Source organism: Macrobrachium rosenbergii, chromosome 39, assembly GCF_040412425.1.
Source record: "Macrobrachium rosenbergii isolate ZJJX-2024 chromosome 39, ASM4041242v1, whole genome shotgun sequence".
Classification (NCBI taxonomy): Eukaryota; Metazoa; Arthropoda; class Malacostraca; order Decapoda; family Palaemonidae; genus Macrobrachium; species Macrobrachium rosenbergii.
The window spans coordinates 7,555,358-7,624,113 of NC_089779.1; the positions used below are offsets into that span (position 1 = coordinate 7,555,358).

At 34.7% G+C, this 68,756-nt stretch overlaps 4 protein-coding genes across 5 annotated transcripts in view; 2 read left to right on the forward strand and 2 right to left on the reverse strand.

Annotated features, from left to right (window-relative positions):
• The window catches only part of LOC136825695 (cuticle protein AM1199-like), a 10,126-nt gene extending 6,004 nt beyond the window's left edge, over positions 1 to 4,122 (forward strand). Inside the window, exons 3-5 of the mRNA XM_067082437.1 lie at positions 1,427 to 1,510; positions 1,724 to 1,844; positions 3,839 to 4,122. Coding sequence (XP_066938538.1) covers positions 1,427 to 1,510; positions 1,724 to 1,844; positions 3,839 to 3,922 — 289 coding nt within the window. The 3' untranslated portion in view covers positions 3,923 to 4,122. The remainder of the gene's footprint in view (positions 1 to 1,426; positions 1,511 to 1,723; positions 1,845 to 3,838) is intronic.
• A 15,844-nt stretch (positions 4,123 to 19,966) lies between these two features.
• On the reverse strand, positions 19,967 to 23,363 carry LOC136825601 (cuticle protein AM1199-like). Its single transcript, XM_067082186.1, has 5 exons — positions 23,343 to 23,363; positions 22,368 to 22,501; positions 21,846 to 21,932; positions 21,057 to 21,177; positions 19,967 to 20,232 (listed from the first exon to the last, which is right to left on the reverse strand). The coding sequence occupies exons 1-5, from the start codon at positions 23,361 to 23,363 to the stop codon at positions 20,176 to 20,178; spliced, it is 420 nt and encodes a 139-aa protein (XP_066938287.1). The 3' UTR covers positions 19,967 to 20,175.
• Positions 23,364 to 26,662: 3,299 nt separating this feature from the next.
• LOC136825696 (cuticle protein AM1199-like) lies at positions 26,663 to 31,202 on the reverse strand. 2 transcript variants are annotated; one of them, XM_067082438.1, is made up of 5 exons: positions 30,780 to 31,202; positions 28,927 to 29,078; positions 27,913 to 27,999; positions 27,193 to 27,313; positions 26,663 to 26,874 (listed from the first exon to the last, which is right to left on the reverse strand). In XM_067082438.1, exons 1-5 carry the CDS (start codon positions 30,807 to 30,809, stop codon positions 26,818 to 26,820), a joined length of 447 nt encoding a protein of 148 aa, XP_066938539.1. In that variant the 5' UTR covers positions 30,810 to 31,202; the 3' UTR covers positions 26,663 to 26,817. The 2 variants fall into 2 exon arrangements, with proteins under 2 accessions (XP_066938539.1, XP_066938540.1); XM_067082439.1 differs by having other exon boundaries at positions 26,672 to 26,874; positions 30,792 to 31,157.
• Positions 31,203 to 45,242: 14,040 nt separating this feature from the next.
• LOC136825697 (cuticle protein AM1199-like) lies at positions 45,243 to 48,104 on the forward strand. Its single transcript, XM_067082440.1, has 5 exons — positions 45,243 to 45,390; positions 46,974 to 47,122; positions 47,407 to 47,493; positions 47,615 to 47,735; positions 47,901 to 48,104. Exons 1-5 carry the CDS (start codon positions 45,373 to 45,375, stop codon positions 47,955 to 47,957), a joined length of 432 nt encoding a protein of 143 aa, XP_066938541.1. The 5' UTR covers positions 45,243 to 45,372; the 3' UTR covers positions 47,958 to 48,104.
• Positions 48,105 to 68,756: the final 20,652 nt, after the last annotated feature.

Consider the following 68,756-nt stretch of genomic DNA (forward strand, 5'->3'; position numbering starts at 1 on the left):
TTTTTTTTTTAAATAAAAACTAGGTAAACTACTTTCCCTTACCTTCCTGTAATATCTTTGCTGTCCATTTTTTTTTATTTTTTTTTAATCAAAATCGTTTTCGCAGTAATCTACATACCAGTTAGTTTGTCTGTATTCTCGGCTCCTGCGTGGAACTGTCAGTCAGGTAATTTGACAGGCAGGCATGAACTCTCTCTCTCTCTCTCTCTCTCTCTCTCTCTCTCTCTCTCTCTCTCTCTCTCTCTCTCTCTCTGTGATAATGGAAACTCGATCTGGAGTTATGGTCCTTTCTCAGAAGTAGGTTTTACTAAAATTGTTTATGGCTGTCCACTTCGTATTCCACACGCGACGTCATTTGCATAGAGACCTCTCTCTCTCTCTCTCTCTCTCTCTCTCTCTCTCTCTCTCTCTCTCTCTCTCTCTCTCTCTCAATATGGGCTTTATTTGTCTATTTTTATGGAGACTCACTTCTCTGTCTCCCTACCTTTCGATTCCTAACGAATCTTGTGTAAAAGCATTCCTTGTGTTTACCGCAGTTGTCACAAAACTAGTCCGTCTTAATTTCCCCTTCTTTTTTATTGCTTGCTTTAACTGGTGTCTGGAGATGCTACAATCTAAACGAGGCTGCTGCCGATTTTTAATGCACGTTGTGTATCTTGGTCTCGACTGATGATTACACTACTGTATATATATATGTATGTATATATATATATATATATATATATATATATATATATATATATATATATATATATAATGTGTGTGTAACTCTACATATATATATATATATATATATATATATATATATATATATATATATATATATATATATATATATATATATACATATGTATAATTTATATATACATATGTGTGTGTGTCTTTTAATTCTTGAATACAGTATTGGTTCCATTGGGCCTTGACCTTCTGGTTCCAAGAATGAGCTTTTGGGATGAGGTTGCTAGCACCGCACCGTACACCCATCACATTCCACTGACCACCAGGTTCAAAAGTCATTGTTTTCGTCGGCACGTCTCTGTATACGAATAATTATACATAAACATACTCATGAGCAATGTACCTACAGTTAGAATTTGAGGGGATATTAAGACGCCGTCGTAAACGCAAGGTCTTACTTTCCTAGCAACCCAATCCTATGTAAAACTCCAGTTTCATCTCGAGTTTATTTTTTTTATTGATTTCATTCGGATCGATTAGCGACGTCATATATATATATATATATATGTATATATATATATATATATATATATATATATATATATATATATATATATATGTATATGTGTATGTATATATATATATATATATATATATATATATATATATATATATATATATATATATATATATATATAGGGAAATCAAAGGACTCACCTGTCAACTTCAGATATCTGCTATCTTACAGGATTGTCACGGGAGATGGTCAGAGCAAGTCTGAATCTTCTTCCCGCGCTGGTCTTGGAAAGATGGTCACCAAAGGACAGTATTCGTAAGTCTTACGACGTAACTTGTCATTAGATTTAGTCGAACTAATGTTTATTTAAGTGTTTTAAATTTCTTTAGTATTTAGAACATGTCTACTTAGATTTCCATTTATATTTGTATAATATTTTCTTTGTTTGTGTCGTGAATAAAAAAGAAAATTGTATTTTGCAAAGCAAAAATTTTCTGCTTTACTTCACGTGTTATTGTCGCTCTCCAGGTTCACCCACCCTGATGGCCAGGTGCACGTTTTGTCCTACACTGCTGGTGTGAATGGTTTTGAACCAATCTCCGACATGCTTCCAACACCCCATCCTCTGGAACCATGGCACCTAGAACAGGTAAAGCCCCGTGTATATCAGAGTTAAGTCACTGATTTGTAAATTTAGTGATTCTAATTAAATGATCTTCGTCAAATAATCATGGCGTATTCTAACCTACTTGGTTAAAATTTACTCTCCTTTCTTAATTAAACCCACATTTCTTCCTCTTCGGATCTTCCCAAAACCTCATATTTTCTTCCCGTTGTCATCACCTGCCTTCAAATCTTCCCAACTTTCATTTTTCTTCCTTCTTCTTCGCCTTCGAATTTTACCAACCCTCATTTTTCTTCCTATCATCTTCTCCCTCAGATCTTCCCAATCCTTATTTTGATTCCCCTTCATTTTTCCTTTTTTCATCTTCACCCTCAGATCTTCCCAATCCTTATTTTGATTCCCCTTCACTTTTCCTTCTTTCATCTTCACCCTCAGATCTTCCCAGCCATCATTGTCATTTCCTTCTTCTTCAAAATCAGAAATCCCCAGCCAACCTCTTTCTTCTTTCCCAATCTCCATTTTCTTCCTCTTCAGCTTCACGTTCAGATCTTACAAATCCCTGTTATTCTTCCCCTTCATTTTCACAATCAGATCTTCCCAATCATTATTTTATTTCCCTTCATCTACACCATCTGATCTCCACAGCCCACATTTTTTTACCTTCATTTTCACCTTCAGATCTTCTCAACCCCTTTTTTACTTCATCTTCACTTTCAGATCTTCCCAACCGTCATGTTTTCTTCCTTCATTTTCTCCTTAAGATCTTCATAACCCTCATTTTTTTCCCTTCATCTTCACTTCAGATCTTCTCAACCCTTGTTTTCCTATCTTCCTTTTTACCTTCATATCATCCCAATCCTCATTATAGTTTCTCATCATCCTCGTCTTCAGATCTTCCCAACCCTTACTACTTTTCCCAATCTTCCCCATATCCATTTCTTATTCCTTCATTTTCACCTTAAGCTCTTCATAACCCCCATTTTTCTTCCCTTTCGTTTTCACAATCAAATCTTCACAATCCTAATGATTTTCTCCCTTCATCTTCACTTTCAGATCTTCCCTAACCTCATTTTTTCCACTTAATTTTCATCTTCGGGTCTTCCCAAACTTCATTTTTTTCCTTTTTTTATCTTCACCATAACATCTTTCTAATCCTCTTTTTCATCTTTATCTTTACCTTCAGATCCTCCCAGCTCTCATTTACTCTTATTCTTCATCTCCAGATCTTCCCAACCCTCAATTTTTCTTCTCCTTCATCTTCAGATTCTGCAAACCTTTTTTTTTTTTTTAACTCCTTTAGATCCTCAAGGTTCTGGCTTATTTCTTGATCTTGTCTTCCAACCCTCAACTTTATTACCAGACCCTTAATCCTTTATTTTTTTTTTTACTTATTTCATTGTCTTCAAACCCTCTAAACATTTATCTTTTTCATATCCTCCATCTTTAGATCCTCTAAACCCTCATTTATTACTTTCCTCCTATCCCTCTTTCTTTCATTCTCTGCGTCGTCTTCTCCAAACCCTCCAAATTCCCTTTTTTCTCTCTCTCATTTACCTCTTTATATCCTCCAAGACTTCATCTACTTTTCCTTTAACCTAATTTATAAAACTTTTTCCTACATATTCTCCAAATTCGCATAATTGTCCTCCTCTTATTTTTATTTTTCTTCTTTAAACTTTTATTCATTTCCTCTTCTTCTCTCTCTTCGAAACCCATATTTATTCCTTCGTATGATTTCGCTCTTCCAAACCTTCATTTGTTTGCTTAGTCCCCAAAACCTTAATATACCTCTTCTTCATCTCTTCCCAACCCACATTTACTGTTTCTGTCTTCATATCCTTTAATACATTTTAATACATATTTATCTATTTATTAATGTATTAATTTATTTTTTCTCTTCTTCCTAATGAACACCATATTCCTTGGAAGCTTGAATTTCAAGTCAGTGGCCCCTGCGGGCTTGTGCCATATGATAACAATAACCTCATTCATCTATTCTTCTTCTTCTTGTTTATCAGATCCGCTTCGCCGAAAGACAACGCCGCTTGCAAGAACTGGCCGAAGCTCGCGCTGCCCTGGAGGCAAAACACAAGCAACAGTAAAAGCATAACCAAAACAAAACACAGGAAAAATTGTAAAAAAAAAAAAATATCAACTAGTATTTTTCATGCAACTTTCACTCTAGCTCCTGTCATTCTGTATACATTGTTACATAATATTAACTTATTATTGTTATTACCTTATTGAGTAATGATGATTTCGAGTCTGAACGGCTTAATAAAATACACCCAATAATTATTTACTCTTAAATTCATTTTCCTATCGGCTTTTTAAGGTGATCTGAGGGTTGCGTCCACATTAAGGGTAAGCATTTCTTAAAAACATGACGGCAACTTATCACAGGTTGAAAACAAGCATACGACCGAAATTGAAGAACGGATCTTAGGCAAATGCTCGACAATCGTACGAAGCGCTGGTTGAGACTGCCCATAAATAAGTCGTTGACGTGTATCTAACATGTTTATGATGTGTGTACGTTGAGTTGGCGTGATGTGTTTGTGGTAATGTTCACTGTATTGAGAACGCGCTCGAAGCCTTTCGTTTTAATCTCAAATATTTATTATATTCCTTTTTACCTTCATATCATCCTAACCCTCATTCTAGTGTCTTATCATCATCGCCTTCAGATCTTCCCAACCCTTATTACTTATCCCTTTCATTTTTACCATCAAATCTTCCCCATATCGAGAATTTTCCTATTGTATGCCAGAGCGCTTTTAACATTCTAAGGTAATGAGATAATTTACTTAAATGTCAAGCGTACGTGTGTCTACCTACGCCATATATCTGTCTACCAAAAATATCTCAATGATACTATATCAAAAACCAACACCGGCCCCCCTCACCCTACCCCCCACAACCCAGCCTCTCACACTCAGGATCTCAGGGAAATCTTCAACTGACAATTTTGCAGCAGTTTCCAAAGTCCTCGATACTAGTTTTCTTAAGCTTACATATTGTTTAACTTGTTACTGAGAGATCCTTCTACCTGAAACGAGCCTTGTTCTTTGCCTCATTAAAGTATCATATGTATATTATATATATATATATATATATATATATATATATATATATATATATATATATATATATATATATATATATAATATATATACGTATATGTATATATAAAGGTAAGTATAGCTTAGTTTTACCAGACCACTGAGCTGATTAACAGCTCTCCTAGGCTGGCCCGAAGGATTAGACTTATTTTACGTGGCTAAGAACCAATTGGTTACTTAGCAACGGGACCTACAGCTTATTGTGTATATATAACTGGTTATGTTGTGGTTATATATATATATATATATATATATATATATATATATATATATATATATATATATATATATGTATTTATATATGTATCATATATATCTATATATATACAATATATATAGACGCACACACCTATATATATGTATACATATGTATACTGTATACATATATGTATATATATATACATGCATACATACGTACACACACATACACACATATATATATATATGTATACTAATTTATTTAAGCATAATCATATACCATTAAAGGTTTTTGCTTGTATTGCATCAATGAGGTTTTTTTTGGAACACATAAAAACTTTTAATGGTGTAACTTAAGGGAAAATATTATACCAGTTCATACACATACATCTAAATGTGCGTGCGGTTTGGAGACAAAAATATGCATATGTATATGATGTAAGCTTCTCTCTCTCTCTCTCTCTCTCTCTCTCTCTCTCTCTCTCTCTCTCTCTCTCTCTCTCTCTCTCTCTAATATGTAACCAGATACATGAACGACAAAAAATATAATCATCTCGACCAGATGTTCTTGCCTCTAGAATTTGGCCAGTAGCTCTCAATACTGACTCTACTAAAGACCCGTTATTCCCTGAGGCACATAATATAAACTTATAAAAGCAAAAAAAGATCGATTTTGCATGTAATATAAATCATAAGGAGAGGTCAGGCATCTTACTCATTACTGTTACTATTTGCGGGCTTGAATTTATTCTGTGACCTGAGGGGAAGGCTTTTTGTAGTTATCTGAGACGCAAATTCTTATATTTATATTTTTAGTATGATGCATCCTTAAGCTAAAGAGATTTTGCTTCTAAACGTGGCTAGGATTTAGATCACAGCCAGGGAAAGGAATTTAGTCTGAAATTTGAACTGAACAGATGTAAATTACCGTGTTTTTTTTTTTTTAATTAATTGCATGGAGGTACATGGCATCTACTTTGTAAAAGGGGCGTTGCTTAAATGTTAGCTTAAGGTATCAAGCTATTACTGCATAGATACCAACATGAGTGATTCCTATGAATTCTTGCATATTTCTATCTAATAATCATTTATATATTTTGTGATTTTTTAAATCTGCTTTAACGTTTATGGCCGAGTATCTTTTTACGGCAGTAATGATTTAATGAACATTAATAGTTGTCATTAATAGTATATAAAAGAATACGGAATGGAAATATGGCATCGGATGCCTACAAAAAGCTGATTTAGTGCTTATTTTCATCATTATATTATCATTATTGTTGATGTTATTGTTGCTTAATACATTGAAGCAATTCGTTTAAAAATTATGTTTAAAATAGAAAAAAATTATGCACAGAAAATCTATCATGAAAAATTTTTAAATTAAGAAAATTACAAAGAAAAATTATCAAAACGCAAACATAAAATAGAAGTGTAATAAATATAATATATACGAAATAGAAAAAGAAAAGTACAAATAGAAGATATTTAATAAAGAAAATTCTGTCATTTAAACTAAGAAATAGAAATGGGAGTTATTATGGATATAAAATAAAGGAAATGGGTATAGAAAGCCTATATAAAATTGTAAAATTAAAAAATAAGAAAAAGATAAATATGTAGATAATATAATACAAGTAAGCTTCATAAAAATTCACGAGTGAAAACAAATACAATTATACCGTAAAAGTAAAACAAATGAAAAATAAACAGATAAATAAAAGAGTAAATGAATAAAAAATAAAACGAAACTACACGAACCACTTAAAAGAACTGGATGCTCGTAAAATCCAGGCAAGCAATTCGAATCCGCGCTTGGATTGGACGGATTACAAGGAGCTGATTGGCCGGTGGACCTTTGGATCCCAATCATGCAAATAGAACTCAGATGTGGCTGTTTGCTTTAGAATAACTGTGGCTATTTGTCTTGTGAGCTATCCGAAAGCTATTTATTACAGCTGTTAAAGAATCTTGTTCTCATGGTTTATGGATTTTAAAACTTATTTTAAATTTCTCATTATTCTTCAGTTCTGTTTTTGAAAACAGCTAAATTTTAATACTTTGTATATATATATCATATGTGTATGTTTTAATACATATATATATATACATACACACACACACACACATATATATATATATATATATATATATATATATATATGTGTGTGTGTGTGTGTGTGTAAATACATAATACATATATATATATATATATATATATATATATATATATATATATATATATATATATATATATAATATATATATACATATACATATATATATACATTTCTTCAGGAGATCCTGGGTTCTGAATCACGGTCGAGTACAATATCTTAAATTCCAAAAGTGCCCTAATTGACTTTGGTAGTAGAGTACGTACGTGAAAATTAGTTAATAGTGGTGGATCGCAAAATGAATTCCCTCGTTGTAGAATGTCGTAACTGATCTTGCAGAATGAAGAGGATATACTTAGATATTCCTTTAATATTTAGTTCATGCAACGAAGAAAATAAATCATATCAATGGAGTCGCGTGTCAGCGAAAATGGGAAATTGGTGCTGGAATCATTCGAGCGGTAACTCTGGTAATAGTAACAGACACGCTTGGCTGATTCCACTCTGATGTCTTCATTAATCCTCGATTAAAGACGATTTGCGTCCTTAATGGATCATTCCAGAGGCTTTCTTATGGGTCGTCTGAAATGCAAATGGGGTAAAATTGCATTTCTTTTCATTGCACTATAAGGTAATTGCAATGTAACTAACTTACTTTTACGTAAGATGATTTAAACAGGTATTCGTGAATATCTGTACACGATAGCAAGTGTGTATGTTTGTGTGTGTGTGTTTGTGTGTGTGTGTGTGAGAGAGAGAGAGAGAGAGAGAGAGAGAGAGAGAGAGAGAGAGAGAGAGAGAGAGAGAAGAACAGACATTTTCTTTAATCTATCAGGAACTTATGTTAGCTTCCTTGTCAACAGAATCGGTAAAATTTGCGACTAGTTATCGCCTTAACAAGTATCAGAAGTACCAGTAGAAGGAATAACAGTGATAAAAAATAAAACAATAACTCTCTCTCTCTCTCTCTCTCTCTCTCTCTCTCTCTCTCTCTCTCTCTCTCTCTCTCTCTCAGTCTTACTCATCCGTCGCGCTACCAAGCCAGGAAAGGTTAGTGGACAATTGGGGTGACCCGAATTTTCGGCACAATCGCTTCATAGTCTCCTTTAGCTATTGCGAGAACAGTGACGTATTTAACGAAGGAGAAGAAACGGAGGAAACGGGAATAAAGAGAAAGGCAACAACGGGGTAAGGACTGAGTACATAAGAATAGAAGGGGAAATACTGAGGAATCTTTTTGTGACGGAGAAACAGAAAGCATTGAAGAAAGAATGGAAACGGAGAAATGTAAAGAAAGGAAACAGGAATAAGAACGGGATTGAAGAATAACGGATGAGAAAATACCGAACGATTTTATTATGAAGAAGAACAAGGTAACAAAGAAAGAAAGAAGAATTAGGGTAATAGGAAGAGAGGAAACGAGTAGAGAAAAAATGGCAGGTGCTATAATCCAGATAAATTTAATTGAAGTAGAAGGAGTAAAAGCAGGTAGAAGATAATAAGAAAAATAAGATCAAAGAGAAGGGTAATAAAGAGAGAATGACTGGAAAAACGAGAGGGGGAATGCAAAAACACCCATGAATTTTATTGAAGAAGAAGAATAAGACAACAAATTAAAGCAGTAAAACTGAGAATACGAGGTAAAGATGGTAAATGAGAGAGACAGAGAAAAAATAGAATAAGAGCAAGAGGAACGAGAATAAAACGAAGGAAAAAATATAACATACATAAGCGAAAAGCAGAATAACTTTCCTATTATTTAGCCATAAAAACTATAAAAATATGGGTGCGTGGTCCAGTGGTTAGGCCATTTGTCTGGCTAACCAAAATTCAATGACTTCGATTCCTGGGCGACACCTGGAGTGCTTTAAATCCCGTTGAGTGTTTGTTAACCTAAACAGTGAATTATGTACTTTGCAGCCAGTCGACTGTTGTGGGATGTAGCCATGACTGAGAAGGCTATGGGGCCCTCAGTCTCATCCCAGAAGACTTGCTGAGAACTGGAATAAGACTCAAAAGAGAAAGAAAATTACGCAACGCGCTGGAAGGAAAATGTTATTAGTTACATAAGGGAACATTAGGAAAAAATACCATAAATATTCCGAATTATTATTTAAATGCCAAATGTTCCGTCGTGGGGTCAGGCATATTCACGTCAGGGACTTAAAAAATAAATTCGTCTTCTTTTTATTTTCTTTCCAGACGATGAATCAACTCAAGTGTTCTCACTTCTCTTGTATTACAAACATTTTCTTTTTTTGTATTTGAAAATGAAGTGAGTTTCTTGACCTTTCGTTATGCGTGCTTGGCGAGTCTGTACTATTTATTGTGCTATTTGGTATGACAGTCATCTAAAATATCTTTATTATCCATGTTAGTATTACAGCAGTAGCAGTGGCAGTAGCCATGGTCCAGTGGCGGTAGGTATGACAGTAAAGGTGTAGCAGAGGGTATCGTAATCAGTAGCAGTAGCGGTAACCGCTTCCGCATGATTTTGTGCTACAATAAATGTGCGATTAAATGTGTGATCTTGGCTGATCACCATTATTATTATTTTTTTTTTTTTTTTCTATCACAGTCATCCTATTCGACTGGGTAGGTTTTACAGTTTGGGGTTCCGGGTTGCATCCTGCCTCCTTAGGAGTCCATCACTTTTCTCACTATGTGCTGTTTCTAGTAGCACACTTTTCTGCATGAGTCCTGGGGCTAATTCGGCGTCTAGTTTCTCCAGATTCCTTTCCAGGGATCTTGGGATCGTGCCTAGTGTTCCTATGATTTTGGGTGCAATTTCCACTGGCATATTCCATACCCTTCTTATTTCGATTTTCGGGTCTTGATACTTATCAATTTTCTCTCTTTCTTTCTCGTCTACTCTGGTGTCCCTTGGTATTGCGACGTCAGTGAGTGATGCTTTCTTCTTGATTTTGTCAATCAACGTTGATTATTATTATTATTATTATTATTATTATTATCATTATTATTATTATTATTATTATTATTATTATTATTATTATTATTATTATTATTATTATTATTAGTTAACAAGGACCGGCTTTTGAAAATATTGGCCCAAATGACATACAAACTCTCATTTTCCTCTTATATATATATATATATATATATATATATATATATATATATATATATATATATATATATATATATATATATATATATATATATATATACACACACACATATATATGTGTGTGTGTGTGTGTGTGTGTGTGTGTGTTTTATGCAAAGGCCTGTAACTGGCGCATTACCTAGATTAAACTTGACGGGGACCAGAACTGGGAGATCGAAAAAATAACGAATGGGGTTTACCTACATAAAAAGAGCAATTGTCGCCCCTTGAGAAAAGACAGGTTATTCGAAATCAGGGCGAAACAGAAAAAGATGCTCACCGCATAGGTCGCATTAAAAATTGCTCGTAACCGAAAAATGCAAGAATGTCGATCTTAAATACCAAGATACAATCTCTCTCTCTCTCTCTCTCTCTCTCTCTCTCTCTCTCTCTCTCTCTCTCTCTCTCTCTCGCCGTAAAGCGACGCCTGCCCAAACCTTCATCCCTTGCGAAGATTGATTGCGTCTATGGGTCTTCATCTGCACCTTCGTCTGTGTAATTGGAGACTCTTAAATTCCTCCAACCCTTCACCTTTATCTTCTTCTCCATCTACCACTCACCCTTTCTTCCTTCTTTCGCCTCTTCCTCCTCTATTGCCTCTTTTTTTCTGTACTAATTATCTTGTTCTATCTCCTGTTTCCCCTCACATCCAATCTACCCTCTTCCCCCCCTCTTCTACTTACTTTCCTCGTCCCTCTTCTTCTTTCTTTCCGTTTTCTCTCTTCTTCTACTCTTCCATCAACTCATCATACTCTTTTCCTTTATAGGAATTATTTATAGGATCTATAAATGATATATTCTTCATCTTTGCAGCCGCAAGCCTCAGCGAGAGAAGCGTCTGTAAGGGTCGGGGGATTTATGAGGCTCACGAAACAAAAGACAGTCGCTGAAACAAAAGCGGGGTCTGTTGGTGCTGTAATTGCGCTTCTTACTTGAGCGTTGATTGTCTTTTGTTTTTTTGTTTTTCTGAGTAATCCACAGCTGTTTTGGTCTTAGAGGTTTGTCTTTTTAGTTTTCTGTAAAAAGATAACTATTGTGTCGGCGCTGTCTGTCCGCCCTCAGATCTTGAAAACTGCTGAGGCTAGAGGGCTGCAAATTGGTATGTTGATCATCCAACCTCCAATCATCAAACATACCAAATTGCAGCCCTCTAGCCTCAGTAGTTTTTATTTTATTTAAGGTTAAGGTTAGCCATAATCATACTTCTGGCACTGTTATAGGTACCAAAAACACAGGCCACCACCGGACCGTGGCTGAGTTTCACGGGCCGCGGCTAAGAGTTTCATGGGCCGTGGCTGAAAGTTGCATGCAGCATTAAGCGCAGTACAGAAAACTCGATTGCTCCGAAGAAACTTCGGCAAATTTTTTTACTTGTTTGTCTATTGCTCTGTCTGGTATATAGAATTACATTGAATTTACAAACCTTACGACGTAATATATAATTAGACTAATGAATGTAAAAGATTCAGGTCGAAAACTATCCAAAATATTAAGATAATAAAGCAGGTGAAACCCGGCTAACAAATATGGGAACGTTTCTTTCGACAAACCAAACCCAAATGTCAACTATACAATTCACCGCGCAACAGACTCTCGTTTGACCCCTCGGAAGCATCTAATGCATAGTGGTAAAGTTCAAGCATTAAAACGCAGACAAAAAATATCCCCTAGTTCAGCTAACATTTCCGAAATTGACATTTCGAGCATAATGTCGCTGACCGCCATTCGAGGCATCCCGTGTTAAACATTTACTTTTTAAAATGACAGTCGCGCTGCGCATCGCATCGGTAACTGGGATTGCTTGCGAGCAAATCTCAGGGTCACGATGACATTGGTGCTTTTCAGAGCACCTGTTTTTGTTTACTAAAATAACCAGAGATGTGGTTATTTAGGACGAACAGGCACATAATGTATTATGTATTTATACTGTACTGTATATATATATATATATATATATATATATATATATATATATATATATATATATATATATATATATATATATATATATATATATACTAACAGGACCTCATTGAAACTAGATGGTATCTAGCGGGATATTTATTCAATAATAATTACAATAAAAATTACAGCCTCATTGTCAAGTACCCGTCGATACTTGACAATGAGGACTGTTAGTACTAGAATGCTTGTCATTTCCTGAATAAATAACTCCGCTAGATACCATCCAGTTTCAGTGAAGTCCTGTTAGTAAATATATATATATATATATATATATATATATGTATATATATATATATATATATATATATATATATATATAATTAATATTTATATATATATATATGTGTCTGTACTTAGCCTACATTTTCAAAGCACAATCCTTTCATACTAATTTAATAACAACTATCATTAGTAAGCCGTAATGAAATATTCGCTATACTAGCAGACGACCGGTGAATTGCGTTCGAGCAGCGCTGAGTCTGGTCAGCACCTGAACGGGTAACCGGTTACTACCCAAAAAGTAACAATGTTATTCAAAATTGAGCATCTGGTCATTTTTACATTCGGTGAACAGTTCCACGGCAGTTCAGCTGTTGGGCTGCGTTTTACCCGGCGTGTAACTGTGGCATCAATTTCAGCACCAATTATGAGATGGCAGTATTTTACGGTAGCGAGGCGAAATTATACCAAACCGGTTCTATTTTTGTATGTCTAAAATTACATAAGTCTGAGTTTTTTTTTTTTTTGAAAGGTTACTCGTCCGTTGCCCTCTCTCTCTCTCTCTCTCTCTCTCTCTCTCTCTCTCTCTCTCTCTCTCTCTCTCTCTTCACATTTTACACAGCTATTTATTTTACTATGCACTTTCTTGGGAAATTGACATCCTATGGTTAATAACTTGAATAATATGTAAATATGATCGTTATGACGCTAACCCAAGTCCCCAACATTTGCTCAATTTTATATATATATATATATATATATATATATATATATATATATGTGTGTGTGTGTGTGTGTGTGTGTGTGTGTGTGTGTGTGCGTGTACTCGTGTGTGTGGTTGCGTATGAGTGCGCGCGTATGTACATGAACAGCGCTTAAACTTTAACTTATCATTTTAACACATAAATATAAAAGGACTTAATTTAAAATTTCAAACTGTATCACGATGCAATCACCACATACTGGCAGAGCGAGAGAATGAGAATCTTCAAAATCTCAATAGACATTTTTTCTCCTAAAATGATCACGAAAAGACCCACTCTTGCATCTCAAAAAAGCCTGCAGCCCTTGTTCGTGATACATTAAATGAACGATTTCACGTGAACGTTTCGTTTGACTTCTTTCTCTCTCTCTTTCAGGACATGAGGAGAATGTAGTTAAAGAACATTTGTTGTTAGAATATTTAGTGGTCATATTTTTTACAATTGTACTTTTCCTTATTTTCATTTTTAGTAAGAAAATCGATGTCAGTCACTGGTGGTGTGTGCGTAGGTGTGTGTGTGTGCGCTTGAGTGTATTTGTGCATTTGGGGCCGAGGATATCTTGACCTGTGTCAGGGAAAAGCTAAAAAATTCACTTAGCACCTTGGAATTAGTCGACTGTGGTGGGTCGAAGCCAGGGTAGATATTGGTATGAGACTGGCAACCTCATCCCAGAAGACTTGCTAAGAAGCAGGAGGTTAACATCTGAGTCACCCTTTTAAGTAAGAAAGTATTGTGATCTAATATATATATATATATATATATATATATATATATATATATATATATATATATATATATATATATATATATATATATATATATATATATATATACATATATATATATATATATATATACTGTATATATATATATATATATATATATATATATATATATATATATTTATATATACATATAAATATGTATATATATATATATTTATATATATATATATTATATGTATATTATAATATATATATTATATTTATAAATATATCCATAAAGCTGTATATATATACATATGTGTATATTTATATATATTTATATTTATACATATATATATTGGTAAACAGATAGCTATAACGAAGTAATTAACGATGGTGTCAAGTCGTGCTCACGTGCGCGTTCGCACGTGAGAGCTTTTTGCGTACCATTCTATTTTTTTTTTTTATAGATACAGGCTTTTTATTCACGATCTTTTCTCCCCTCATCTTATAAACTCTCCAATTTAATTCATTAGCAATGTTTATCATATGATTTTTTAAATTCAGCTTTGTCGAATTCTGTTCTAAAAGAAGTTCACAATTTTTTTTTTTTTTTAGTCAAAAATAGTTTCTTGTTTCATTTTCGATTTAAGGTCATTTATCTCCATGACCACCCAGATCAGATTTCATTTAATGTAATTATAGTAATTATCGGTATGAAGTAATGAATCGTGATTATCATTAGCCATTTTCAATCTCTGCTGAAAATACGAAATCATGTTTTGTTTGCTCACAAACCTATGCAACGGTAGAACCTTAAACCCTCCTAGGGAATCAAAGTCCAAGAACAAAAATAAACAAGTAAAAAATGCTCCGAAGTTTCCTCGGCAAAATCGAGTTTTCTGTACATCGTATGAACAAGGCCAGCGAAAACAGATCTATCTTTCCCAGGTCTCGGTATAATGCTGTATGAGCCTCGGCCCATGAAACTTTAACCACGACCCGGTGGTGGCCTAGCCTATATCGTTGCCAGAAGCACGATTATGGCTAACTTTAACCTTAAATAAAATAAACACTACTGAGGCTAGAGGGCTGCAATTTGGTATGTTTGATGATTGGAAGGTGGATAATCAACATACCAATTTGCAGCATTCTAGCCTCAGTAGTTTTTAAGATCTGAGAACGGACAGAAAAAGTGTGGACCGACAGACAAAGCTGGCACAATAGTTTTCTTTTCAGAAAACTAAAAACAAAAGTTTGAAACCTTCGTAATAAAAGTGAATCTCGGCCACCGGACTTTTAGCAGGTCGTTTATTTCTACTTGATTAATGACGCCTCAACAATGAGGGTTTTAGGAGTCACTAAAATTTTTAACGAGCTTCTAAATCACTGGGTGTAATTTAATGTTCACTTTTTTGTTTGCCGCGATATTTTATATTGTTCCAAATTCTCTCTCTCTCTCTCTCTCTCTCTCTCTCTCTCTCTCTCTCTCTCTCTCTCTCTCTCTCGTGACGCTTGAATGCATATAACTTATACATCAAATTAATTCTCAATCAGGTAAGATTTAAAACTCATTTCATCTCCCTCTCTCTCTCTCTCTCTCTCTCTCTCTCTCTCTCTCTCTCTCTTTCGTAACGCTGGAAGTGAATATTCAGAAATGTATATAACTTATACACCAAATCAATTTACAATTATCTGCTAAGATTTTAAACAAATTTAAAACATTTCACCCTACTGGCTTAGTATAGTTGCCAAATACTTCTAGATAGATGATCACTATCATTGAATATAAACTCATTTAGGCAATATTCACAATACCTTTAATCCAGTGAGCGTGATCCCTATCAAAAGTAACGATAAAAACCGTTATAATGATAAAACACTTGACACATAAAAACAGGCAAATTTACTAATAGTCACATCGGAACCAACATCAACTAAATTTATATTCCTCTCACTGAATGATTAAAATCTCCTTGACAAAAAGGATATTGATCTGGATGTTGTTCTCATACATCAAGCTTGAATAATTTCATTCCCGAATTTTTAATATCATAACTTGTGAGAGGTGTCATTTCACGCACATAGGCATGTATATATATGTATATATATATATATATATATATATATATATATATATATATATATATATATATATATATATATATATATATATGTGTGTGTGTATGTATATACACATATATATATATATATATATATATATATATATATATATAAAGTATATATGTGTGTGTATGCATGTTTGTTTGTGTCTGTGTCTGTGCGTGCTTGCGTAAATCCATATTACCATAATCATTTTCCAGTCAAAACAAGCGAGTCATCGTTATGCAACGAAAGCTTTCATCCGCAGTAGCGAGGTAACCAGGTCGCCTCCTACAAACGCCAACGACTTTTATTATTGAGAAGAAGAAGAAGAAGAAGAAGAAGAAGAAGAAGAAGAAGAAGAAGAAGAAGAAGAGGAAGAAGAAGAAGAAGAAGAAGAAGAAGCAGTCTCACTCCATTACGCCACATCATCCCCAGAAGGTCAGTAAGGTTCTTCAACAACATCTTCTGTGCCTTCTTCGGGTGGATCGCGTTCACTCTGCGAAACCAGGGCGCCTTCTTGCCTTCTTCCTCCTTCATCCTCCTCCTCCTCCTCCTCCTCCTACAGCGGCGGAGGGTGGAAACGCCCTTTCTTATTCATGGACGCCTCAGGGATGGGATGAACTGGAGCTCTGGATGAAGATTCAGTATATGAGGGGAGGGTAATTTAAAGCAAGTCTCATTCTTTACGGATTTGAAATGTCTAAATCCATGCTTATTATTCAATGGTGATTTGCAATATGTTCCTTTGAGCTGGTGGTGTGAATTGCTAATCCTTTCAGCAAACCATGTTACACCCGTCAAGCCTTTTCTTCCCAAGCATTTTAATTCTCCTCCTGCTCTTCCAGACAATGCCTGTCATTCGTGGTTAAGTCTTACCTCTCTGCCTTCACATTTCCTTTTTTCAGGCCTGGGCTAGTAAGGGGCATTAGAGTACCCGTCCAGTTGGCTTTTGGTTTAAAAATGACATACGATAATAATGACAGAAACAAGAAGAGATGACAAATGGTGCTTAGAATCATCGTACGACTATGTAACGGGGAAGAAAAATGCCATAATAATAATAGCAATCTCTTAGTAATAATGTCACGAAATCATAAATTAGGAGAACTCTAAAAAACTTCCGCACCTAAGATAAACAAATAGAAAATAAAAAGGAAAAAGAAAACTGATAGAGAAGGTTGAATTTGACGTGATGATGAGCTATTTCAGTCTCGTACAAACGGTTACTCCCCAGCCAGGGGCAAATAGTTTGTAACAGGTTAAGCTGGCAAGTTTCTGAGAGAATCTAAGCTGCCAATCTCCCAAGGGGGGGGGGATATTTCACTTGAGATGAAAATAAAAGAAAGGGGATATATATATATATATATATATATATATATATATATATATATATATATATATATATATATATATATATATATATATATATGAATTTCTTTATCACCGTGATTTATATACAATCATTAAGCTGCGAATGTCATTTAACATCTAATTCACGTGGTCTGACCGTCGACTGGAGTCGTTGGAGAGTACTGTGTTGATTGTTCGAGACACTTCGGTACCAATCCAATCATCACTTATAATGCCCATTCGGCGATATTCCCCAAGTAGCGTTAATTGGATATTAAACAAAATTTGTAGCTTAATATATATATATATATATATATATATATATATATATATATATATATATATATATATATATATATATATATATATATATATATATATACATATATATAAATATATATATATATATATGTGTGTGTGTGTGTATGTGTATAATACGTTATACATTATAAATATAAATACACATACAATATATATGTATAAAACTGCACGAAATTATCAAGAAAACATAAAATACTTAGCAAAAATATTCTTTCCGGAAAACTGCAAATTTAAATCTTTGAAATTACGTAAACACGGAATTGAAAACATGAATCATTAAAAGAAGAAGTTAAAAATCCTTTAATAACACCCACATCAGGCAATTACACGGGAAAAAAAATGCGCGTCATCGCCAGCCAAAGGTCAATTAACACGTTCACAGAGATTTCGGTAAATTAAAGGAACGATTAGAACTCTCTGTTATCTCCTTTTTATTGCACTTTTTCTGGTTATTTTTTTTTCGAGAATAACTTGTTTCAGTCAGAGGTCAATGGGGCGTATCTAAGAGTCATCTCGGCAACTCAAAGAAACAATTAAAGCTATTTTGTCGAGTCAATGAGCCGTCTCTCTCTCTCTCTCTCTCTCTCTCTCTCTCTCTCTCTCTCTCTCTCTCTCTCGTAGTTTTAGCCTCTTTTTCTTTATTTTCACCTGAAACGTGACTTTGGCGCGTAAGGTCATGACCCCAACGGGAGGTCATTTTGCGTTTTCGTATGCCCTTTTGACGCTACACAATCATTATCATCCTTTTTGAAATATATTTTCATTTTGAAGAGTATTTCATGGTATTTCTTATGGATAAATGAATTGCACTATATGAAAATTAATGAAGATACGGCCAGGGTGCTGGTCTTGCGACTTCATCCCTTGTTGCTTAATCTGCGTTTAACGTGAAATCTTCCTATCTTTTTTTATTTTCTTTCCCTTTTATTAATTTTAGTTTTTCTTCTTGCTCTCTTCTTTTTTTGACTCTTCTAAATAATCTATTTAAAAAAAATCATTGTATCCACATTTCTTAAATAGACTTTCTTTGCTCGCATTTCATTGGGATGTTAAAAAAAAGATTTTGGTGAAATCCTTTATTATGAATTAGGACACCTGAAATGATCGTTAATTGTACTCGGTACAAAAATATCAATATCAATAAAAATCAGCAATATTCTTTATCAGTTTCGTCATGTGCCCCTATTTCAGATTCACCATTATTTGAGAACATTTCTTGAGATCCTTCTTTAAATCCTTCGGGTATTTCAGTTGTCGGTGGTTCAGATGACAATTGATTGATTGATTGATAGATTTTAGGCAAACATGCCAAGCACTGGGGGAACTAAGGCCATTCAGCGCTGAAACGGAAATTGACAGTAAAAGTTTGAAAGGTGTAACAGGAGGAAAACCTCTCAGTTGCACCATGAATCAATTGTTAGGAGAGGGTGGACAGTAAGACGGAAGACAGAGAATATGAACGGAGGTACAGTAAAAGGAATGAAAGCAGTTGCAGCTAGGGGCCGAAAGGACGCTGCAAAGACCCTTAAGTAATGCCTACATTGCAACGCATGAGGCGCACTGACGGCACTACCTCCCTACTGGGGTTCAAATGGTGGGGTTCAAATGGCAAGAAATAGTATCTATAAAAATACGATTCTTTGGCCTCGTTAACATGATTTTCAACTGACAGATGAATCAATAAACAGATTAATTTTAACCTTCGGCTGAAAGACCGCCTTTTAAATAATAAATGAATAATAAATCAAATAAACTCCACTGGAAAGGAAGACATTGCTGAAGACTGAAGTACATCTTCCCATCCTTGACTTCTATAAATGGCCAATTGCCTTTTTATTTTGTGCCTCAAGTGTCTGACCTCTTCGGAGGTAAACTGGGGTACACTTTACGGAGCGGAAAGTGCTCATTATCCCTAATTCCGGAAAAGAGACGCACATAGAGATGATGATGATGATGATGTTGATGATGATAATGTAATCTTGAATAACAGCCATTCGTTTTGACACAGGACTGTAGATAAAGGAATTTTTTAAAATTTTTTCTTCTGCAGAAATTTTTTCGTATTTGTAGTGAAAATAATCTTAGAATAAAAACTTAACACACAAAGGAAAGGAATGATACTATTTAACTTTGAGACATTCTTTACTGATCAACATCATTAGATACGAAAATAAACATGAATATAACGAACACAACGTAAGGAAAACAAACAACTTAATCTACTCTCGTTTCGGTTGACTAGTTCAGGAAACATGACTAGCCATTGGAAGCTAGATAGGTTAAAAAAGCTAGATATGCTAGATGTGCTAGATATGCTAGCTATGCTAGACATGCTACACATGCTATAGATGCTAATGATTCGTTAGGCATGCGAACTAGTTTGCGCTTGAAGTTGTCTCTGCTCCTCGGCGAATTGGACCTGTTTAGTGGGAAAGATAGAAAAATGATAAGAATAAGACGGATGATATAGGTTAAAATATTAAAAAGGACATAGAGCAAAGGCTGGTAACACTAAATAGGTTATCACAGGGGAAATGAATTTTGTTGAGTTTTCTAAGCATCGAATTCACTGTACCCAGAACTATGCGTTTGCAGATATATATATATATATATATATATATATATATATATATATATATATATATATATATATATATATATATATATATATATATATATATATATATATATATATATATATATATATATATATATATATATATATATATATATATATATATACATACTATATATATATAAATTACAGGAAGATAACGAAACCAGGCATTTCGTGAACTGCCTGGAATTTCAGGCAGATAGCGAAATGCACTTAGGGACATTTTATCCCCCAGGAGCTAGTACTAAACACGGCGAAACAGTGACTCGCCTGCACTGTTTCGCCGTGTTTAGTACTAGCCCATTGGGGGTTCAAACGCATTTCGCCGTGTTTAGTACTAGCCCCTGGGAGATCAAACGTCCCTATGTGCATTTCGCTATCTGCCTGAAATTTCAGGTAGTTCGTGTGAAATGCCTGGTATCGTTATCTGCCCGTAACATGTGTGTGTGTATATATATATATATATATATATATATATATATATATATATATATATATATATATATATATATATATATATATATATATATATATATATATATAAATATATATACAGATATATATATATATGTATACTTATACATACAGAGAGGAGAGAGAGAGGAGAGAGAGACAGCGATACCCACCTGTTCTAACTGCCATGGTGTCAGCGGGTATGGAGTTGGAATCATGCTGGACTGAGGGTGGAATCCCGAGGCATCTGCTGAGTAACTCAAGTGGTGGGCGGTGCCATCAGGATGTGTGAACCTGCAATTCGAAAAAAATATAACAATGTAACTGTAATTACAACAAAATGATATTTATGATTCTTGCAATAACACTTTATTATAACCATAGCCTAAAACATAGCGTTCAGTCATTTTTGGATTATGTTTAATTAGTTCCATTTTACGTTTGTTAAGTGTTGAGAAACTTTTTTGATAATTGATTTTGAAATTGGATGTTATAACAGCATAACTTTCATGCAATGAGAAAGTTAAATAGTATATTATCTTATTCTGAATCGTATGTATTTGAATGTCTTGTATTCCCCTTGGCATAAGAAGCATCTTTAAAAAAGTTTTAAGAGCATATTTTAAAAATCATTTTTACTTTGGAATTTATTATATCCTCAAGGATGTTCTCACCAAGTTAGCTGAAAATGTTAAAGTCTTAAGTGTTCTCGGTATTTTTTTTTTTATGATACGGAGACGCGATGAGAAGGAAGTCTTACAGAGGAGAGCAAATTTGAAACACATATATATATATATATATATATATATATATATATATATATATATATATATATATATATGTGTGTGTGTGTGTGTGTGTGTGTGTATGTATATATATTTATATATACAGTACATATATATATATATATATATATATATATATATATATATATATATTGATAAATTTTCCATTGTACTTACGAATAGGCTCCATTAGTGACTCTTTGGTTGAGAGGACCCGCTGGTGCGGACTCCTCTGTCCATTCTATGCCGTTTGCAGATGCAATCCTTTTTGTGGAAGATAATTAGATGCAATGATTATGATGTTATTGACAATAAACAACCTTCTTTAAGTATTATATATATAGATTAACGTATATATATATATATATATATATATATATATATATATATACATATATATATATATATATATATATATATATATCACTATGAAACTCGGTTATGAAACAAGTGGCTTAACTCAAGCTACAACGTACAATCAATTTCTTTCACTTATGATGTCTTATGTAAGAATAACTTATTGATTAGATCATACACACAAAGATTCACCTGCTGACTGATTATTTCATTCATTTATTCATTCATTCATTTATTTTGCCACGGAAAAACTAACTAAGTAAGCAGGACTGTTATCCTATTATTCACTGGAAGGGACTGGCTACTTGACCAGCCAATCGTATGAATGAATTCCTCACCCACCTGAAACCATACCCTCCAAAACTATCGATGGGTATTCTTTCGTCCACGAGGATGGGTATTGGAGTGGAAGGCTCTAGTCCGTGTTCATGATGAACTGGGGCACTTCCTACATGATTCAGCAGAAGTAATGTCGCCTGAAATCAAGGGATTCTTGAGTGAGTGGAGAGACTGAGAGATACTGGCTGAGAGTTGAGAGTGCACGTAGACAGAGTGGCTGACAGAGAAGGGAATCAAATTGCAAGGAGACGGGACAAGGAAGTATACAGAAAGCGACAGATTCTAAGTACACACAAATACATATTTTACATACACTATATATATATATATATATATATATATATATATATATATATATATATATATATAAAACTCACTACTACTCAGAATGTGCAAACATTAATATGAAACAAGGAAAAAGGAATTTAGTCCATATATGGAAATGGTAAATAAACAGTAAGAAAATAATTACTAATACCTAACCCACAACAAAGGAAGAAAAATCATTAACTAAATAAATAATTACATACATACATACACACATAGCGCTTTAGAATACTACTACAAATATTGCATGACATTTTCCAGAAGAACGTTCCATAGATTTACTTAGCAGGGAATAAAAGATAGCTAGTACCATAGGCCTAGTTTCCTATTCTTTTTGTCTAGAAGCACATGCTTATTTTGTAAACAGGCACTACTCTACTTGGCCAAATATCCAGAGTGCAATGAATACAATCCTGAATATCACTTCCTACAGCCCAAGAGCAGGCTTACAGATTGTGGGTTATCAAGAAGATGAAAAACTTGGTAATCATGACAGAGTACAAGTGAATCTATGCCATATTGCAAGTGCCCACTTCTTGAAACAGAAAAGGGTATTCAAGTAATTTTACCGCAGAGAGCAAACGTGTTCAAGAGGCCCAATCTTTAAGATAGCCATCTCAAACTAAAAGGTAAAACCAACGTTGTCCTTACAGCAGTGAATATCATCAGCATCCCGGCTCGTTCTGTGCAGTCAAATTCTCGTAAGTGAAGCGGTCGAGATGAAGAACTCGTCTTTCGAAGTATCGATTCGACTTGTGATGCTCAAATGTCTGCATCCAGACACTTTTATACTGAAGTCCCTTCACCTGTTATTCCCACTTCCTGGCGATCTCCAACTTCCTCTTTTTCCCATTCATGTTGAGATTTCACTGTAAAAGAACACCACCTCCGGGATTTGAAAGTCGTCGGGCAAATGTCAGCTCTTTTTTATTGTCAGTCTGCGCTTCTTCTTCTTGCGGTTTACGATGCTCGTCCAGGACACATCAAGCAGGGTCGTGGGAATGAAGAAAGTAGTGTGGTCTCGCTCTGTGACCTAAAAATAGAGAATAATGGAATTGCTTCAAGGAAAGATCTGTTAAATCACAGACTGGTATCCTGACTCGAGTTGAGAATTCAATTACACTCTCTTTGCAAGACCATCTAAAGCATTACCCTAAACGGCGACACTTCTGCGTTCATGTGTAGTAAGCTACCTTTGTAATCAGTATCGCGACAAAGAATATGCTAACGTACATTTCATTCGTTTGGGAAAGAAATATGGATAGGCTTATTCAACAATTTAGTGCATCACAAAAGTACACACACGAAAACAAACAAACTTATATATTTTATAAATATATGCATATATATATATATATATATATATATATATATATATATATATATATATATATATACATATAATATACATGTATATATACATATACATATATGTATATATATATGTGTGTGTGTGTATGCGTGATTTCCCATGTATTTAATACAGGGTCAGATTCATAAGTTTCATGGCAAGCAAAACAAAAATACCTAAATATTCTTACCTTGCTGCTATTATTATTATTATTATTATTATTATTATTATTATTATTATTATTATTATTATTATTATTATTATTATTATTATTATTATTGATACGTAAATATTCAAAAAAAGCAACGAAAATTTGGACAATGTATGTAATATATTACTTCTTATTTCTTGTATGTCTCCCGCTTCTGATTGTGTCTTCACGTTGATTGAAATAAAAAACAAGTAAAAAATGCGCCGAAGTTTCTTCTGCGCAATCGAGTTTTCTGTGCAGCCGCTACAGCGTATAATCAAGGCCACCGAAGACAGACCTATCTTTCGGTGGTCTCGGTATAATGCTGTATGAACCGCGGCCCATGAAATTTTAACCACCGCCCAGTGGTGGCCTATATCGTTGCCAGAAGCACGATTATAGCTAACTTTAACTTTAAATAAAATAAAAACTACTGAGGCTAGAGGGCTGCAATTTGGTATGTTTGATGATTGGAGGGTGGATGATCAACATACCAATTTGCAGCCCCCTAGCCTCAGTAGTTCTTAAGATCTGAGGGCGGACAGAAAAAGTGGGGACGGACAGACAAAGCCGGCACAATAGTTTTCTTTTACAGAAGACTAAAACTCGGAGGAAACTTTAAGTAAAGAAATATTTGAAGCGCAAGGCTGTCAGAAATGAATGATGAACAATTTCGAAAGAAATTAGACGAAATTCAAGACTAAAAAATCACAGATAAGGCATAAGAGCGATAAAAACGGCTTCTTAATAGAAAATAACATTTTTCACTGAAATTTTCATCTTTTCTAAAAGTTTCTCATAATTACTTTGCAAAAGTTTCATATAACCGGTGTTGTTTTCCTGAATTTTGTGATGGGCAATGCTTCGAATTCCAAGTTACTTGGTGAGACAAAATCTGATATTCAGTCAAGTTTTCAGCCATAAAATGTATTTTCGTTCTGTTTCGCAAAAGCCTAAGATGAATTACACACAATGCTTGAATTAGCTGAAGGCAAATTATTATCATGAAGGAGGAGAGAAAAATAAAGAACGGTTTCAGTGGCCATTAAAGGACAGTGTTTAGGTGGCCATTATAAAATTTTATCTTGTGGCCAATAACAGACCGTTTCAATGGCTACTAAAGGACTTTGCTTTGGTGGCCAGGAAAGGACCCTTTCAGTGTCCAATGAAGAACAGTTTCAGTGGCCACTAAAGGATATTGTTTAGGTGGCCACTATAAGATTCTATTTTGATGGCCAATAACAGACCATTTCAATGACCACTAGAGGACCTTGCTTTGGTGACCAGGAAGGGACCCTTTCAGTGGCCAGTAAAGGACGGTTTCAGTGGCCACTAAAGGACATTGTTTAGGGGGCCTCTAAGAGGACTCCATTTTGGTGGCCAGTAGCAGACCGTTTCAGTGGCTACTAAAGGACCTTGTTTTGGTGGCCACGAAACGAATGTTTCGGGTGCCAAAAAAGTACTTTGTTTCGCTGGCCACTAACTGCCTTGCCCTCTTCCTGTAAGTTGTACATTTTCTTTCTTAACTTTTTTTTTTTTTTTTTTTTTGCCTTCCCAATAATGAATTTATTTAATATTCTTCCTCAGAATAATTTCTACGGTCATCTTCTTTTGAACCTTTTCTTTTAAATTAGAGATATCTTGTTTTCCTGAAAATTTTTAAAGTGTAGTTGTCTATTTACTTGATTTTCTTTATTTACCTTCTCTTACTGCTGTTTATTTCATTACACGTTACCGGTTTTTTTTCTTTTTTACAAAACAAGTTTTACAGAATTGTATTATCCTTATTGAAGAACCTAAAAACAAATTAAATATCAACAATGAAGGGTGACCAAAATTAATTAAATTTTTGCCGCCCCCCTCTCTCTCTCTCTCTCTCTCTCTCTCTCTCTCTCTCTCTCTCTCAAAATTAAGACACAGAAACCCCAAAAGCAAACACTGACGGTAGACTTTCAAAAGCTTTGAAATGACAGTTTATTTTGGGAAAATAAATTGCCTTTGCTCCAGAATAACGCCATTTTTTTTTTTTTAGACACATACGTCAACTCTGTTCCTGTTGGAGAACATTTACGACGGTCATCTCTGGTGTTTACGTTGTTGCGTAAAAGAAATAAAACGGGTTCGTATTTAGTTTCAACCAGAAATTTTAAGAGAATTTGGAATCAAGTTTGGTTACCAAGACCAGACACATCTCCTCTTGCCACACTGGGAGTGAGACTTGATTTATCGAGGTCTGCAAGAACATTTTATTTATTCATTTTTTTTTACTGAAATTCTTATCAGACTTCAGTGACCTAGTGGTCCCCATTGAGGTCCAAAGACCACTGGAGTAAGTAAACATTCAACCAAACAAGCGTTACTGACACTTTCACTCAGGCAGTTGTGTTAGAGTACGTGAAGCAATCGATAATGAAATGAAAACTTCAATATAACGTTTTAAAGACAAACTTTATTCGACATTACATTATATAAAATCATTTAAAAAACAATAAACAAAAAGGAAAACAACAAAGTGTAAAAGAATGTTTTAAGAAAGAGTGTGAAAACGGAAGCTTAATACACGGAGTCAATATTCAAGCTGCGAGTTACTGGGTGACCCCTGACTGTTCCTGAAGCCTCCTCTGCTCCTCGGCAAAACGGACCTGTAGCGAAAGAAAAGTATTATTATTATTATTATTATTATTATTATTATTATTATTATTATTATTATTATTATTACAGAACACCTAACTGCTTGACATAACATATCAAATCCCTGGGAACTCGCGTTAATCAAAATAACGACAGATTTCTTAATAAAGTCGTTCACCTATATCTAGGCGTTATTTATACGATATCATTGAATATTTCAAAGTATTTGGTAAAGGGAATCAAACTAATGAAAGGCACAGAAGGACTATAATGAGAGAGAGAGAGAGAGAGAGAGAGAGAGAGAGAGAGAGAGAGAGAGAGATACCCACCTGTTCTAGCTGCCATGGTTCCAGAGGGAATGGAGTTGGAATCATATTGGACACTGGGTGGAATCCAGCTGCGTCAGCTGTGTACGTCATGTGATGGACAGTACCGTCCGGATGGGTGAAGCTGATAAAAGGAGACGGAGAAACAGGTTAAACTGCTGTCACTTTGAGCTATCCTGTCTAATTTGACAGTTTCTGTTAGATAAAGTCATGAGTGCTAAGAAATTCACAGTCTCGTGAGAAATTGTTGTGTAATAAAAATCCACAATTATATAGTAAATTGTTTTAAGATATAGGAGATAAACAAGCTTTGAACACATGAACGGTGTTCCTCCTAAGTGGTTACGTTTATATATATATATATATATATATATATATATATATATATATATATATATATATATATATATATATATATATATATATATTTTTTATATATTCATATATATATGTATATATATAAATAAATATATATATATATATATATATATATATATATATATATATATATATTTATTTATATATGTATATATATGTATATATATATATGTATATATTGTTTATGTAAACGAATACACTGAGGATGAACACCGTTCATGTGTTCGAAAGCCTTTGTTTTATCTTTTACCTACCGATAAAGTTTACTATATAACTGTGGATTTTTATTACATTAAAATCATCTCGCACGAGCTGAATGAAATAAAAAACAAAATCAGATCTTACGAATAGGCTCCGTTTGTGACGGATTGACCCAAGGGACCGCTGGACGCTGCCGACTCCGACCAGGAAATGCCGTTCCCGGTTTGGATTCTGAAGAAATGAGGAAAATCATTCATGAAAAATCTTGTACTTCCTACTTACTTTCGTGTCCCCACAAACCTGTGTAATAACCACTGTAATATGTGTATTGTCTATAATCGTTACACTACAGTTTGGAAAATTCGAAAAAGACTGACTGATTTGAATGCCACCTAATTTGTTCTGCGATCATTAACGCTACGATACTCATTTGCTAAATGTTCTTTTTCAATTTTATTTGCGTTTTATTCTGTGTTTTTTTTTGACAACATGAAATTTTGATAACAGTAATCGAGGTCTATATATATATATATATATATATATATATATATATATATATATATATATATATATATATGTGTGTGTGTGTGTATGTATAATATCTATTTATATATAATATATATATATATAATATGTACTATGTGTATATATATATATATATATATATATATATATATATATATATATATATATATATATATATATGGACAAACACTGAAGTCTGCGATCAAAATGTGTGGATGATTAACTGCATAATTTGTATAATTACACAAGGTTATTACACAAAGCTTACACATTCCATAACCACAACCCTAAAAGGAAACTCATCGGCAAAGAATATAAACAAACGGCTTCATCGAACATTACTGCTCACAATGTGCAGGTAACTTAATCCCCTCAGCGTGACTGAACCGATGCCTTTGGCTCGCAAGCCCCGGTAAAGATCTCAGGCGAGCAGTATTCGCAAGATGTACCGGGGTACTAATCTGACTCTGATCGCTGCGACGCCAGATAATTTACGTTCAATCAAGCCACCCAAACAACGCATCATTTCTCTCTCATTCGTTCCCGAGAGGAGAAACGAACACAAAGCGTAACAAAACGCCTGACACATCCACAGAATGAATGAGTGGATGAATAAAGAGGCTGGCGACTCACCTGAATCCATACCCTCCGAGGGCATCGACGTTGGTCCTCTCATCCACCAGGATGGGTATGGGCGTGGTTGGGACTGATCCGCCCGTGGCCGCGTGGAGACCGAGAGAGAAGGCGTGGGTCCTGGCTGCGTGACTCACCAGAAGTATCGTGGCCTGACGGTGCGAGTTGTTGTTTGATTGGTAAAAGAGGGAGAGAGGGAGAAAGAAAGAAATGGATGAGTTAGATAGCAGATAAATAAATAAATAGATGAATGAATAAGTAAATAAATAAATAGATAAAAGAATAAATAAGTAAATAAATAAATAGATAAATGAATAAGTAAATGAATAAACAGATAAATGAATGAGTAAATAAATAAATCAATCAATCAACAATTCTCCCTTGTATTTCTTCATTTATTTATTTTTTTATCGTACTTATTTTTTATGCATGTATTTATTTATTTATAAATAAATACATAAAAAATAAATGCAATAAAAAATAAATAAATGAAGAAATACAAGGGAGAATTGTTGCTCTTTGTATTATGAAACTGACGTCAAAAAACTAAGTATCATCGACGCTAAAGGTAAATAAATGAATGCGAGAGAGAGAGAGAGAGAGAGAGAGAGAGAGAGAGAGAGAGAGAGAGAGAGAGAGAGAATATACTCTACTATCATCTGTAAACTTCACCTTCGAATCTTTCTAACATTAAACTTTGTGATTATTCTTTTAATACAAGTAATTCGTACGTTACACTACTAACAAAAACTAGCACACAAGTAAATAATGGCTTAGCTAATAACTATAACTTCATAGTACCTTTTGCCATTACTGTAAAAAAAAATTTACAATTTACGACGCAATTATCTAAAACGACTCTGAAGGCCTTAGGCCATGAAATGTCTTTGTAAACCTTAAAATTACCTGTTAGCTTATTAAATGGAGTACTTTTTTTTTCAGCAAAAGTAAAAAAGCCACTGTGTGTTAACAGGTTAGAGGATTCTTTGGTCTAAGTGTTAGTAATGTGACCTTATTGTCATGTTGAATGTGCTTAAGAAAAATTATATTAAAAAAATTATAAGGTTATAATTGTAAACATCTGAGAATTTGAATGTTGATGCGGAAACAAAAAAGTTATTTTAATGCGAAACAGCTTAGAATATGCACGACATTTCTAATATTGCTTTCTTAAAAACCTGATCATCTTATAATCCTAGAGGTGTAATCACATCGCCAGTTTTAATAAAATGTTAATAGAGAAACACAGAGTCTTTCAATTTATTTTTAAATCTTAGTATACATGCAGTCTTTAAATGTTAGTAAATCTTTCAAGTTTATGTCTTTACTTATATGCTCAGTTTTATCAACTGTTGATAAGATAAAGCAGTTTTTCAGTTTTGAAAGGCTCGATATGTATACATTTTTGAAAGCTGCTGCGACACAGCTTTTAAGTTTGAAGAAATAGATATTACGAAAGTGTTTAAATATTAATAACATTTCCTTTACATCTTTTAGGGCCACGTACAGGTTTGTAATTTTTACCAAGACAACATATTCATCTGATTTTTAAAGTCTGTATGTATAAGCTGCTATTATAATTTCAATCCAAACACATCTTTTATTTTTTAATGTTGAGGCACATCGCAGTTTTTAAGAAGTTGATAAGAAAACACAATCATTCCGTTTTGAAAGTCTAAGCCTAAGAACAATTTCAAAATTTGAATGCAACAAAACTCACAATGTTCAAGCTTTGAAAACAGAGCACAATCATTTCCATACTGAAAGCCTGCAGTTATATACACGTTTTGAACATATCAACAAAAGAACATCCACTCCAATTTTCAAGGGGTAAAAAGTTAGTCAAAACGAACCGACAATCTTACAATGCTGAAGATCTGCATTTTTGCGAACGTTCGACTTATCGACCGGGTACTCGAATTCGGCGTCGGGTAGAAGGCTCCTCCTCCTCTTCTTCTTCTTCTTCTTCAAGTCTTCTCGGAATCTCGGGTCGGGATGTGATCGCCTGGAAACGATCTCCATTGCTTATATACTATACACCGCATTCGGCGCCCCTTCACTCCGATAGACTTCCGCTTCGGGGAAGATTTTTTTATCCGTTTCCCCGAACTTTTTTTTTTCTTTTTTTAGAGGAGGCTTATTAGCCTTTTCTAATAGAATGTCTCACAATAAATTTTCTAATATAAATAGAGATATTTCCTGTGTCTGTTTACTTTATGGGAAGCTGTTTATTTATCTATTTCTCTATGTGTCTGTTTATTTATCTATAAATTTATTTAACTACTTATTTACTTATTCAATTGTTTTCTTATTTATTCATTTATCTATCTATTTATTTCTCTGGTGAAGCGCCTTGACTTCTTATAGGAATATCAGCAAAAATGTAAAATAAAATTTGCCTTTCATGCTATTTTCTTTCAAAGAGAGTCTTACACCTTTCTCAAGAGGCTTTTTTTTTTTTAAGCGGCGTTATCGCTTCCTTTTAAAGAAGGTTTTACGCGAAGTGAAATTGCAAAAATAAAAAAGAAAAAAAAAAGATACGCATGATCGTACGTTCGTGTCAGATCTAAGTAAGTGCCTGACTGCGTAACGCAAAGGTTGGTAGCCACTAAAATCATATAAAAACTTACGATGAAGAAAAAAAAAACACTTCCTTTCTATGATCTACCGGTTATAGCTTTAAGATTTTTTTTTTAATATCAGACTTATGAAAGTAATGGCGAAACATCCAATGTTTTTGGCGGTTATTCAATTTAATTTAATTTTTTAAAATGAAGCAGATTGAATTTTTCATTTATTATTATTATTATTATTATTATTATTATTATTATTATTATTATTATTATTATTATTATTATTATTATAAAAACACTCATAGTAGCATGAGTCTTGAAACGGAGAAACAAATCCACTGTTGTGCATAGGTACAAATATATTTACAATAAATCTACACAGAGACCTTTCGGGAATCTGTTCGAGTCCCATTTCGAAAAGGGGAACCGAACTGATTCCAGAAAGTTCTCTGTGAAGATTTAGTTTTGAATATATTCGTACCCATAAATATCATTGGATTTGTTTCGCCATTATTATTATTATTATTATTATTATTATTATTATTATTATTATTATTATTATTATTATTATTATTATTATTATTATTATTATTTAGTTGTTGATAACGTACTCCATTTGTACAAACTCACTAATGGTAATTTTATCTTTTGTTGTTCATTTAATTTGCAAATTCGTTTCATTTATGTAACCTTGGTTTTTTAATGAATCCTCATTTTCCAAAACTTCGAGTCTAAAAACTTGAATACTTGCAGAACCCACAAAACTTACACACACACACACACACACACACACACACACAGATATATATATATATATATATATATATATATATATATATATATATATATATATATATATATATATATATATATATATATATATATATATATATATAGTACAAATATATACATGAGCATAAATATATATATATATATATATATATATATATATATATATATATATATATATATATATATATATATAAACAATACATGTACAGTATATACATATATATGAATGTATGTATATATATATATATATATATATATATAGAATTGTGTCTGCGTCTGTGTCCGTGTATGCATTTGTGTTTATATATCCAAGGAGATCAGCTAAGAATTGCCTTCATGCTAACTTTAATATCAATTGTTTTTTAAAAACAAAGGTTCTTGTTTACATTAATATTTACGCATTCTTCTCATTTTCATGGCCCAGTTCCATATTTTTAATCCCCCTCTCTCTATTTTCTCTTTCTCTCTCTTCTTTCTCTCTCTCTCTCTCTCTCTCTCTCTCTTTATAAATGTAGCTCTGTTCTTCATAGGAGAGAGAGAGAGAGAGAGAGAGAGAGAGAGAGAGAGGAGAGAGAGAGAGAGAGAGAGAGAGAGAGAGAGAAAGGAATTATTATACCATATCTAATCAAAACATTCCCTCATAACGAATTTAAGCCATGCACCAGCTTAAAACTCAATCAATCTATTAAACTTGCTGAGTGGCAACACATCAAAATATCTCCGTCTATGAGTTAAAAAAAAAAAAAAGAAAGAAGACTTTGATGCCTTCACTTCTGTGTTGTGTCTGCAAAGAAGAAGACGACGCAGAATTGCACTTCTCTAAAAATATCACCAGAATTTCTCTCTGCCTGGTCATTAAACGAACCGGTCTAAGTCATTATCGAGAGGTTGGTATATAGTTATATTAGCTTAAACTGATGGCAGATTAAAATTAGTTAACCACCTGATGGTGGGAGGAAGGGATTTTATTAGGAAGCCAGTAAAGGCGACTCGAGGAAGTATAATGAAAGCATATAAAATGGGGCAGACTCATATGCTAATTTGATAACACTTCAGGCGAATAAGACGAAATTTAAGTGCTTATGTGATGTTTTTTATTTTTATTTATATATAACTCACATGACCATTAATCCCTAATAAGGTGACCTAATAAATCATATAAGTTTGAGTTCTTCTGGGTCTAGGAACGGCAGAAATGTATAACTCCATAATTTTTGTTTGTTTTTTGTTTTTTGTCCCTAAGAAAGTGAAGAGTAATTACCAGTTGCCCAAACTACATTTACTTGGCTCATCATAGGACTGCGCAACCGTGCAGGTTATCAGAGATTTTTTAGAAATGCCCATATGCATCTGCGCTCTTTCAAAGAAAGAGAGAGAGAGAGAGAGAGAGAGAGAGAGAGAGAGAGAGAGAGTGCTGTACAGAAAGAGGGAATGAAACTCTCTTTTGCACAGCCGCCATAATCCATCATGGACGCGTTCATCAGTCTTCCCGCTGGAATAGCCGAAATACCTCCAAGTGGATCCTGTTAGATCTCTTAAGCTGTAGCAACTCTGCTTCGTTTGTTTGTTATAAGTCAAGTGATAATAATTGTTTATTTCTGCCTTAAAATAACGTACTGACTGCTATGCTATCTGACGTCAGTTGAGCACATTCAAGTACCATGCAGTGTAACTTTAAATTCATTCAATCAGTTTCACATTACGACTCATTATGAGTAAACATAAACTGGTCAACAGAGTTACGACGAAAATATAAAAAAAAAACTAAAACTAAACAAGATTAAAATGAAGCTAAGTGCAGAAACACAAATACATATCTAGACATGACTGTCTAAGCGATGAAAAATAAATCAATTTTTAAGTTTCTAAATCTTTCGGGAAACCCATATCTCTACTACGGACAAACTGTGAAATAGCAAGGCAAATTCATGTATGCGAGATTTTCAGTTATTTTATCCAGTAAACTCTTAGGAATTTTTGAAGCATTATAGTGTAGAGAACTGTATCAGTTGCTACTTAATCCGGAGAACTTTCTTTTTTTTTGTTCTCAGACGTTTCTTAACGTAAACGCGATTAACTCTAAAACTTCTCTTTTGGAAAAATTAACTGGATCTGACGATTCTCTTACTGGAATATATTTTAAATCTTTGACTCCTCTCGAAAAACAATTCTTCAAAACTAAGATTTAAATCGACTAAATTTAACATTTCTCTTTCAGGAAAGGCGAATGAATTTAAGATTTAAGACCTCTCTTTGAAAAAACAGTTAAGAATAAGACTTCTCCTTAGGAAAAAAAGTTTTTAATTCAAAGACTTCTCTTTAAAGAAAACCACTGAACCTAAGACCTCTCGCAAGGGACAAGTGTTCAATATCAAGACTTCTCTTTAAGATGGGTGATTGAATCCAAGCAAGTTTCTCTTTAGGAAAAGTAATTGATACCAAGACTCCTTTTTCGATGTCGATATGCGTTCAGATCTCAGGAATGGTAAGGAAGCAACCTCATCAATCAACTTTCGTTAAACGACAATAATGACATTTACTGTAAAAGAACCAGACCAGCCCAGTCTTAGCAAATCCCTTTTTCCTGTTGCTTGCTCTGATATGAGGCTGGGTCCTTGCATAATTTCTGTAACATACATTCGCGTGTGTATTCTACAGATGTGTTTGTGTAAATATATCCCGTCTATACAAACGGGAGTGTATGAATATCTGTATATAATAAAAAGTGATTTAATGATGGCTTCATCATTGGCAACGACAAAAAAAGTAGATTTCCATATTCTGACGAACTAAACGAAGGCGTAAAAATCTTCGGCGCTTAGTGTCGCAAAGCCAATGAAATCTCCAATACTTAGTATTACAATTTCAATACTTTTTATGTTTTGGTTTTGTATAAATAATGACAACTTTTTTAATTTATTTTTTTATAGGTGACGTACCCATTATTTATGAAGACACACAACAAGATTATGACGTCATGCCAACAAAGGTTGTTCTGCAGGTCAACAGCCACTTAAGTAAGTTTCCCCTTGATTCTCCTGTAGGAGTGCCCCGTTACAGAGCGCATTGTGTGGCACACTGTAGCCGGAAGTAAAGGATGTTTGAAGGTTTCCCCCGCCCTCTCAGCTACACTGCCTTCTGGCTTTTACTTTCACTTAAATGACTTTTTTAACTCGACCCATTTTCCATTTTCATTGGAAAGGAATAAAAGTAAATGGGCTTTTAACGTTTCCTTTCCTGAAGAGAATTACATATATATTCTCCTTATCCACGGATATGCCATGAGGATTCCTCCCACATCCTACGATATCCTATCCTCCCATTCATTCCTGCATCCTAAAGCCTCCCTCTCTCGCTCCTGCGATTCAACGTCCTTCATCCCCAGCCACCTCATGCAATCCTCCCTGTTCGTCTATCCTACTCCTTTGCATCCTATTACAGCCTCCGGTATCCTGTACAGCGAATCGTTTTCCTTCCTCGTCTCTTTCTAACTTTTATCTTTACTTCAGTCTCATTTGTTATGTGTCTCTTCTAACATCTCCCTCTTCATCTGCTTCCTGAATCCTTCTCCTACCTACCCTGCATCCTTCGTCTTCCTCCTCCCACCATCCTACAATCACCTCTTGCCTACCGTTCACTAATTCTCAGGGTGGTTAATCCCTTCACCGACACTGACGACAGCATCATAAATTAACCTTTCTATCTGACGTCAGTTGAGCACATTCAAGTACCATGCAGTGTAACTTTAAATTCATTCAATCAGTTTCACATTACGACTCATTATGAGTAAACATAAACTGGTCAACAGAGTTACGACGAAAATATAAAAAAAAAACTAAAACTAAACAAGATTAAAATGAAGCTAAGTGCAGAAACACAAATACATATCTAGACATGACTGTCTAAGCGATGAAAAATAAATCAATTTTTAAGTTTCTAAATCTTTCGGGGGAAACCCATATCTCTACTACGGACAAACTGTGAAATAGCAAGGCAAATTCATGTATGCGAGATTTTCAGTTATTTTATCCAGTAAACTCTTAGGAATTTTTGAAGCATTATAGTGTAGAGAACTGTATCAGTTGCTACTTAATCCGGAGAACTTTCTTTTTTGTTCTCAGACGTTTCTTAACGTAAACGCGATTAACTCTAAAACTTCTCTTTTGGAAAAATTAACTGGATCTGACGATTCTCTTACTGGAATATATTTTAAATCTTTGACTCCTCTCGAAAAACAATTCTTCAAAACTAAGATTTAAATCGACTAAATTTAACATTTCTCTTTCAGGAAAGGCGAATGAATTTAAGATTTAAGACCTCTCTTTGAAAAAACAGTTAAGAATAAGACTTCTCCTTAGGAAAAAAGTTTTTAATTCAAAGACTTCTCTTTAAAGAAAACCACTGAACCTAAGACCTCTCGCAAGGGACAAGTGTTCAATATCAAGACTTCTCTTTAAGATGGGTGATTGAATCCAAGCAAGTTTCTCTTTAGGGAAAAGTAATTGATACCAAGACTCCTTTTTCGATGTCGATATGCGTTCAGATCTCAGGAATGGTAAGGAAGCAACCTCATCAATCAACTTTCGTTAAACGACAATAATGACATTTACTGTAAAAGAACCAGACCAGCCCAGTCTTAGCAAATCCCTTTTTCCTGTTGCTTGCTCTGATATGAGGCTGGGTCCTTGCATAATTTCTGTAACATACATTCGCGTGTGTATTCTACAGATGTGTTTGTGTAAATATATCCCGTCTATACAAACGGGAGTGTATGAATATCTGTATATAATAAAAAGTGATTTAATGATGGCTTCATCATTGGCAACGACCAAAAAGTAGATTTCCATATTCTGACGAACTAAACGAAGGCGTAAAAATCTTCGGCGCTTAGTGTCGCAAAGCCAATGAAATCTCCAATACTTAGTATTACAATTTCAATACTTTTTATGTTTTGGTTTTTGTATAAATAATGACAACTTTTTTTAATTTATTTTTTTTATAGGTGACGTACCCATTATTTATGAAGACACACAACAAGATTATGACGTCATGCCAACAAAGGTTGTTCTGCAGGTCAACAGCCACTTAAGTAAGTTTCCCCTTGATTCTCCCTGTAGGAGTGCCCCGTTACAGAGCGCATTGTGTGGCACACTGTAGCCGGAAGTAAAGGATGTTTGAAGGTTTCCCCCGCCCTCTCAGCTACACTGCCTTCTGGCTTTTACTTTCACTTAAATGACTTTTTTAACTCGACCCATTTTCCATTTTCATTGGAAAGGAATAAAAGTAAATGGGCTTTTAACGTTTCCTTTCCCTGAAGAGAATTACATATATATTCTCCTTATCCACGGATATGCCATGAGGATTCCTCTCCCACATCCTACGATATCCTATCCTCCCATTCATTCCTGCATCCTAAAGCCTCCCTCTCTCGCTCCTGCGATTCAACGTCCTTCATCCCCAGCCACCTCATGCAATCCTCCCTGTTCGTCTATCCTACTCCTTTGCATCCTATTACAGCCTCCGGTATCCTGTACAGCGAATCGTTTTCCTTCCTCGTCTCTTTCTAACTTTTATCTTTACTTCAGTCTCATTTGTTATGTGTCTCTTCTAACATCTCCCTCTTCATCTGCTTCCTGAATCCTTCTCCTCCTACCCTGCATCCTTCGTCTTCCTCCTCTCCCACCATCCTACAATCACCTCTTGCCTACCGTTCACTAATTCTCAGGGTGGTTAATCCCTTCACCGACACTGACGACAGCATCATAAATTAACCTTTCGGTAATAAAGCTAATTTCAACCATAGAAGTCTTTTCATCATTTAAGACCTTCAGTGACAGTTTGTCGTCAATGGAGTAGAAGATTTAATGCGTTGATTTGTGATATTTATCGTATTTGTGATAATAAGTAAATGATGAGTACACATCCATATGCATTTATAGAGCGACGAATAAAAGATGACATTACATTCTTCAAAAGTTTATTAAATAAAAGTTTATTTATTTCGTTATTTATTGAGTAAAAAGTAATTGCCACTTTAAACATAACAAAAATTATTAACGCCAGGTAAACCAGATTCAGGCCTTCAACAAACTAGAAGGACTTAATTGGAAATCTCATAGTGAATGAACTAATTACCTGTACAGGTAAGGTGAAATTACAATAAGTGACCGCTCTTCGCCTATATTAGAAAGTTCCTGAAAGAGACTTTATTTATTGCCGTTCATTTCTGGTAAAAATAATAAAAAAATAAATTAATTAAAACGAAAAATTAGAATGAAATAATACCCAAGAATAAGAATCTATCTTTTAATTCAGTCTAACATTTGTACACTTGAGTAAGTAGAATTTCTGTACATACTCGTGACACACGGTCTTGTACAATGTTTAACAAATCTCAAAAGTGGGGATATGTGTTTGTTACTTCAGCGCTCAGAGCACAGTCACCTGTGGGAGTCAGCAATTGTTCATCGGTGACTTAAACAGTGTTTGGAGAGCGCCCATAGACAGTAACACGTGTCCAGAGATGGAAGTTTCCATGGAACTTTTTGGTCCGGTTCTAATCGGATTTTTGGGTGGGTTACGGAAACCTAAATTAATTCGTTCGTTAAGAAAACGCTCAGTGCAAATAGACTTGAGATAGATTGCTCACTTTGGAGTGACAGGTCAACCTAAAATGACGTGTTGGACACACTGAGAATTGGAATTCCCATAATCTCATTTGCTGAAAGTGAGTAGAGACTTAGGAAAATTATGAACTTTTACAGGCTTGATTATTCTTTGTTGTGATTTAACATTTATAATGTGCAGTCACTTTTGTGCTATGAGATTTACCCAGGCATTTCTAGGTTACCAAGACATTTATTGACAGGAAAACTGTCTTAATTGCAAAGAGGTTATTTTTTTCATGGTTGACTGTACGTAACTTTTACAAAATTATGAATGAAAAATAAATGCTATGTCCATCGAATTCTACGAGTATCAAATAGATCTTCGGAAAACACAAGTTTTAGAATTGTAATATCTCTCATTAGTTAGCAGTGCCACCAAATTGCTATTCAAATTTAGGACACTTGCTTTAAAAAGAAAACTAAATTTAAAAAAGCTTCACTTACTTTAAAAAGAAAACTAAATTTAAGAAAAATGTCTCTTAACTTTAAAAGGCTGACAAAAACCTCCAACTGTGAGTCGATAATGTCAATAAAGTTAATGGAAAATAGATATAAGATAATTTTTGATAACTCTGCTCATTTGTAGATAAGCACTCTAGCTCAAAAAACAAGAGGATCTACTTTTTATTCAAAGGCGAGATCTTGAACACCCATTTGTTCTTAATCAAGCAGTAAGAGAGAGAGAGAGAGAGAGAGAGAGAGAGAGAGGTTACTTAACGTACCATGAGTCACTTTATTGCAAAAGTGTTTGGCGTGTATCATACCAAAATCATCTTCTCATACAGGGACTTTTTCATCACCTAACCTCTCTCTCTCTCTCTCTCTCTCTCTCTCTCTCTCTCTCTCTCTCTCTCTCTCTATGGATATCTGTAACACATTTCTTTTTTTTTCTCGTTCAGTAATGTTGCACTTACCCACTTCAAACCCTGAAAGCTTTTTCCAACGAAGTCTTACAACCCAGACGAACTGAACATATATTTATTCCTACTTTTTCTTAGCCCTTTTTTGAAAGGGCACTCACTGCTAACTAAACCACCAGCTATTCGTTGCGAAAGTCTGGTTAACGGGGGAAAAAAATCGTGGGTTGCTTCATGAAAGAACTATGACGCTCAGCGCTTACCATATACTGAAAAACTTCTGAAATATATGTGTATATATATATATACGTGTGTGTGTGTATACATATATATATATGTATATATGTGTGTGTGCGTGTGTTTGTAAAGCAAAACAAGAAACAGAGCATGAAAGTAAAAAAAATAATAGAAAAAGTCGAAACCATGTAACTTTCAGAAAAAAAATCCAAGAGAAGAATAAGTAAGAATACACCATTCCCGAAGCATTTGATAACAGTGCAGAATACAGATGAGCAATTATTCATATTCTTCTAAGCCCACCAAGAATGAAAAGGTTTAAAAACATATTACAGGAGAACTGACATGTTAATTAAGATGAATCAATTTTTTTTTTACTTTTTAGTCCCAGATTTCAGATCAAAAGGTACCATTAGGTACGTGTAAGCAATTACGCTCATCTTAATATTATTTAAATTTGAGAATTCCTTTGCCATAAGCTACTCAGTGCCCTTATGAAGCCCAAAGGAAAAGGTGACAGGTTTGGAATAAGATATATAGAAGGGTCTTGTCCCAAAACGTGAAAGGAATTACGTTGCCAGAAAATCGAAATATAAAATTACACGAAAAATTTATCCCATAAGACGCATTACGTAACCAACAGGAAGAGAAAAGCCCGGCACACTATCGGTCTAGTTGACTTACAACGACAAGAGAAAGAAAAACTAAGAGAAAAACCGCTCTTAAAATCAGAAACGTAAGACGCATCACGTTGCGCAAAAGCCAATACGCGCTCAGCTACCCGAGTCACTGAGGAGGAACCGTCCCACCTGGTAAAAAAAAAAAAAAAATCGAAAATTCAAAAAAAAAAGAAGACCGTTAATCTTTCACTCAAGCACAATGTTCCTCCGTTTAATTGGACCAAGCGATAAGAGAGAATGTCAGCGTCTGATTATGGGCACATCCAGCCACTTGCCTTTTAAGAGGTGATTGCCCGATTGCCCGAACATGCCCTCTGAGGACTCAACGGACCGGAAAACTGGGAAGTGGTTGGTCTTGCCGCCAATGAATTACGCGAAACTGAAGGACTGGTGAGTCCTGAAATGGTCCGAGTTCCTGTTGGTCAGACTGGCCAGGGCTGGTGACCAAGGCTGGTAAGTACCGTAATTGCCTCTGTAATTGAATTACCTTGGATGCTCTATGAAATAGTAACTCCTAAATTATATCCATTCATCAAAGGTGCAGGATTGACTGTGGGTATTTTCGTTATTACTTCAAAACGGCGGTTATTATGAAATCTTGGAAGTTCGTCAACTGTTTTTATTTAAAAAAATCTGTAATCCTTTTTGTCTGTTACTACATTTGCTAGTATACCTACTGTACATACATGTATAATGAACAGCGTTTGTGATCTTACGTGTAAGCAAGTACATTCTCACATAGCAATAGTATCGGTGTTCATGGCAAATACTGGATGGTATGAAATCTGTTTGAGATTCTGTAATGTCAGTCACAGAGGCATTTGTTCTTAAAAATTATACTGTCAGAACTACTGTACAAGATCAACCATTAACTGTGACATCTTAGTAATTCCACCCTCCGTTAATAATTATGGCATCTGTTTGAAACCTTGAGATCGGTAAGTAATTATGGAATCATCTGCTAGTTAATGACATAACTCGCTGTTAACTGAAAATGCCGTCAGTATAAAATTAGCGATTGATTGGTATCTGTCTATTAATCTCTTCCACTTCTGTCATATCGAGAATATTCTTGTATGTAAGAAATTTCATCAGGAGAACTGAGACAGCTTCGAAATTATGCGCAGTATTCACATGATTATCATATATATCAGGAATAACTAACGTTGCTGATTGCTTCTTATACGTCCTTTCTCTCTCTCTCTCTCTCTCTCTCTCTCTCTCTCTCTCTCTCTCTCTCTCTCTTTACACTTTCGTAAAGGAGTTCTTAGTCTAGCTACCAGAGAAAGTTATTTATTTATTCTTAGTATCATCCGCACTGAATTTCTAGCTCACATTCTCCCCCGCCTTTCTTCTTCTTCTTCTTCTTCTTCTTTATTCTGTTCATTGGAATCTCGTTGTTCAAGTCAGTGGCCTTTGTGCGTTCGTCAGAAACTTTACGTACAAACAAGAATGATGAAGAAGACCAGCAAAATACCAAGCTGAAACTTGTTCAGTAAAAGTGCTGGTCTCCCAGTCTGGGAAGTTCTGCAGCGCTGGGCCTGGTGGGGCTGGGCATGGGTCTAGCAACCATACCCCCAAAATTAACTGGAAGGCAGCGCTACACCAACCAACTTCTCCAAGGGGAAGAGGTGTGTGTGTATGTATAATATATATTCTTAATGAGTGTGTGTGTGCGTTTGTACAGTTAATAAGAGATATTAAGATGATGTGTATCGTCGCTGAATACTGCAAGTCATTGTATTCAATAACTCCGCGCAGCGTTGTCCGGTGAGTTAACAAATCGTATTTCGGTTTAATTATCCTACTGCTCAACAGTGGCGTCGCTATGAGGGGGGCTAGGTGGGGCCCGGGCCCCCCAATCAGATACTTGGCCCCCCTCCCAGCCCCCCAGTTGAAATTCCCTTTGTATCTAACCTTTAACCCTTACAGTATTTGATACATTTGCATATAATAAGAGTTGAAAATTAATTGAAAATTGAGCTCTATCATTTCAAATACAGGTTTACTAGTTACTAATACTATTATTTTCCTTCATTGACATGGATATACACATTCGAGAATAGTATGTTTTACTAATTACAGATTTGGTTACATTAGTTTTGTGTAATTTTCTTGGTAGCCCCTAAAAAATATCTTGGCCCTACCTAGGCACACGCACGCCCGCCCACCCCCCACCGGTGGATTGCCAACTACACCACTGCTCCTTAAGCTTCTTGTTTTCGATATTATTGTCCTTTTATCATTTGTACGTTTCCATAACCGCTGTGGAACCATGGTAGAGAAAGTAAGGATATAACACCCGTTTTAATGGAAGAGTTCTTCACTTTGTTTAGAGAACAAACATCAGACAGGTTTATTTTGTTCAGGTGTGAGCTGGACTGTTGGCCTATGGTTTAGTTACACCCTGGTTTATTTGCTTCATAACTACCGTTCAATAAATATACTCAACCTAGACATGAAATTCTTTGCTTTTTCTGAAGCGTTTGCCTGGTTTGGTTCCAAAATGTCGGTGTGTATATTTGAACTAAATTAACGACATGGTTTTATTTAAGGTTAAATTATCTGGCAACAATATAGGACAGGCCACCACCGGACCGTGGTTAAAGTTTCATGGGCAGCGGCTCATACAACATTATACCGAGACCACCGAAAGATAGATCCATTTTCGGTGGCCTTGATTATGCGCTATAGCGGCTGTACAGAAAACTCGATTGCGCCGAAGTTTTTTACCTTTTTTTTTTTTGGTGCCATTTTCTCTCCTATTCTCTCTATATGGTCTAACCACCACGGAAACACTGACGACCATATTTTTCTTATGTGTGCTAAGATTTTTGGTGTCTTTGCCTTTTATTTTTACATTTTTTATCTCAACAGCACCTTTCAACCCACTACACAGGGCAAGCTCTTTAATGAACACTTTACAGCTCCAATCGTCTAAAAGGAACTTTTGAAGAGCTTCTGTTGCCTTTTTCTTCGTATCTCCAGCTTTTTCATTCCATTGTACTTGGTCTCTTTCACCAAGATGGTATCATCTTCCTAAGATATGAATATTTCAACCTTACCCATTCTTTCACCATCCATATAGTGATTATTACTCCGTCTTTCTGACTTCAGTTTTCTCCTAACACTTGCTTTCACATTTCTCTTCATATAAAACTCAGTAGATTTAAACTCTTCCACCAATTTTGCAGTTCTCTGTAAGATTTCAGCAACGTCACTCTAGTCCGTAGATCACAAGTAAGATTATGCTGTTAACTTGGTAGATTGAATCAGTTTAGTGATTATGCATCGTAAGTTGGTGTGTGAACTATACCATGTGAGCGTTTTGCCTTTTACTTGCAAAAAAAAATAAATAAGTAAATAAAGTACTTCACGGATAATATCAGTCAAATGGCTTTTTTCCACCACTAAAAATTTTTAGTTTGTTTAGTCAAAAGGTAGGTACATTCGTAATCCGTTTCTGCTTTTTAACATTCAAGTTATCTAAGTCTACCTCCTCGCAGACTCACGCCGCAAACAAACGATAGAAATCTGTTTAGAATTCTTCTGCCTCAAAGTATTTCAGATAATCATAAGCATACGCTCTTTCATTTGCTTCCAACCCGAAGATAACTCGGTCTATTTCCTGGTTGAGCTCAGTGGAAACAGGACTGCGTTACGAGAAGGGCGTTTCCAGACGAGGCTTACATAAACCTAACAGGAATTTATTTTTTTCTTAGGACCTTTGACCCCTGACAACTGAAAAGAACGAATGCCCTTTATGTAGTCCAAAACCAGTCGCGAATTAGGAACCAGAATTCCATGTCGATCTTTGGTTCTGAGGTAGGAACCACGCGGGGAGCGTCGGTAATTGGCATATGAATGCTCTCATGTCCCTTCGACTATTTTCCGCCCGAGGAGGTTTCGACGTGGTAGAACCTCGACTTCAGTATCTTTCAGACCCTTAGTTCATTTCTTTGCTTCTTCCGTGTTTCCCTCCGTCATTATAAGCTTTCGACGTCTCTTCTTGCTTTGTTTTCCCTTAATTAAAACCTTTTATTGCTCTTCTTCCCTCCTCTTCATAATTACCATTAGGCCTAGTCGAGAGCATTAGGTTTCTCGTGCTGTGAGATTACTCACTAAAAAAAAACAGAGAGAGAGAACTTACGGGGATATTTTGTATACTCGAATGTACGTAAATTATTTTTTCAATCTGTCTGCTCTTTTATTTTGTAATTTTTTTTCTACTATATACCCTTGTTTGTCTACTCATTCTCCATTTTTTGCCCGAAATTCTCTCCATTTTATCATCGTCATCTTTTCCCGTACACCCTTCAACGAAGCGATGTAAGACAATACCTTTAGAACCGGCCAGGAAAAGCGAAAGCGCTGTCAACAGAGGATTATAAGAAAAAAAAAAAAGAAGAAGAAAGGGGAAACTAAGCCCAACTCCTTTAGCATTTCATCAACGGGTGAAGGGGAGTCAGCCGAGAGAGAGATACAAGTATATAAACACGGGAACATTGTTGGAACCATCACATTCCGATTCGAGGTCCCGAAGAACGAACGTCGATCCTCTCTCTCTCTCTCTCTCTCCCCCAACTCTCTCGAGCGCTGTGCAGAAGAGTCTTCCTTCGATCGTGTTTCATTTGCAAATATGCAAGCTCTCATCTCCGTAAGGATAATGATCGCTTTTCAGGGTTGCAAAGGATAGTTCAGTTTCAGCGCTTCTAATGGCTTATAAATTTTCGTAGTTTTTCAGTTATACATTTTGTATTTTTGTTGTAAACATTAGTTCAGTTTCATCCCTTTCAGTGGCTCATAAATTTTCGTGGCCTTTTTGTTATATCTTGTATTTTTTCACGTCATTCTGATGTTGTTTGGTCATCTCTAAATGAAGTAATATTTAGCAAAATTTAATATATATATATATATATATATATATATATATATATATATATATATATATATATATATATATATATATATATATACATAGCATATATTTAAATAATATGTATTATGAAGTGTTTATTCTTTATTCTTTTATTCGAGATGCCCTCTCACGGTTAATATAATTCAATTCATTCATGAAGAAATTCCTTTGTCTAACTAATCTTCCCCTGGAAGTTGCCCACCGCCAAAATGTCACTGGCCCGAAACCCGGTTATGAGACGAACAATGCAATAAACAACTTTCTGTATTTACGCATTATTATTATTGTTATTATTATTATTATTATTATTATTATTATTATTATTATTATTATTATTATTATATTCCAAGGTTATAGATTTAGCCGTAAGAGTAAAAGGTTCTATGACCTGAGTTCATAATTAATTACTTTTTCATTCCCTCTCTTTCTCCTATCTATCTGTAGTTTTATCTATCTTCCTTACCATTCACATCCAGAAAATGGAAATCTAATCTTCCTGTGTTTCGCGAAGCATATATAACCTTCCTTTTCATAAAAGGCGATAGGCCGTCACCTGTAAAGAGAAGTCAATAAAATCATTTTTTCATTATATGAACTTGCTTTGGGCAGCTATGCCCGTCTCGGGGCTCCTCAATGAACTTGGTCACATACTCTGTTGACAACAAGGCTTCTATATGACCCACTGACACGCGCACCGGACCGTGAAGGCTGTTGCAAGTTTTCGAGAACTCCTGTTTAAGGAAGCAGCCCGTCCCATTAAGCATCTGCATTCCTTACCCGCCGAGGTAATCGCTCCCACTGTGATCAACGAAGCATCATCTAATGCTTATCTCAGAGGGATGCTTCGTTAACGATGCCAGCTATGTGCCGTCGTGGATGTAGAGCGTTTAAGAATTTGCTGCTTGAATCATTTCCCGTGGTTGAATGGGGTGAGTCTCCGCGGGTCACTGTGGTATTTTGGGGTGAATTGTTCGCCAAACAGCGTCCAGTCATCGAGGGTTACTTTCAATGGAGGCAGTCGGGATTCCAACACGACTCGAAGTGATTTCGGCTGTGAATCTAAAGAGGATTTGATTCCCGAGACAAACTGAGAACCTTCGGCTGTTTGCGTTGAGTCCCATTGCGGCCCTTTTGAACTAAGCATTAAATCATGTACCTGGCATTTCATCGACTGTGGTGAGTCGCAGCCAGTGTGGAAAATGGAATGACACTGGGACATCATTCCCAAAAGTTAACACCACCCCTTCTAAGGAGAAAAGGCAAGAATAAAAGAACATAATTATAAACTAAATGGCAATAACTGTCTTTCCTTTCTTCGACAGGTCCTTTTGCTAACAGTGTGCACCTCCTTAGGGGCTCTCGCCCTCCGTCTCCCGAGACAGGCACAAGCAGAGGTCGGTACAGCCACCCACATACCCATCCTCTTGGACGAAAGGGCTCCCGTCGATACCCTCGGAGGATACGGCTTCAGGTATAGGGCACTCGTTTATCCTTCTTATCTTCTGAGGTGGAATGTTCATGTCCTATTATACTTATTACGTTCTTCTACCTGTCAGTTCGTTTGAGTCAATTTCTTGTATATTTCGTTTTTCTACGTTTTAATTTAATTTATCAAGTCAAAAGCTTTAGTTTCCCTCATTGGGCCAACGAAGGAAATTATAAATTGTGAGATGGCCTGTTAATCTACTTTGCTGGTTGCGTTTCATGACGTTTTAATTTATTTTTCCTTTTTTCCTTCTTCTTCTTCTTCTTCAGGATTCAAACAGGAAATGGCATTGACTGGACAGAGTCAGCCGCTCCAACTGGTCCTCTTAACCAAGTTATCACGAGCGGAGCGTATTCGTAAGTCTCGTCACTTTGAAGTTCCGAAAACTTTATTAATAAATGCCAAGCTTATTATTATTCACATATTTATTTATTTATTTATTTATTTATTTATTTAATTTTTTATTCATTTTCACAGCTTCACTCACCCAGACGGTTCCGTCCATAACATGCGATACACAGCCGATGCCGCAGGATTCCACCCCGAGTCCAGTATGATTCCAACCCCATTCCCACTGGAACCATGGCAGCTTGAACAGGTGGGAAATACTCTCTCTCTCTCTCTCTCTCTCTCTCTCTCTCTCTCTCTCTCTCTCCAAAAGAAATACCTAAACTAAAATCATAATAACAATTTTATTTCATATCAGTTTTGCTTTGGCTCTCAAGATTTCCAAGGAATAAATAATAATATATATTTCCCACAGGTTCGATTCGCAGAAGAGCAAAGGAGGCTGCAAGCACAGTCCGGGACGGTTGCTTGAATAACTTCGATTTAAGAATTCTAAGCTTTTAACGTACCGCCCGAGAGTGTTCCTTCCCCCTTACATTGAGATTTACAATACAGTCGTTATGTAGTTTGTTGCTAGAGTGAATGTTGTTTCCTAATAAATAGTTTATCGAGAACAAATACACAATTGTGTTTGCTTTTTGTTAGATTCCTTTTTTGAAGTTTATTTAAATTTGCCGCTTGTATGTCAATGTTAAAGATTTGTTATGAAGAAATTATTATTATTATTGTTGTTGTTATTATTATTGAGAATTAAAATCCACAGTAGTGTTAAAAACATTTATATGCAAAGTTAAAAACTTTTTAAGTTTGTACATAAATATTTTTAACACTACTGTGGATTTTAATTCTGGATATTATAGCCTCGTTACAGAGTCGTCTTGCTTCATTATTATTATTATTATTATTATTATTATTATTATTATTATTATTATTATTATTATTATTATTATTATTATTATTATTATTATTATGCAGATTGTAAGGGCCAACTATAGCTAAAGGTGCTCTTATGTATACTTACATATTATATATTATATATATTTATATATAAATATGTATATATAATATTTATATACATATATACATAAATACATATACTAAAAGATAAATAGATAGATTGTTGTGGATACTGTTAAAATGAAAATTAGGGGTACCTATAAAATATATACGAAATTTAAAAGGCCTAAATAAAGAATAATGTGCAACATTTAGAAAGCAGTACTCAAATTTTTCCATCTCTCTCTCTCTCTCTCTCTCTCTCTCTCTCTCTCTCTCTCTCTCTCTCTCTCTCTCTCTCTCTCTCTCTCTCTCTTTATTAAGTGGGAGTACACTTTTCGACCGACCCTTACGGAAAATATTTTGCGCGAATGAAGGAATAACAGAAAAAGGTAAATAAAAGAAAATAAAATAAAAAATAGACACACTAAAGGATTCGGCGAAAATGTTCCAAAAAAGAAAAGCTGAATGCGAAGTTTCGAGTCCAGCCATGTTACTTTTTATTTTATTTTTTTTTTTTATTATTTTTTATTTGTATTCATTTCTATTTTTCATAAGTGTCTGCGGTTCCCTTTGCGATGCCGAAATATGATTATAATTCTTTATATCCGGTCGGATTGTTTTATGTATATATATATATATATGTATGTATATGTATGTGTATATATATATATATATATATATATATATATATATATATATATATATATATATATATATATATATATATATATATATACTGTATATGTACATATATATATATATATATATATATATATATATATATATATATATATATATATAAATGCATACATAAATTCGTACATACATATATAAATGAATACGCAAATACATACTTATATACATGTACATACATGCATACATACACATATTCTCACTCTCACTCTCTAAGTACAGCAAGTTACATCTACTGAGCATAATACTTTACACCAAATAAGGCATAATTTCTCAGTGAGTTGCGTTCGTTCAGACACTTTCGGATATTTTGGCTTAAAAAAAGAAGAAGTAGCAAAAACTACCCTTGTTTCAGTCAGACATATCTGAGTATATGTCAGATCTGGCTGATTCTCATATCACGACTATTGTGTTTCCGTTCTCTCTCTCCCTCTCTCTCTCTCTCTCTCTCTCTCTCTCTCTCTAAAACGAAGTCAAAGTCCCTTGCTGAATAACCTAACGCAAGACTTAGTTACCAGATGTTGCCATCCTTTTGTCAAAGAATTGGCGGGAATAGTTACCGGATATTGCTAGCACATTACTGACAGTAATTCTTTAGGATATCTGTGTTACCTCTAGAGATTTTTACTGGAAGTTCTTTAACTCCTTAACTGACTTTCAACGTCTTATCTTAACTGAAATTACAGTGCTATGCTGAATTACAATCTTAAATTGTCGTTTTGAACCAGTGGCTCAAGATTCCAATATAGCCAGCCAAGAAGAGCAGTACAAAGATGAATTAAGCATTAGGACTAGAGCCACATGACTAACGACAAAGAAACTAATCAAAATAAACAAAAGAAACCTAAAAATTGGATGCTCTGTAGGAGAGTAGTTTCAAATCTAGTAATGTAAGATAAAGATGCATTATCTATTGATGTTATATATATATATATATATATATATATATATATATATATATATATATATATATATATATATATATATATATATATATTTATATATATATATAAAATATATATATATATATATATATATATATATATATATATACCTTGTATGTCAGCGATTTGTTAATATATGCTTATATTTCTCATAAAATGTTCGAGAACCCCTAAGATATGTAAATAGCGATAATATTTGAGTAACCGAAAATATACTCCTCTCTCTCTCTCTCTCTCTCTCTCTCTCTCTCTCTCTCTCTCTCTCTCTCTCTCTCAAAAAGATTATACCAACTAATTTATTTTCTCTATCCCTATCTCCCTGTATGAATTACTCATCATTTGAATTAAAATAAATTTCACCAGCTGATCTCTCTCTCTCTCTCTCTCTCTCTCTCTCTCTCTCTCTCTCTCTCTCTCTCTCTCTCTCTCTCAAAGCATTACAACACCTAATTTGTTTTCTCTGTATCTCTACTCCTGCATAAATTATTCACCATACGAATTAAGAAAAATCTCTCTCTCTCTCTCTCTCTCTCTCTCTCTCTCTCTCTCTCTCTCTCTCTCTCTCTCTCTCTCAAAGCATTATAACACCTAATTTGTTTCCTCTGTATCTCTACTCCTGCATAAATTATTCATCATACGAATTAAGAAAATCTCTCTCTCTCTCTCTCTCTCTCTCTCTCTCTCTCTCTCTCTCTCTCTCTCTCTCTCTCTCTCTCTCCATGAGAGCGAAAATTGCCAATCGATTAAAAACAGTATCAATACTTATGTCAAACTACCTGTTTCACCTTCTCCGTAAACATGGCTTCCTGAAGACGCCCGCGGCCGAATTTCTCCCAAAAGGAACCGTTGCATAATTCATCCGCCATTACTTTTACCGCTACAGGCTTCCATCTGAATCTTTCTTTTCGCTTTCCTTTTATTTCTATGACCTTTTCGACATCCGGCTGGAACGTCGTGACTTGATCTTGAAAAGCGTAATCGAGAGCAAACTGTAAATACCAATACGGTCATTATCGAATTAACTTCCGATTAATTGCCGAGTAATGAAGTCGCCTATAAATGGCGCCATCACGTCATTGTTTTGTATCGCTCCTCCGTGTGAGGTCAATTTCGCATCGCCATTATTTTCAGCTGGTGTTCCGCTTTGACCCTGACCTAGTGGCCCCTCTCTAAACCCTGTATAGCTCCATAATAAGTCACTAAATGGTTTTGTTCACGTCTTGTGTAAAATGAAGGTTTCATTGCATTTAAGTGATATCAGTTCTCATCAATGTGCGATGGAGGAAACGAGGAACTGAGACCAAGTGAGGTTGAAGGGAGAGTCGGAAATGAGAATAGAGTGGAAATATTCTTTCAGGCAAAACTAGATAGATTTGTCAGTGAATTACAGTTTCTTTAGAAAATTAGGGTTTAAAGATGAAATCGATAAATAAATGAAAAAAGTAATTAGTCAATTAACAACAATAGCAACGTCAGTGCTTGAAGGGATAATCACCACAAAAATTTTAGACGTAATCTTTCCATAAGTCGCCTAAACATCCGTGGGCAGGTCATAGGGCTAGCAACCTCATCCCAAATTGCTTACTAGGACTCAGAAGGGTCCTAGACCCACCTGCCCTAATGAGAAAAGGTATAAAATGAAAAAAAATTATGGAAATAAAAGATAAAAGATCATTTGATCGAAAGTGTTCACTTGACTGTTAGATTTTCATTTTCATTTAAAATTAATCCAAGATTTTGGAAAACGAGCGAAGAAGATTTGCCTCTATTCTAGTATGATAAAATACTAGAAATAAATTTCAACGAAAAATATAAAAAAAAATATGATATCCATCCGGACTTACGGAAAATTGAAAAGTGGAGCAGGAATAAAGTGTTGATACCCAGTGTGACTTCAAGAATTTCCCATTTCCTAAGATTTGTGCGTCAATACTTGTCCAGTGAAACGTGAGAATAGAAATGTAAATTTTCGATTTTTTTTTTTTTCCAATCGGTTTTATAGGTAAAAGGCAACGAAATATCGACCACAGGTTTCCCTTTTACTTTCGGAATACCGACTGCCTTCGTCGTAAAACGACAGAACGTGACCTTTTTATATGGCCAGCATTTAAAGGAACCAAATTGTTTACAAGTTTCTAAAGAAAGAATGTTCGGTCTTTCGATTTTTTTTTCCCATGGGCAAGTGACCGAGGTGGTCGGTCAAAAAAAAAATCAAATAAAATAAAAGATTTTGTATCAGTGAATTTCTCTGCCACATGATACTGAGAGCAAAAAATACTATTCTTATGATCCGCCAAGCTAATAAGGAGTCAGTCATGTCGACAACCTTGAAAAGAAAGCTTGTCTAATCTAATCTTTCGCTTGCAATTGTTTATATGACTTCATATTCTGAGATGTTTATGGCTGCTTCAAGGACCAGTACTGTATCATTCTTGTTTAACCTTTAACTGAATTTTTAAATATTAAGAAAGTTAAAAAAAAATAGTTTAGAGCCTCGATAAAAGTGTTTAACTCTTTCTTTCAAATAGAAAATAAAGTTGCTACAGTTATAACAAGGCAAAGAGAGTTTACTGTTTTAAACACCGTTATACTATAAGGAACAAAAGACAGCAAAATGATATTAGTTCATGCTTATGAATTTCATTAAATTCGATGAAAGTTGATCAGCATTTCAAAATCTTTTCTTTTTTTCGCTGCTTATTTTTACCTAATGCTTATCTCTGAGCTGCAATTACCAGAGATATCTAGCAGATAATATCTCTAAAAAAATAAAAGGAAATGATAAATACATAGATCCGCAGGTCTGAAAATACATGACTAATATACGGTCGAATTTGACTAAAGGCCTAGTAAGCGAACTTACAGTACGCCGTGACGTAAGCTTGCTTGAGTGTTGGGTTCTCAAGCTTGCCGACATTTTACGACCAGTTGTTGTCCTGTTAAAAGACAGCTCATGAAATATGGACCTACTAGGGACTTGTTTTACTTATAGGCTATCTTAGGCTTCTATGAAAAAATAAACCTGTGAGTTGGGAATGATAAATAACACTAGCAACTCTTACCTTTAAGATGTATGTAATATTTATGCGTGATGTCTCTCTCTCTCTCTCTCTCTCTCTCTCTCTCTCTAAACACTGAAGTGTGTATACACACAAACACACTTACACTCACACACACACACACACACACACACACACATATATATATATATATATATATATATATATATATATATATATATATATATAAATATATATATATATATATATATATATATATATATATATAGTATATAGTGTGTTTGTGTTAATGTGTGTGTGTGTGTTTTGTAAACTGTGTCTGTTTGTGTTTGCATGCGTATGTCTGTACGTGGAAATCACCAAAAGACACAGATGAAACAGATATAAGGTAAGGATTACAAGATTCAGCCACTGCTCCTTGCCCTCCACTGCCAAGCTTTGGAATTTTCTCCCTGCTTCTGCTTTCCTTCACTCAACTCTCATAAAATTTCTTCCTTTAAGAGCTAGGCAGATCTTCCCAAATTTCTCTTTTACATACTTTTTTCGGTCCCGAGCTAGAAAAAGGACATTAAGTAGCCAGTCTCAATTACCTGTGTTCTTGACAAGATAAAAAAAAAAGCCAGATGCAAAAGATAAAATATAATATAAAGATCTGGCATTGTTAACAGTAGCATGAGAAGGAACCTTCAGGCATTAACAAAAAAAAAGCAGAGACGTTACATCAGGTAGATGAATGACAGGTGGGGTAATGAAGACGGGAAGAGAATGACGAAACAACACGAATTTAGATTAGCAGTTAGAGAAGGAAGTGACAAGAGAAGAGGAAGAGAAAGATGAACAAGTATCGCTGCGATAGCAACAACGATAATCACTTGATGAAGACACATCGATATCTAACGAAATACAATAGCTGGTACCAGTTCCATCCTACGAGCAGAAAGGCTTTGGTATCTATGTAGACGAAACCAGTAGACGCCACGCCTTTGATCTGAAAGGTAGAAAGTTTCTCTCTCTCTCTCTCTCTCTCTCTCTCTCTCTCTCTCTCTCTCTCTAATTTACTGGCATTTTGACGGATAATTGGTTAGAGGCTTCCTCTCCTATATTAATAACCGGCTCTCTCTCTCTCTCTGGCTGCATCTAGAAGTTCACTTGCTCACCTCGTAAACATCACCTGAGGTATCTTTTTTGTTGGCGACAGACGGCAATGGATGAGCCCGATTACGTATCGGGTTACGAGTACTTTTTCCAAAGGAGGCCACAGGGAGTCTTTTTTTTAACCCCCGCCACTTTTTCCTTTTCCTCTCGATAGGAGGAGAACATTATCTTCTATTAATAAATGCTGAGGCCATTTTATGTTAATCAATCCTATTTGCTTTCGTCTTACTTCCGTAAAGAAGGCGTAATAGTGATTTTTATTTGTGGAGATATTTTTTCTCTTTGTCGTTCTACTAGCAATGAAAGTAATTTTTGGGGGTGTGGTTTGGCATTTAATCTATGAATTTATTCCTTTCTCCCGTTGATAAATGACTGTCGTTTTGTGTATGTGCAGTTCTGGGGGACTGAAGTGGGGTTAAGTAACAGTTTTTCCTTCTTTTATGAAGACTGGCATATTTTTGTAAAAAAAGAAAATACCCTTCTCATTCTTCTTCAAATGTTCAAGCGAAAATGCAACACATTACTGCCCTAATACTATTTTTCTTGCACTTTAATATTTTTTTATCTATTTATTAATTTATTTTCTCTTTTTTATAAGAGAGATTTCTTTTTTCTGTATTTCAAGTTGCCTTCTCTTGCATCCTAATGACCACCAAATTCTTTGGAAGATTGAATTTGAAGTCAGTGGCCCCCGTGGGCTTATTCCATAGGAATAGGGTTTATCTGAATAATAATAATAATAATAATAATAATAATAATAATAATAATAATAATAATAATAATAATAATAATAATAATAATACATAAAGTCACATTAAACCTCCTTCTTTCGTCAATATTTTGAACCAAAGTGTCAAGAGAGTCTCTTGCTGCGTAGAGAGTGTCACTGAAAGAGGTTGGCTTATGCCAGCACGATGGGAAAACAGCTTCCCCAACTTCATCAGGGGCTGAAGAGGCCTTGGAGTATTCCATCCCATAACTGGGAAGATTTTCATTCATTTATTTGTCCTAAATGTCATAAAAGACATGACGAGAAGTTCTCTTCAAAATTTAGTTTCAGGAATGGGATGTTTTTCTCTCTTATTTTTGTGACGGAAACTTCAACCGTTGTTCTTATATTTTCGTACATACATACATTCATACATACATACATATATATGTATGTATATATATTAACATATATATACAGTAGCCACAATGCCCTCTCAACTTCTACTGGACATCAGAATTACTTAGTATTCCTTGTATTTGGATCTAAGGTTTTGTAGTGATGAGCGCATCCAAAAGGTGTGAAAAATTCGAGAAGGTAAGAGGGCATTATGGCTATTATAATTACATAAGTATCTGGTAAAAGATAACCAGTACATTCTATATACAGTATATACATACATATTTATACGTATATATTTATACATATATTTATACATATATGTATATGTACTACTCTAGCCTCCATTCTGCCTCTCCGTTGTTGTAACCACTGAAGTAGGCATTTGGTAGTTAATATGTATATGTATTTATGTATGTATGTGTGTGCATATAAACATATATACATTATATATATACATCATGTATATGTATATATATATATATATATATATATATATATATATATATATATATATACATATATATAATCTTCCCATAGCAATAACATCCAAAAATTATATCTACATTTTTTGTCTTCTTTCCATCCTCGATTAAAACCGTCAGTTTGAACCATAAGGTTCCCAGTCCATTATCCTCTATATTCTTGATTTTACGATTCTCGCTCTCAGTAATGACAGTATTACCTCCCCCAAAAAGGAACGAAGGAGCTGACATTTCAAAAGCCCAACTCCCAAAAGTTTGCTTGGAGAGCGGTCCCGAAAATGGACGCTAAGTCCCGTCAAAGAAAGAGTAGGAAAAAAAAAAGGCTGGAGAAATGCGTTGCAAGATTTGGCATTCAGGTGGTTTCATATTTTGCAGACAATAAATCCGGAGCATTTACGAAACTTCCTCGAGTCGTTTCTTGTAAGTAAATGCTGGCAGTTTCTTTTTTTCGCCTGTCAAAGAAACTAAAGTTATTATTTTTACGTGCGTGAATAATAAATGATCACGTGTGCACAACCTCACTCTCTCTCTCTCTCTCTCTCTCTCTCTCTCTCTCTCTCTATATATATATATATATATATATATATATATATATATATATATATATATATATATATATATATATACACAGAATTTATAACTAGGTTCATAAATGTTTAAGTACACATTACATCAGCATACGTTTGTGAGCAATAAATAAAGGTATTACATTTACGCGCAAGTCTAAATGACGTGGGCATGCCCGTATCTTGACATTTTAATCATATAAGCCCTGTACGGCAGACAAGAATATCTGCATATGCAACTGCGTAATTTAAATAGTCAAAGTTATGAAAATGTAAATTATCAGTTTAAATACGAGAGCACCTGGGTGTGGTCATAAAAGAGAATAATAGTTGCGAGATATAATTCATATATTGATTACAATCTGAATGTTGGCGTTTTATTAAGTTTATGCAGAGTGAGAATAATGAAGAATCCAGACTATTTCTTCCACTGTGTCCCTGTGAGTTTGTCATTATTATGGAAGACTGAACCGATTTTACCCAGTCTAAAAAAAAGCAGTTTAAGTTATTCAACTGTATTTTTACAAATAAAGTCTACCGTAATTTACAGTAGCTCTGGAAAAATGCATCTTTCTTTTTCTAGGGGGGAGGGGTCCACCTCAATCTTGCACAAAGTGGTGATATAGTGTTCTCACTCGTTTCTTTACTGAAACGGAGCAGAGCCTACAAATAATAAAGTTTCGCAGAGTTATGAAAAGTAGATTTATCCAAGAAGTTTAATTAACTTAGGCTAGATTACAACGAAGTCAAGAAAAGTTTCTAATTAAGTTTAAAGACTTCACTGAGCTTGCTGATCACAGGATAAACGCAACTTGGTTTCCTCGGAAAATCAAATGGTTGTCATTGTCCCTCTTCCAAACCGACGACCATCTCACTGACGCTTTTTGCGCTTAGGCCTAGGTAATGTCTATAGAAACTAGTAGTTACTATTGTCTCCCTTTAGGTGGAACCATCTCCTTCAGGGTCGAGATAAATCAAGACAGCTAAAAAGTGGGGCAACTATAGTTTCTGCCAGGACAGTTCTGGAATCTTCTGTCCTTAGCCTAATACGCCCATCAATGCACTTTTCCTTGACAGTTGAGTAGACATTGTAAGAAGCAAGCAAAAAATCCCCATCTGCCTTAGGCTATGAAAGCCCATTGGACCTCTGGTCCCACAGGCCTCTGCATTTTACAGCAAAGTAGCCCCACCTCACATCAGACAGAACTGAATCAGTCGCCAGATGAGTAAAAGAGAAAAATAATCATACGGTTAAGGTAAGAAACTGTAACTGAGAAAAGGAAGCTTAGACCCATTTTCTGCTTTTGTGTGCTCAATTCTTTCACCAACATACGCTCTTTTATATATGCAAATATACCTGTTTACGCAACACGCATAATTAAACATTCCCACGCACAAAGTTCCCTCCTGGGTGCAGAAAATTCCAGTTACCCAGTAGGGCACCCGTCCTTTCACCCGGCGCTCAGTGTCACTTTTTTTTTTATCCAGTGACATCAGAGAATGAAGTTATGTCCACATCCGGTGTGCTCTTTGTCACTCTCCTCGCCGCGTACTGAACGCAGACGTGAATCCCCGTGAAAGTCGGTTTTAGAATGCGAAAATAAAAGGCAACTTTTACTTCTTTATACAAAAGGTTCTTCCCCAGATTGTGGGCAATATATGTACGAGAAGTGAGAGACAGACAGCTGGGCAAACAGACTGAAACTAATCCATTATAGACTAATTCTAATCCCGCCCGGATATGCGTCTATCGTAACAACGACCAGGTAGGAATAGAGAGCATTCTTAGGGCGTAACTCGCCGATGAAAAGGACGATAGAAATTCCTGCCCCATTTATAGACTAGAGAGCCTCCTTTCATTTATAAGGTCACGTATGAGAGGCAGGGGGGAACTGGTCCGCTGGCTGGCCGCTGCCGTCCGTCTAAGGAAAGTTCATAGCTCCATGGTAAAGTTCAAAAAACGGCGAAAAAAATCAGAAATAAGTGCAGTGAGAGTGGCGGAGTGAGCAGCGCTAGAGACGGCGGCGTCCCGCAAGGAACTCGTTTGTTGGGACGGGAGGTTGCTGTGCTCAAGCAAGTTATCTCTGGATCTACTATTGTTTGGCGTTGCTGCTTGCGGTGTCACAGTCCCGTAGCATTTAAGTTTATGCTACCGCTAACATGAATGGTATCCGCTAAATAGTCTTAATGAATTTAGTTGATGTTATTGCTTCCTCTTCCGCTTTATTATGCGATTAAGTGAGCAGTGCCCCAAACCCACTCATTCTATAGAGTCCCCGAGTGCACTTTGAACATAATGTCTTAGTTTCTTTAAAGTCCCAGATCAGCACTGAAGTCATATGACAGCGATGACAAGCAAAGAAACAATCTACATGAATCCATGTTATATTTATTTATTCTAAATCTCTTTGGCGTAATCTTGTACTGTTTTTGACTGTCATCAGATGATCATTTCTGTTTCCAAGAATAGATTCGATCTTGTCATTTTACCGGAAGCAACAGTGCACAAGAAATCATTTATTCGCTGTCTCATCCAGCCACAAAAACCTAACAAACTATTAATATCTCATACTATGACCTGCCTTCGTAGAAAAGTATTGAGTGTTAGAGTGCGCAGTTGGTGACATTTAACGCATATCTGCATAACTCAAAAGAAAATGTCCTCCAGATTTTCATCCTTCTAAAATATTAGCTGTGTTCAGAAGAACATTTGTTCTATTGGAAAACTGGTTCAACTATGAAAAGTAAGAAACGTCATGATGTAACAATTGTCATGGTACGTCCCGAAAGCACGCGTAGTAACCTCCACATTCCTGAGGTTCGCCAAGATTCTCTGGAGTTGAAGCCTGTTTCAGCTCCGAAGGAAAAAGTAATTTCCTCTTGCTCGTCAATGTGAAGATGAGTTGTGCCTTTTGCAAGCGTTTCCAGGTAGCTTTTTAGCAACATGGGTGAATGTTGCCTTTAAATACTCATGTTAGTGCAACGGCCACATGAAATGTCAACGTCATGTCCTTTTTCCAGTCCAGGTCCGGAGGAAAAGTACTTTTTTATTTTTCTTGCATCTGGTATATCAGACGTTTTTATACATACAGCTGAATATCATCTGTAAATGTTTAGCAGTAATATTGATTGAACGTGATTTTACCTTGATTAAGGAAATTAAAGCATTTTGTTTCTTTGGTATTTGATTCCATTCCTTATGACAGAATTTCCCCAAGAATTATTTATGTTAATTTTCAATATAAATTGTGAGAAAAGAACTACAAAACACGGTTCTGGACAGCCATGAAGCCAAGACTTCTTTTGTGCCCGTTACATTTATCCTGAAATTCTCTAGTACTAAACACTATCCCCACTTAACTGTGTCCTAAAGTACTCCAATCGAACCTTTCTTATTTGTCTACAGACTAGCCTTGAATGCCCACCATAGGGCTGAAAAGAATATTATCGGTAAAAATTGAAAGTTTCATTATTAACATTATCAGATGCGATACTTTTAACTGCTGGGACACTCACGCATATCTTACGGGTATTCTAGTTCCCTTATTATTATTATTATTATTATTATTATTATTATTATTATTATTATTATTATTATTATTATTATTATTATTATTATTATTATTGCTAAGAGATTCACAATTTCGTGAAAAACAATCTGTGTAATAAAATCACACACATTATTATTATTATTATTATTATTATTATTATTATTATTATTATTATTATTATTATTATTATTATTATTATTATTATTATTAATGATGATGCTCACACTGACACACAGAACAAGAAGTTACTGACATTATACTATCGAATAGATATATCCTTTCCCTTATAGCAAGAAGGTAGCAATCTTTCATTGATTACAAAGAGACCCAGATCTCATGAGAGACATCTCTCAGTGCAAGAGAGAGCCCTGAGATCTCTTTTTTTGACAATAGGGGGAACCTTTGAAGAGACAACGGTCTTGCTAAATAAGAAGAGACACTGTTCTCTCGTGACGTGAGATAATGGTCTCTCGATAAACGGAGTGACATTGACCTCTCTCTCTCTCTCTCTCTCTCTCTCTCTCTCTCTCTCTCTCTCTCTCTCTCTCTCTCGCGACGAGATGTGAGGTCACGTCGCTCTTTGGCGACACGAGAGTCATTGACCTTTTGAGAGAGAAAAGAAGGAACAATGAGTTTTACGAAACACAGCAAATCTCTTTAAAAGGAAGTGTAAAGATGAATAAGTCGGTCGATGGGCGAATGCGGGTGATCGGGTAAAGGAATCAATACTGTAAATGGGTAGATGGCGGTAAAAGTACTAAAAGGTGATTCATAATTGAATATGCACGTAAGTTGGTAGATAAAGATCATTGAATTATTTTGTATATGTTCTAGTACATGCATACACAATATATATAGATATATATATATATATATATATATATATATATATATATATATATATATATATATATATATATATATATATATATTTATATATATGTATGTATATACATATAGATAGATAGACAGAGAGAGAGAGAGAGAGAGAGAGAGAGAGAGAGAGAGAGAGAGAGAGAGAGATAGGGAGAAAAAGAGGGAGAAAGAGAGAGAGAGAGAGTCATCTTAATCAAACTTGAAATATATTAAATAAGAGAAAAATGATACCAGAAAAATAGACTAAAGAGAAACTTTAAGCCAGGCTTGGGCCTCTGTCTAAAGGACAAAAGACACACCACACACACACATTCACGCAAACACACACACATTCACACACGAAAAGCAGGGGAATTGGTTAAATGCAAGAAATAAATATCTAATGCAATCGTGATAAGGAGAGAGAGAGAGAGAGAGAGAGAGAGAGAGAGAGAGAGAGAGAGAGAGAGAGAGAGAGAACCTTTCGAGAATTAGGTGGCAGAAAAGACACTGAGTAGAGTTCAGGAGTAGTTGAGCTGTGAAGTTTGAGGTCCACGCAAGAAAGGGCTGGCTCAAGGTTGAGGCTTGGAGTCCGCGTGAGGGAGAGTTGGCAGCGCGAAGGTGTAGGTAGGTAGGAGGAGGCAGGTGTGACCTCATAGTATTTACCTTGATAATGACATGGGAGCTGGAATAAAGAGGTGCAGGTCACCTGGCAGGTCAGGGGAATTTCGGCGGCAGCGGACATCTTTGATTTTAGTCACGTACCTCCATTATGATCGTCCTCTCCCCCTCACACCCACAAAAAGATAAAAAAGTCAAGAAGAAGAAGAGAAATTTCCGGAGATTCCGAACGGATCGAAGCATCGTAGAGCCGTTGAGATGGTGAAAGTGGATGCTGATTAGAGTAAAGGGTATCTTTTCTTTCTAGAGAGAGTCATTTTTATAATTAACAATTCTATTGTACACTATAAGGAATTCCTTTTTATATTCACATTGTTGTTCTATTTGAATTTACTTAGTGGCTATGTGAATAATTAAACTGTCTAGGTTTTGTGGTGAATAATTTTTTATATATCATATAAGCGATTAAAAATTACCTCACAGGTACGTAAAATTAAAGTTTTTTCGATGTTCTAAGCACACTTTAGGGTCCGCAATGGCCCAAATTCTGAAATTGGGAGCAGCTTATAGTGAAAGTAAAATTTGTGTCACGGTGCAAAGACGAAAAAGTCATTCCATAAACAATAATGAAAAAGAATTAAAGAAATTATATTCGACGTGAGATGTAAAATTAAGAAAACGTTACTCTTATTTGATTTGGACTCTGATGAATTTTTGAAACAAAATAATTAGCATAAACAAATATTTTCCTCAAATTCAAAAAAATCTCTGGAAGTTTATAGTCACTTAACAGAGCATATGTTCTCCGTTGGTTCGAAGGTTGATAAATTCTCAAAATTGGAAGACAAAACAAAAATGAAAAGATTTTGAAATAAACCCACGAAAATAATTCTGAAATATGAGCCTGTTTAGCAAAAACAATATACCTGTAAAAACCATTGGCATTTCACACTTTAAGAAATAACCAGAAAAAAGGTTTAGAAATATATGATCTTCTCGAACTTTTCCTATTCCAACGTGAATGCCGATTCATTTCGAAATAATCAAAAACATAAATGACTGTGAATAAATTTTCCCAGGTTTTTTTTTTTTAATTTCCTCCTACTTTGCACCGTCTAAAAACAAGCCCTCGATAAAAATGCAAAGATTCGGAAATAAACTCTGGAATTTGTTTGTTTATTTTATATCAAAACTCTTCATTATGCCTTGTCTCAAGCTGATACATTCTCATAATAATAATAATAATAATAATAATAATAATAATAATAATAATAATAATAATAATAATAATAATAATAATAATAATAATAATAATAATATAATAATAATAATAGCTGATACATTTTCGTAATAATAATAATAATAATAATAATAATAATAATAATAATAATAATAATAATAATAATAATAATAAGAAGAAGAAGAAGAAGAAGAAGAAGAAGAAGAAGAAGAAGAAGAAGAAGAAGAAGAAGAAGAAGATGAAGAAGAATTCCTAGCAAGGCCTGAATCCCGATGAAAAAAAATGACAAATGACATGAATAAATGACAAACAACTTCAATAAATGACAAATGGCTTTAATGATAATATGAATATCAAATACAAAAAAACAGAAATATGGAGCCAGGAATTTGCCCATTGAAATACCAAGACAGCAAATATGTGAGAAGAGAATGAGCAGGAATTCATTCAAATGCCTCATAATTAAAATCATATTTCACCGGCGTCTGATAAGGTATAAAAGAAATTGCTAACCTTTAAGGGAATACAGATTCCTTATAGTTTTTATGGCAGTTTCACTTGAGGAATCCAGAGAGAGAGAGAGAGAGAGAGAGAGAGAGAAAGAGAGAGAGAGACTCTGCTGATATTTTTTCTTGTTGTGTTTATTTATTCCCAGTCAATTCTTCTATCTTTGATTTTCCACACAAAACATTTAGCCTTTATCACATCAAAGATAGAAATCACTGGATACCTCTGCAAACTTATCATAGATTTCAGAAATTCTTTTTTTTTTTTTTGGGGTTGGGGGGCAGGGGGCGGTTATTAAGGGGCAGGGGCTAGAGTGTAGATCCTCCTTCGTGGCCTCCACATAAGGGGCTTCACCTGTCAGTCATTGACCATTTGATTGACAGGTCTTGCGATGTTTAACACATGCATAAAGTCATTATCCCGTTAGTCAGCCATGTCCGAAGATTCCACCACATAATTACTTTCCCTTTTCTGATCTTTTATTCATTCTACATTTTCTCCAGTGTTCTCTATTCTTCACAGTCTTGGAGACTTACAGTTCCTTTGACTATTTGTAATTTATAGTTTTAAGAGCAATCTTAATATTTTATGTTTTTGCAATAATCGTGGGTTTGCGAATTATCAGACGCAAAAATTTAAAAAATGGCTTTTAAAACTTTTATTTCTATTCTTCTAACTGACATTTATTTACAAGCTTTTAGTATTTGATTCTTTCTATTTTTGTTCATGTAAGTAGATATTTGGAATAGCATCAGCATTGCATCATTTTATATCCAGTATTCATTGTCCAACTTTTATTTTTATAGCCACAGTTCTCATATATATATATATATATATATATATATATATATATATATATATATATATATATATATATATATATATATATATATATATATAAATATAAAGTATATATACATATGTTATATATTATGTATATATATATATATATATATATATATATATAAATATAAAGTATATATACATATGTTATATTATATATATATATGTATATATATCAGGATACTCCAGAGGTAGCGTGAATTTGATATTAAGCAACATTTGTAGCTTCATGATTGTATATAAATCACGGTGTGATAAAAAATTTCATATATATATATAATGTGTGTGTGTGAGCGTTTGTGTTAAGATAAACGCGAAGGTAACTGGAATCTACCTATTGGTAATTAATATACAAAAGTTATACGAAAACTAAGGATTCTCCATTTTCACTTTTCAAAAATTACAGAAAAAAATATTTATGATTTTGACAACTTAGAGTGACAGCTGCACGTCTGAAAACACCCCGACCAGGCACTGCGAATCTCAGCACCGATAACAACAGAAGCGCCTGCGCAACTCAGAAATTATACCTATCGCGTCAGTCATCGGATAACAGGAGGAGTTTAGCTAACCAAGAGCCCTTTGGTCTTCGGGAAAGGGCAACAGGTTGAGAGCTGCCGTACGACAAAAGCGTTTGCTTGCAACCTGAAGACGCACGAATAATGGGCCTCCTCTTTCTTGGCGAGGGAGATACTGACCTTTGAAAGCGAACAGTCTGCCGGAGGCATCCCCCGTGTAAATATGGAAGTGATCAGTGACGAAACGGACAGGTTCCCTCTCCTCGGCAGGTACCTTTGGGTTCATGTCGAAGGAGCAGGATGAGAACCATCACTTCGATTGCCAGTTGATTTCTACGCTGAGAAGCATTACTTGGATCCCTCATAGATTTTTTTATACGAAAATCCATCTCTCTGAAGCTTAGTGTATGCCTATACTGCAAACTACTGAATCGATACTTAGATCATTTTTACAAGAATGTGGAGAAATGGTCAAGGAAATTGAAAACTACTTTACCTTAGTCTGAAGAGGATTTTAGCTACTAAAGATATTCTAAAAAATTTAAACCTACTTTCGTAGGTGGTTTTAAAATCCCTTTCTGAGGTCAGATGACTGACAAATGCCGTTTCCCCGTTTTATTACTCTATTTTTTTCTAAAAGGGCCTTTAACGAATAGGTCCACCATCTAATATCCTTAAACAGAGTACCGCAATTCACTGGTGACGAAGGAAAATCGATACCTTCTGTCTTTCGTGAAAAGTGAAAGAGTTCATCCTCATAATACAACCCTAATCTCTAATCTCCTCAAGACTGACGTCCCCTCGTAAGAGAGCTCTCTCTCTCTCTCTCTCTCTCTCTCTCTCTCTCTCTCTCTCTCTCTCTCTCTCTCTCTCTCTCTCTCTCTCTCTCTCTCTGGAGACTTTCATTCTGGTAAATACCATACTGAGCGCCACGCCCTCCTTAGATATCAGCCTTAGGTCAAAACTTCTTGTTTATTCTTTCCGATAGAAATTGTGACCTATGGCCTCGGCAATTCGGCGGCTTCATATCCCTGTACTCATTCGTCTTAAATTTAAGGGTCCTGACAGAAAGATGAAGAACGCATTGGGAATTTTATTGTACTGGGGAAAATTGAAAAATATGAGAGTTTGACTGAGCCTCGGAACACCTTAGTGATTCTAGATTCATCTGCATGGATGTCCATAGTCATTGCAACGCCAGATTACATGAACATAACAAAAGTCTAAAATATATTCGTTACCTTTCAGCCATTCGGCTCCTTGGGACAGACAAAGTTCAAACATTACAACACTGTCAGTTGGCAAGAATTAATTTAATGTTAGTGAAATGTACAAGATTAGTCTATTCTGCTTCCGAGTTTTGTTGAATGAAAAATTATACATAATTTGGTAAATGAAAAATCATATACACAGTAATCTAACATCAGCTGTTTAGCTTTAGAAACTTGTAATGTCAAGATGAGCTTAATTTCAAGTGACATATGGTGCATTTAATGGAAATTTAATTTCTCATGACAATATTTCCACGAAGACTAGAAAAAATACACACACACGCATATATACTGTATATATATGTGTGTGTGTGTGTGTGTGCGCGTGTGTGTTTCTGTGTCTGTGTGTATGCAGATATATATATACTGTGTATATATATATATATACAGTATATATATATATATTGAGAGAGAGAGAGAGAGAGAGAGAGAGATAGCAGTCACAAGACAATCCAGATGCAAAAATCACAGAAACGAACCTAACATTCTTACACTAATCGCAAACAACCTTCGCTAAACAGACACACTGGAGTACGCAGCATTTGAGTGAGGCTCTCTCGTGGACGTACAATAACTGTCTCTGGTCTCCTGAGGCCAGTGATAATGAAAGGGACACCTGCGGAAAATGAATCTCGGTATAGCGTTACACCTTCATCGCCCTGTAATCATTACAGTTTAAATTCGCGCCAAGATGACTATTAGAAGTGTGGTGGAGTGGAAACGATCTTCAGATAATGATGTCCATTCAGACGAGTAAAAAAAAGTGAGAGAGAGAGAGAGAGAGAGAGAGAGAGAGAGAGAGAGAGAGAGAGATAGAGAGGCCATTGTCTTAATTTTCGTACCGGGTTACTTTTGTCGTCGATCGGCAGCAAGGGTAAAAACAAAATATGTAAAGAGAATTTTAATTCAATAAGTTAGCCATTCTTGCTCTGAAGAAAGTTCGAAAGAGCTTAAGAAAGACAGAGCCTATTGCTCTAAGAGCTCTCTGGTGCTCTTCCTCCAGAAAATGAAAGATTTCAAGATAATATAATAAGGGCGTTCATTCACCTTTCGTGACCCACGTACAGAAAAACAAATAACAAATAAATGAAAAACAAATACATAAATAGATATGTGAAGAAATAAATAAAATAATTCTATACATATATACATAAATAATACTTAAATAAATACATAATATATATATATATATATATATATATATATATATATATATATATATATATATATATATACTGGATTTCAGGAAACATCTGGGACCTTGTTGCTGGACCCATGCCCACCTTCATTCTAGCTGCGATCCAACACAACTGACGATCTGCCAGGTACTTACTGTATATCACTGTAAAAGCATTAAAGGCAAAATTGGTTATCCAGTTCAAGCGGTAAGTTGTTTCTCTTCTCGTGGGATCGGATGATAATCAAGTTTATAGATATTAATATATATGTGTACATATATATATATATATATATATATATATATATATATATATCACACACACACATATATATATATATATGTGTGTGTGTATACACATATGTATATATGTATATATATATATATATATATATATATATATATATATATATATATATATATATATATATATATATATATATATATATATATTACTAAAGGACCTCATTCAAACTGGATGTTATCTAATGGAGTATTTATTCAGGAAAAGTTACAAGCTTTCTTGGATAAACAGTCCACATTATCAAGTAACCGTACAATACTTGATAATGTGGACTGTTTGTCCAAGAAAGCTTGTAACTTTCTGAGTAAATACTCCATTAGATACCATCCTGTTTGAATGAGGTCCTTTTAGTAATTCTACCAATGCACAGAACAATTTGTGTATGTGGTAAAGTCAATATATATATATATATATATATATATATATATATATATATATATATATATATATATATATATATATATATACATATATATTTATATATATATGTATATATATACTATGTATATGTGTGTGTTTATTAATATGTATATAATATATATATATATATATATATATATATATATATATATATATATATATATATATATATGAATATATGAGAACAGTATTACCTTAACATAACAAAGAGTTCAAAGACGAATCTCCCTTTGCTGTCACTCCCCTCCCTCCCCCCCTCGCCCCATCTTCCTCCCTCTCCTACCCCTGTCACCTCTCCTTTGTCGTACCCATCACCTGCCAAATTCGTTCGCTTCGCCCATCATAAAAGTGACGCAGTGAGCGCGGCCATTGTCGATATTCAAATCTTCATTCAAATCTTTTTCGGAAGGCGGCGAGCGTTCCGTCTGGCTTGATCGTTCACAAAATCATGAGGAAATAAGTGAGAAGAAGCAGGATATTCGCATATCAAGAACAGGTAAAAGTGGGCATTGATGAAAAGTTTAAATACGACAGTAACTGAAGTGAAGAGGAACTTTGGCAGCCTGGAGATTTATGAAACGAATCGTACTCTAGCCAAAAGTTTGAGCTATAGAAGCAGAAGTTTTCATTTTTTTGCTCAAGATCAAAAAGGCATTTCGTTATACACGTGAAAAAAACATGTAAGACTAACTCACATGTTCACTTAAAGACAGACTCGATGACCAAACCTTAACATATAACAATAATGCTGAAGAAGGGTGTGTGGCTAGCAACCTCATTCCAAAAGATTTCTGAGAACTGGTAGATCGGTAGATTAACAAGTACATATATATATATATATATATATATATATATATATATATATATATATATATATATATATATATATATATATATATATATATATTTATATATATATATATATATATATATATATATAGAGAGAGAGAGAGAGAGAGAGAGAGAGGAGGGGAACGCGATTACATAATTGACG

Coding starts and splice junctions, on each gene's coding strand:
- LOC136825601 (XM_067082186.1), bottom strand. CDS start 23,363: ATGCTGATGATATTCACTGCT. Junction 21,933..22,367: donor TTTGGAGGGTATGGTTTCAG/GTGGGTGAGGAA, acceptor TTCCACAAAAAG/GATTGCATCTGCAAACGGCA. Junction 20,233..21,056: donor CACCATGGCAGTTAGAACAG/GTGGGTATCGCT, acceptor CCCACTAAACAG/GTCCAATTCGCCGAGGAGCA.
- LOC136825696 (XM_067082438.1), bottom strand. CDS start 30,809: ATGCAGATCTTCAGCATTGTAAGATTGTCG. Junction 29,079..30,779: donor TCAGCATTGTAAGATTGTCG/GTTCGTTTTGAC, acceptor TCGCACCGTCAG/GCCACGATACTTCTGGTGAG. Junction 26,875..27,192: donor AACCATGGCAGCTAGAACAG/GTGGGTATCTCT, acceptor CTTTCGCTACAG/GTCCGTTTTGCCGAGGAGCA.
- LOC136825697 (XM_067082440.1), top strand. Junction 47,494..47,614: donor ATCACGAGCGGAGCGTATTC/GTAAGTCTCGTC, acceptor TCATTTTCACAG/CTTCACTCACCCAGACGGTT. Junction 47,736..47,900: donor AACCATGGCAGCTTGAACAG/GTGGGAAATACT, acceptor TATTTCCCACAG/GTTCGATTCGCAGAAGAGCA.